The sequence below is a fragment of the Pseudonaja textilis genome, chromosome 3, assembly GCF_049901715.1.
Source record: "Pseudonaja textilis isolate UNSWEBS1 chromosome 3, rPseTex1.2, whole genome shotgun sequence".
Lineage (NCBI taxonomy): Eukaryota > Metazoa > Chordata > Lepidosauria > Squamata > Elapidae > Pseudonaja > Pseudonaja textilis.
Window position 1 is genome coordinate 9086923 of NC_141992.1, and position 60948 is coordinate 9147870.

Genomic DNA, 60948 nt, shown 5'->3' on the forward strand with positions numbered 1-60948 from the left:
CTGATTTTTTTCTCAGAGATTGATATTCTGTTAAATGACAGCTGGAAAGCATGGAATTCTCTTGTTATCTAGCATGGGTGGGAAAAAAAGGGGGGTAAATAATGCCTATATCCTTTTTTTTTTTTGTCAGAACAGAATTCACTTAGCGGAGATTACAGTGGTTTTCCTATTGGAGTAGGTCTATCTTCCCCTAACTATGGAAGCTCCCATGCTCACAAGATGGTTGGGAGGATAAGATGAACCAATAGTCTTGGAAACCCAGATGGAGAAATGGTAGAATAGAGCCTGGGTCATTGGGGGCCAATCACCAGGAGATTGTGGGTTCTAGTTTCGCCATAGGAATAGCAATAGCACTTCGACTTATATACCACTTCACAGTGCTTTACAGCCCTCTCTAAGCTGTTTACAGAGTCAGCCTATTGCCCCCAACAATCTGGGTCCTCATTTTATCCACCTCGGAAGGATGCAAGGCTGAGTCAACCTTGAGCCTAGTGAGATTTGAACTGCAAAATTGCAGTCGGCCAGCAGTCAGCAGAGGTAGCCTGCAGTACTGCACTCTAACCACTGCATCACCGTGGCTCACCGTGGAATGAACGTCTATGGAGACTGTCAGTCATCCAGGTCATGGTTGTCCCAAAGGTGTTTTTTCAAGGGGCAACTGGACTTTCTGGTTTTTCCTTAAAGACGTTTCACTTCTCATCTAAGAAGCTTCTTCATCCCTCAGGTCAGGGGTGGGCTTCAAAAATTTTAGCAACCGATTCTCTGCCCGGCTGCTGGGTGAGTGTGGCCATGGTGGGCGTGGCCTAGTCAGCCTCCTGCACCATGGCTTTGGGTGGGGGCATTTTCACATTCCCCAGGCTTCGGAGGCTTTCCTTGAGCCTCCGGGAGGGCGAAAATGGCCTCCCTCCGGCTCCAGAGGCCCTCCGGAGGCCAGAAACAGGCCTGTTTTCGGACTTCTGGGAGGCCTGTTTTTCATGTTCCCGAGGCTCCGGAGGCTTTCCTCGAGCCTCCCGGGGGGCAAAAATGGCCTCCCTCAGGCTCCCGAGGCTGGAAATGGGCCTGTTTTTGGACTTCCAGAATTTTTGGGAGGCCTTTTTTCATCCTCGCCAAGCTTCCACAACTGGCTATGCACTTAGCTTGTATCCAAAATAGGCTGCATGGAGACTGTTGGAAGGGGAAGGACGGGGTGGGGTGAGGTGGGGCAGGGTGGGAGGGGCCAGACAGGGGTGAGATTTGGCAGTCTGCCGAACAAGCCATGACATTAGCTACGGGTTCACCCGAATTCGGGTGAACCCATAACAGCCCACCCCTGTCCGAGCTGAAGAAGCTTCTTGGATGAGAAGCAAAACACCTTCAAAGGAAAACGAGAAATTCCAGTTGCCTCCTGAAAAAGCACCTTTGGGACATAGGCATGAAAGATGGCTGGGTGACTTTGGGCCAATCACCAGGAGACTGTGAGTTCTAGTCATGAAAGCCACTTGAGTGGCTTTAGTTCAGTCACTCACTTTCAGCTCAACCCACCTCTCAGGTTGGGTTTTGTGGGGAAAATAGAAGAAGCAAGGAGTATTAGGTATATATAGTTTGCAACTTTGAGTTATTTATAAAAATAATAAAGACGGGAAATATATAAGCTGTTTGTTTAGCTCACATGTATACCTTTCTCAAAACTCCCCAGTGACTCTTTGATCATGTAATTTACTTTTTTTTTACTCCATCTTTCCTGTACTGATCCTATTTCATGCTCTGCTACATTAAAGAGACACAGTAATCTGTAGGGCTCTAATAGGATCAGGTCCTGTCAAACGGAAAGGATCCAGTGATGTTGCACCAAACAAAGGATGTTGCGCATTTGGAAAGAAAGACTATAATGAACATCATTGCGTGAAGAGAATATTGTTATTACACCTAAAATCCAGAAGGGATACTTAGAGCAGGAGATCAGGAGAGATTCCCCCGCCTTAGACTGAGATGTCTAACAAGAACCTGATTAATTTTTCAGCTCCTTTTGAAACAGAGCTGAAAAGCAAGTTTGTTTTGCTAGGCAGTCTGACTCTTCCAAGGATGTTTTATTTTCTGATAGCTGCAAGCCAGGTATTTTGTCTGGCAGTTTTTATGTAAATATTTTTTAAGAGGCGCATCTGCCTGAGTTATTACCAAGCACTTTTGGATTGCTAATTGTTTAATCTGGGGGTAGCGCTCAGCTTGTGTAAATCAAGGAGCTGCAATCCAGCAAGCTTGGAAGCCTTGAGGTAAAGGAACGCTTTGGCAAAAGAGACAAGAGACCGGGCCCCCGGGTTTTTTTTCCATTGTCCTTTTCTTGATCTCTTCTAGATTTTCCACATTCCTGATGCCCTGCAGATACCGCAGAATTTTCTTCCCTGAAAATCTTCATTAGGTTTTCTAGCATTTCCCCCCACCATTCCCAGAATTGCTAAACCCTCAGGTTTTCCAGGCACTCCAGAAAATCTTCCCTGGATTTTCTAGATCCTGGATGCCCTGCAGACACCCCAGAATTGTCATCCTTGATAATCCTTGCTAGATTTTCTAGACACCCCAAAATTTCTGGACCCTCAGGTTTCTTAGACCATCCCCAGAAAAGTATCCCTGGATTTTCCCTGCAGGCACCGTAAAATTTTCTTCCCTGGAAAAAAAAATTCTTTAGATCTTCTAGAACTCCAGAATTTTGAAACCCTCAGCTGTCTAGACACCCCCCCAGAAAATGTTATATTAGAATTTCTAGATGCCTGATGCCCAGGAGACAGTCCAGAAGTTTCTTCCCTGAAAATCTTGCCAAGACTTTCTCAACCCCAGAATTTCTAGGCCTTCAATTCTCTAGGTACCACCCAGAAAAGCTTCTACAAATTATCTGGACACCTGAGAATTTCTAGATCCTTTTTCTAAATACCTTCCCACCCTGGAAAGCCTTCCCTAAATGTTCTACTTTTCTGATACTGCAAACACCATAATGCTTTTTCCCCCGGAGAAAATCTTTAGATTTTTCTATATCCCTCAAATCTCTAAACCCTGGGCACCAGGAGTCTAGAAAACTGATGGAAGGTTTTCTAGATACCGCCCCCCTTCCCTAGATTTTCTAGACTCTTTGTGTCCAGCAGACAACCCAGAATTTACTTCCCTGGTTGCCCCACAGCCCACAACCTCTCTCCATGCTCTTCTGGAGGTCACTTTTGCCAGACAGCTGGTTGTTAAGCCGCGTTTCCTAGGGGTGCGTTGTCCTTCCCGAATTTCAGCATGCCCTCCAACCTCATCAATATTCAACAGCCCTTCCCAAGAAGATCAGAGCTTTCCTTTCAAGGCTCAAAAGTGCAGATTCCCCAACCGAAGCAATATTATATTCCAGGGCTCCTGCTGCCCACTGAAATCGGGGTCCATGGCAGACGGCATTGATCAACGCTGGGGTAGAATTGAAGAACGCTCAGTGACAGATGGGCATTGCCTTGAAAACTTCGTCGTATGCAAATCTCCGTACAAAAGAGCCCGGGATGTTTTTAATTTTGCACTCTTGCCTCGGGATATGTTTTGAAAATCCCCGTTTACCCAAAGTCCTTGGCTTTTTATCAGTCAAACGCCTTGAGCGCTATGCCAGCGTGGACATCTGGCCTCCTACGGAGGTGGGAGGAGAGCAAAACCTTCATTTGCTAAAATATTTAGTGATGTGGCGTAGGTGTTTGCTGGGAGAAGGATATTGCCGGTGGAATATGTTGCAGCCTCAGCAACGGCGACATTAATCTCTAAATACTGGCCACAGTTTAGGATCAGAAACACAGGGAGTCCTCGACTTACAACAGTTCATTCAGTGATGGTTCGAAGATGCCACGGCACTGAACAAAGTGACTTATGGCCGTTTTTTCGAATGTACAACCATTGCAGCATCCCCATGATTATCTGATCAAAATTAAGACACTTGGCAACGGACTCACACTTATGACGGTTGCAGGGTCCCCTTTTGTGACCTTCCAACAAGCAAAGTCACTGGGGTGAATCCAGATTCACTTAACAACCATGATGCTAACTCAACAACTACCGTGATTCACTTAACAACTGTGACAAGAAAGGTTGTAACATGGGGCAAAATTCACTTAATAACTGTCTCACTTAGCAACATAAATTTTGGGCTCGATTGTGGTCGTAAGTCGAGGACTACCTGTATCATAAGTTCACTAATGGACAAAGGAGATCTATCTTCATTTTCTTTTAAAACAGATCTCTAAACTTTTCTTTAAAAAAATGGATAACAGATAACAGATAATCAGAGTTGGAAGGGACCTTGTAGGTCATCTAGTCCAACCCCCTGTACAAGCGGGAGACCCTACACCATTTCTGACAAATGGCAGTCCAATCTCTTCTTGAAAGCCTCCAGTGATGAAGCTCCCACAACTTCCGAGGGCAAAGCTGTTCCATGGGTTGATTGTTCTCACTGTCAGAAAGTTTCTCCTTATTTCCAGGTTAAATCTCTCCTTGTTCAGTTTCCATCCATTGTTCCTTGTCTGGAAGCCCCTCAAATATTAGAAGACTGCTATCCTGTCTCCCCTGGTCCTTCTCTTTTCTATACTAGCCAAGCCCAGTTCCTGCAGCCATTCATTGTATGTTTTAGCCTCCAGTCCCCTAATCATCCTGGTTGTTCTTCTCTGTACTTTTTCTAGAGTCTCAACACCTTTTTTATAATGTGAACAAAACTGGATGCAGTACTCTAAGTGTGGTCTTACTAAGGCTTTATAGAGTGGTATTAGTACTTCCCTTGATCTTGATTGTATCCCTCTGTTAATACAACTTAGGATTGCTTTAGCTTTTTTGGCTGCTGCTGCTACACACTGCTGGCTCATGTTTAGCTGGTTGTCCACTAAGACTCCAAGATCCCTCTCACAGTTCCTGCTATTAAGCCTGGATTCTGCATCATCCAGGTCATGGTTGTCCCAAAGTTTGTCCTTAGTGTGGGTCTTGAGAGGTGCGGATACTCATTTTAATGTGACATGAGGGGCATGAGCGTAGGTACATAATAGATTAACAGAGTTAGAAGGGACCTTGTAGGTCATCTAGTCCAACCCCCTGCCCAAGCAGGAGACCCTACACCGTTTCTGACAAATGGCAGTCCAGTCTCTTCTTGAAAGTCTCAAGTGATGAAGCTCCCACAACTTCCGACGGCAACTTCTGTTCCATTGGTTGATTGTTCTCACTGTGAGAAAGTTTGGATGGATTGGACTAAAGCCAGAATGAAATTTGCTTGTTATGATTGGAGACCCAACTGGGATGGTTAATAAAACCAGGATTTTTCTTAGTGCGACGTTGTGGCTGAGATTTCTTCAACTAATTGTGACAAAGGATAAAATAATCTTCCTGTTTCTTCAAAGTCCAACTTTGGCTTCAAAGAGTGTCATGGAGAAGACCATGGCGTGCCAATTCTGTTCTTTGTAGGCACAGAGACATCACACAATCTGAATGTTTTTTCAAAGGCCTCCACGGCTAATCTACCCAGTGCTACTCTATGGCATCCTTTTGACAGCTGTTTCCTTTAGTGTTGATAATTGATCCTAAGAGGCTGTAGCGGTCCATATAAGGACAAACAAACTTTAATTTCGTTTTCTGTACATGGCCCTTTCCCTTGAAAGTGCAGGTAGTCCTTGACTTATGAACGGTCACTTAACAACCTTCAAAGTTACGATGCATTCTCCAAAAGATACAGGTACTTACAACCATTCATTTAATGACCATTCAGAGTTGGAATGCCACTGAACAAGAAGCAACAGGGGGAAACTAATCAAGGAGAGAAGCAATCTAGGAAATAAGGAAATTTCCTGACATTCAGAACCATTAATCAGTGGAACAACTTGCCACCAGAAGTTGTGGGTGCTTCGTCACTGGAGGTTGTTAAGAAGAGACTGGACAGACATTCATCTGAAGTGATATAGGGCCGTGATGGCGAACCAGAAGTAGCATGCAGAGCCAGCCATCGTCGGTTGCTCTTTGAGTTCCAGCTGGTCTTAGTGCATGTGGGAGCGCCAGAAACTGGAAGAGCATGTCCCCAGAGCGCATGCGCACGCCGGCCAGCTGGTCTTCACGCGCACATGCACGTTAGAAACCAGAAGACCACATGCGTACGCCAGGAAGCTAAGTTTCTGGTTTCTGGCGCTCCCGCATGCACACGTTGGGGAGCTGCTCTTCTGGTTTCCGGTACGCACACGCACAGATGCACGCTCCTGTTTCGGCACTCGGTGCCAAAGAGGTTAGCCACCACTATATAGGGTTTCCTCAGTGGTGGGATTAAAAAATTTTTTTTACTACTGCTTTTGTTTACTACTGGCGTGGCTTAGTAGGCATGGCATGACTTGGTGGGTGTGGCTTGGTGGGCGTGGCAGGGGAAGGCTACTGCAAAATCCCCATTCCCTCCCCACCCCACTAACCTGCTTTCCAGCTCCATTCTCCTGTGCAGGGCAACAAAAGAAGACCCAGCTGATCAGCTGGGACTCAGGAGGCAGATAATAGATGGGGGCAGGGACAGTCAGAGGTGAGATTTCCCGGTTCTCCATACTACTCAAAATTTCCGCTACCGGTTCTCCAGAACTGGTCAGAACCGGCTGAATACCACCTCTGGGCAGAGGGTTGGACTAGATGACCTACAAGGTCCCTTCCAAATCTGTTCTTCCGTTATCCTGAGAAAGGTGACTTACGACTATTTTCCACACTTATAACCGTTGCATCATCCCCACGGTTCACATGATCAAAATTTGGACACTTGCCAATTGATGGCTGCAGAACATTATTTGCTTGAATTATTGAGTTGTCATATTTCATTTATTTTATTTTATTTTATTTATTTGTATCCTGCCTTTATCATTTTTACAAGTAACATAAAGGTAGCAAATACATCCAACATCCTCCTCCTATTTTTTCCCACAACAACCACCCTTGTGAGGGGCCATGGGCTGAGAGAAAGGGACTGGCTCAAAATCACCCAACCCAACTTCCATGCTTAAGGCAGGACTAGAACTCAGCCTCTCCTGGTGATTGGCCCAAAGTAACCCAGCCAGCTTTCATGGCTAAGGCAGGACTAGAACACATGCCCTCTCTCCTAATGCTTTAATTCTTTCTGGAACTGAACTTGTTGGTATATATTATATATTCCCCTGGCATGATCAGAATCTGAAATGGCAGAATTGAAAGCAGAATAATAAAGGTCTATAACAGACGTAAATTGCAGTTACGTCACCACAAGATGCTGAAAATGGCCATAAATGCAGGCCACTTGGTGAGCATCATGTGACCAGGGGAGGAAGGGTCTGGCGGTCAGAACTTCAGAATCAGGTTGAAAGTATAGGAAGTCCTCAACATACAACCACAACTGATCCTAAAAATTTCTGTTGCTAAGCGAGACATCTGTCCAGTGAGTTTTGCCTGGATGATTCTTAAGTCACTACCTAGGAGCAGTAGGTACAGCAGTGGTATTCAGCTGGTGGTCTAGAGGTGGAGCTCTTGCCTCATAATCAAGAGGCTGTGAGTTCGATCCTAGGTAGCGGCAGATATTTTTCTGAGAGCAAAGAGAAAATGTCTGTTGCAAACCCTGCATAGTTGTCAGGAAGGGCATCCGGCCAGTAAACACTGAGCTCCATTCAGTTGCTATCAGGTAACATGACAGCAGTGTTCCAATATTTGAGGGGTTCCTACAAAGATGAGTAGTTCAAACTGTTTTCCAAAGCACCAAAGGCCAAGACAAGAAACAATGGATGGAAATTAACCAAGAAGAGAAACAAGATAGAACTAAGGAGAAATTTCCTAATGGTGAGAGCAATCAACCAGTCTCCAGGCTTGCCTCCAAAAGTTTTGGTTGCTTCATCACTGGAGGCTTTCAAAAAGAGACAGTCATTTACCTGAAATGGAATAGGGTCTCCTGCTTGAGCAGGGGGTTGGACTAGAAGACCTCCAAAGGTCCCTTCCAACTCTATTATTCTGTGTTCTCTGGATACCTTATTATTATTTATTAAATGCATAGGCCCATCTCACGGTCCCCAGGTATTCCACCGATAGCAACAATTTTAGCGATACCAGGAAGACAAGATTTCTAATCTATTTACATGTTTGCATGATTAATATGTTAATATTTGTTATGTTTTGTTCATAACAACAGATCCTTCCAGCGTCTGACCTTGCTCGTTCCGTCTGTTATGAAATTCAGGGAAGGAATGGGCCGTTCTCCACTTGGCACTTTGTTATGGGCTACGATGTGCCATCAAAACGTTTTCACTTTATGCTTCCAAAAGTTTGGGGAAAAAAATGTGGTAGGTCGCTTTGTTTTGAAGCTCAAGATTAAAAGTTGTTTGAAGACAAATGTTTTCCTAAGTTTTTGCTGACATTCAATTTTAATGGCTTTTTGAAAACAAAGTAAGTATTAACTGTGCGTTGTTTTATAGTTTCCTGATGTCTGACAGGTGTTTTTGCCCATGTGGGAAACAGATGCTAATAACATTTCCCCTAATAGCTCATAAATAATAATTATTTAGCATTTTCCTTTTATATTGCTCTGTCAATAGCCAATTTACTTTTCAGAAGCTGCTACATTTTGCTGTCAATCATTTCATGCCTCCGGCTCTTTTTGGTGATTATAAGCCCCTTGGAGAGGAAAACTCCAAATTAGTTTTAAATAAAAAATAAGAGTATTCATGCTGTTGAACATCTAAAGGTAAAAATAAAAAAAAAACCAATCTGGATACATAAATATCACTGGTAGCGTATTAATACTTTATAAAAAATATAGTGACCAGCTGTCTTCTGGAGAAACAGAATACACAAACAAAAATGACATGAAAAGGATGGAAAAAAAATAAACAAGTTTAGAAAAAGGAAAGAGAATGGAAGGGAAGGCAAAGGAAAGGAAAGGAAAGGAAAGGAAAGGAAAGGAAAGGAAAGGAAAGGAAAGGAAAGGAAAGGAAAGGAAAGGAAAGGAAAGGAAAAGTATGATTATGTTGGGTGATTTATTTTCAACTACTTGGTTCCCCTTGAAATACGTAGATCTAAAACAGTTCTACATGTAAGGGAACTGGAGACAGTATCTCTGTGAGCCATGCTTTGAAGGCTCATATCCATCTGCCATGCAGCCTGACTGCACACCCACCCAACCACCTAGGTATCAGTCACTCGGCCACTTGCAATTGTGTACCTGGCCAAGTAGGGGTCCCTCAGATGGTCTGTCAACTTGAGGTACCATATAAGGCAAAAAATATACAATGAGAATTTTTAACCAGGCTATTTCCTTATTATTTTTTTCAAGGAGACAAGCAACCTAGAACTAAATTTCCTGACAGTTAGAATAACTAATGACTGGAACAACTTGCTTCGAGAAGTTGTGAATGCTCCAACACTGGCAGTTTTTTTAAAATATATTGGATAACCATTTGTCTGAAGTGGTGTAGGGTTTCCTGCCTAAGCAGGGGGTTGGACTAGAAGATCTCCAAGGTCCCTTCCAACTCTTGTTACTCTGTTCTATTCTGTTCTATTCCGTTCCATTCCATTCTATTCTATTCTTGCTTTGAACTGTAAAAGGTAAAAGTAAAGGTTCCCATCGCACATACGTGCTAGTAATTTCTGGATCTAAGGGGCAGTGCTCATCTCTGTTACAAAGCCGAAGAGCCAGCGCTGTCCGAAGACGTCTCTGTGGTCATGTGGCCGGCATGACTAAACACCGAAGGTGCACAGAACGCTGCTACCTTCACACCAAAGGGGGTCCCTATTTTTCTACTTGCATTATTACATGCTTTCAAACTGCTAGGTTGGCAGAAGCTGGGAGAAGTAACGGGAACTCACTCCGTTACAAGGCACTAGGGATTCGAACCGTTGAACTTCGGAACTTTCTGATCGACAAACTCAGCGACTTAGCCACTGAGCCACCGCGTCTCTTTTGAACTGTATGAAAGTATCTAAGTATCATTGCTAGGGGGTCTCTTGGCTCCTTTGAAGCCGGGACCCGAGAGGTGGTGTTCGGGCAGGTTCTGACCAGTTCTGAAGAACCAGTAGCTGAAATTCTGAGTAGTTCAGAGAACCAGCAAATGCCACCTGATTGGCCCCGCCCCCTCTATTCTCTGCCTCCAGCTGATCGACTGGGTTTTCTTTGGTTGCCCTGCACAGGAGAACGGAGCTGGAAAGCAGGTTAGTGGGGTGGGGAGGGAATGGGGATTTTGCAGTAGCCTTCCCCTGCCACGCCCACCAAGCCACGCCCACAGAACCAGTAGTAAAAAAAATTGAATCCCACCACTGCAGGACCCTTTTACTCTAATAAGAGATGCTAAAAAGCCACCCCTCACGCCTGGGGAACTTATTGGCTTCAGCCCCAGGCTAAGAGTCAGGAACAACAATACCAGCACAGGAAATTCTTACCTCGTCCAAGCCGAATTGTGCTACTCCAACTTTTTTTTCTCTTCTTTTCTTTTCGTTCCTTTTCTTCTTTTCTTTTTTGCAATAAATATCACTCCTTGCATCTGAACGACTCTTTTATAGGAGGAAACACCTACCGGTGCCCGGTTAAAAATGCCAAGGAAATATAATGTAAAATACTGCCTGTCGGCTTAAATTACTTAATATTATTAGCATGAATTGCGGGGCCTTGATTCATTTTCCTCCCTCCCACAGCTTCGGCAGGCAAAGTTGAACTTTAAATGAAATGCGGTTCCCCTTCCCTTTCCCTGGAAAAGGAAAGGAAAATGCAGGTGGGTACAACCTCTCTCTTCTTCTTTTTTTTTTTTAAACCCAGGCTCTCAGGTGAATGATAAAGCGAATGCCATGGGCCACGCCGCCAAAGGTTAGTAGGAACGAGATCTAATTTAACGTGAGGTATGTTTCGTTTACAGTAAAGTTTTACAGTCTGGCCCATTCATCCAGCGTTTCATTGCAGTTTGTTTAAAATCCTTCCATAGTTTGCCACTGAGGCCAGACATTCCTCTTATAGCGGAGGGAGAGAAGCATTTGGAGATTAAGGAAGTTCTCGATACCCTGATTCGTGGTACAGTATTTGGTATTATGGAAGGGAGGGGGGGTATCATCAGAATAGGAACCAGAATAAAGCTGGAAGGGACCTTGGAGGTCTTCTAGTCCAGCCCCCTGCTCAAGCAGGAGATCCCACACCATTTCAGACCAGTGACTGTCCAGACTCTTCTTAAAAAAACCTCCGGTGATGAAGCACCTACAACATCTGAAGGCAATCCTGTTCCACTGGTTAATTGTCCCCACTGTTAGAAAATTTCTCCTCAATTCCAGGTTGCTTCTTTCCTGGATTAGTTTCCATCCATTGTTTCTTGTCCTGCCCTCTGGTGCTTTGGAAAATAAATCGACCCCCTCTTCTTTCTGGCAGCCCCTCAAATATTGGAAGGCTGCTATCCTGTCCCTCCACACAGTCCTTCTTTTCTCTAGACTAGCCAAACCCAAATCCTCCAACCGTTCTTCATATGTTTTAGTCTCCAGGCCTTTAATCATTTTAGTTGCTCTTCTTTGTACTTTTTCCAGAGTCTCAACATCTTTTTTTTGTAATGTGATGACCCAAACTCGATGCAGTATCCCAGGTGGGCTCTTACCAAGGCTTTATAAAGTGGTAGTAATACTTCATGTGGTTTTGATTCTATTTGGTTTATACAACCAAGGATTGTATTAGCTTTTTTGGCTGCTGCCGCACACTGCTGGCTCATGTTAAAGTGATCGTCCACTAGGACACCAAGGTCCCTCTCGCAGTTACTGTTTTTCAGCCAAGTTTCACCTAATCTATATTTGTACCTTTGGATTTTCTTGCCTAGCTGTAAAACTTTGCTTTTTTCCACATTAGAGAACTTTAGGCTGGGCAGATTTGGTAGGCCTGGCCCAGGGGAGAAAAGAGGGATTTTATCTATGCTATTTTTCGTGTGAACACCTCAGAACTTGCTTTTCTTCTGGAATTATCAGTAAAGTTATACTTTTGGTAAAGTAATGTCCCAAGAGTTTCTGTTGCTGTATATGCCAATGGGGCAGTTAGCGGGAACACAATCTGATTTAATCTGAGATATGATTCATTTACAGAATGCAGACTAAAAAGAGCTGAAAATGACTTTGGAGGTCTACTGTCCAAAGCCCTGCTCAAGCAGGAGGTCTTACACCATTTCAGAAGAGTTACTTATTAAGTAATAGATAAAGGTAAAGGTTCCCCTTGCACGTACATGCTAGTCATTTCCAGCTCTAGGGGGCAGTGCTCATCTCTGTTACAAAGCCAAAAAGCCAGCGCTGTCCAAATCTCTGTGGTCATTTGGCCGGCATGACTAAACACACAAGCAGAGGTGGTATTCAGCAGGTTTTGACTAGTTCTGGAGAACCGGTAGCAGAAATTTTGAGTGGTTCGGAGAACCGGCAAATACCACCTCTGACTGGAGGTTTTACAGTATCCTTCCCCTGCCAGGCCCACCAAGCCACGCCCACAGAACCGGTACTAAAAAAAAATTGAATCCCACCACTGCACCGAAGGCACACCGAATGCTGTTACCTTCTCACCAAAGGGGTCCCTATTTTTCTACTTGCATTTTTACACGCTTTCGAACTGCTAGGTTGGCGGAAGGTGGGACAAGTAAAGGGAGCTCACTCCGTTACGTGGTGCCAGGGATTCGAACTGTCAAACTGCTGACCTTTCTGATCGACAAGCTCAGCGTCTTAGCCACGGAGCCACCTTATAAAGTAATAAAAGTGGGATAAAAATCTAATCCTAAATAAACAAGAAGAGGCATGGCAGAATAAATGAACTTATCCCAAAGGTACTTTTTCAAACGGCATCTAGACTTTGCTAAAGATATTTTGCTTTTTCCTCATCCAAAAAGCTTCTTCAGAACGGATGAGAAGCAAAACCTCTTTCAACAAAAGTCTGGTTGCCTTTTGAAAAACCACCTTTGGGACAACCATGACCTGGATGACCGAGAATCTCCACAGACATTTGTAAACCATGATTTATGGCTAGGCATTACACCTGAACCCAGCGTCTGCTGGTCAACAAACTCTGATTAAAATAAACCCTACTCTGGTACAAAACTAAACAAACATTCTTGCCGCCTCCTGTCTCTTGTGTTTGCGCAATCATAGCTGGTGGCATTTCAGCGGCAACTGCTTTCGTTCTTCTTTTATAATCCTCCTCAACCTTTCCTTTTTGGCTTTTGTTCCAGAAAGTTAGATCCCTCTTTTGTAGTCTAAAAGGCCAAAGGGCCAAAGTTTGCCTTTTAATTAAAATGCATATTCTGTAATTAAACGCCCCATAACACATGAAGGGCATTCATTGAAATATGATGGGTGACATAGTCATTACCCCACTGTTAATTACTAATTAATGAAGCTATTTCAATTAATAGCCTCCCCACTGTCACTCTCGCTTTGACAGGGCTGTGTGCTGCTACAAAATCAGAGACCCTCATAATTCTGGCACATCACCAAAAGGCCTCCACTAAATATTCATGTCGGAGGACTTTAACACTTTTCAATTAAACATAATAAAGGAAAATCTCTGTCAAAAGTGTATATCAAACATGTGTCAGGGGCTTTGTTCCCCCCTCTCACAAACTGCGTCCAGCTTTCTCTCTTGTACTTTCTCCAGACTTTTCAAAAATTACTAGATTTTGGGGGTAAGAAGAAGGAGTTCGTTACATCTCTCTTCTCCATTTTGGGCACCGATGGTGAAATCCAATGTGTGGTTTAAAAGATTTAACAGATTAACAGAGTTGGAAGGGACCTTGTAGGTCATAGTCCAACCACCCACCCAAGCAGGAGATCCTACACCATTTCTGACACATGGCTGTCCAGTCTCTTCTTGAAAATCTCAAGTGATGAAGCTCCCACAACTTCCGAAGGCAAATTCTGTTCCATTGGTTGATTGTTTTCACTGTCAGAAAGTTTCTCCTTATTTCCAGGTTGAATCTCTCCTTGATCAGTTTCCATCCATTGTTCCTTGTCTGGCCTTCAGGGGCTTTAGAAAATAGCTTGACCCCTTCTTCCTCTCTGTAGCAGCCCCTCAAATATTGGAAGACTGCTATCCTGTCTCCCCTGGTCCTTCTCTTCCCTAGACTAGCCATGACTCCAGTTCCTGCAACCGTTCTTCATAGGTTTTAGTCTCCAGTCCCCTCATCATCCTGGTTGCTCTTCTCTGCACTTTTTTTAGAGTCCCAACATCATGGTTTAGCCCTGTTATGCCAGAATTGGGGGAGAAGGGAGATAACACTGTGTAAAGTAGGGTTCATATGCTTATCTTCTTTGATGTACTATGTTGGACCACATCTCCCATCCTCCACAGCACACTTGGAAGCCAAATTGGAGAACAGCAGGTTCTAGTTTGACTGTATCACTTGAGATTCTTTTAGCGAAATAGATTATTAACAGCCCTGCTTTCTTTCTCACCTATCTGATTTCACATATGCAGATCCACACACACACACACACACACACACCCACACACACACACTCTTCTGTCTCTCTCTCTCTCTCTCTCTCACACACACACACACACACACACACACACACACACACGTTTCCTTCCTAATCCCTCCCCTTTCCTTTTCCGAAGCCAATCCATCTGGAATTGATTCCTTTTCAAGACACACACTTTCCCCAAATCCTCTGAGTGAATGACAAGAAGAAGAAAAAAAGAATCCCATGGAAATGTTGAAGTTGACAAATGTGATCAACAACACCGTTAACACAGCACCTTAACAAAGATGTGCACCTTCTGATGTCTGGAAGCAAGTTGAGAGACTCTTAGAAGGAAACGGCTAGCGTGTTTGGCTTTTTTCCTGTTTTTCAGTCTCGCCAGATTTGTTTCACAAATTCATTTGTTTAGGCAGATAAAGAGCAATCTTAACAAGATTTCTCTGACTGATAAGGAGAAAGGAAGGGACATTTTTATTCAGGTATTTGTTCCTTCAAGGGATGACACACACACAGGGCTGCCTACTTCTTAGAGATGCCTGCAGGGTATCTGCAGGGTATGGTCAAAAAAATCAAGATGGCAGCCTCAATGGTGCGTTTGATGCTCTAAACAGTTTACCTGTGCAGCCAATTATCAGCTTTCTTAGTTTTCATTTTGGGCATCTCCCCCAAAACACAAGTCTTACATGACATGATGAAAACTCCTTAATTGCACAATATATGCACAAAGATTCGTGGTGGCGCAGTGGTTCGAATGCAGCATCACAGGCAAACTCTGCCCACAGCTAGGAGTTCAATCCTGACTGGCTCAAGGTCGGCTCAGCCTTTCACCCTTCTGGGTCAGTAAAATGAGAACCCAGATTGTTGGAGGTAAAAGGCTGACTCTGTAAACTGCTCAGAGAGGGCTATAAAGCACTACGAAGCGATATACTTTATAAGTCTAAGTGCCATTGCTATATATAGCCAGACTTCTCCATAGTTTCAACTAGAAAACTGTTAGCATCCTAGACTGATTAAGTCCAGAAATGCTAGAGAATTCTTGACAGCCTGGCAGTCAGATATATCAACCATCAACAGGCACACACAGATAAACAATATCTACATACCATTCAAAAGAGACAATCAAAAAGCTAAAAAGGAAATAAAAAGAGCAAAACATCTCCTGACCAGCACTCAAGCAGAGCAAAAATTAACACCAAGGCTAATACTTGTAGGAGCGGAGAAGCACAAGGAGGAATCAACCTAGAATTGTTACATAGCCACAAATGAATTAAGTCCAACTTTCCTTCATTGCCATTATCCTTATCTAACTATAACCAGATGCTGAGCATTAGTTGAGAAGATTCCTGTGCATAGGCTTTTAGCAATAAATTAGTTAAATATAACCTTCATGTGTGGACCTGGTCTTTCTTGCTGACCATAATTTTACAAACACAATGTGGTTTGGAGTCTTACAAACACACTAGTGTTATGAGATCCTTGGTGCTCTCTGAGCTTGATGGTTTTCTTCTAAACATTTCATTACCAAACTAGGTAACATCATCAGGGCTAGAAGGGGGTGGGGTTTTCTCTTATATGTATATACTAATAGCTTCCTGTCAGTGGTGGGAATGCCCTTGTAGTTCCTTGATTTGGTTGTTGTTTACAATTTGATTGTCTGCATTGATAGTTCCTTGAGATTGTTTGCTTCTTGATTGTTAATCTAGAGTTAATCTTGGTATTAATCTCTTCTCATATGGGTGTTGATTGATTGCTAGTGAGAAGATGTTCTGGGCTTTTTGTTCCCTTTGGGCTTTTTAATTGTCTCTTTTGAATAGTGTGTAGATTTATCTCTATGTGCCAGTTGATGGCCGATTTGTCTGAATGCCAGCCTTCTAGGAATTCTCTTTTAAGTATACCCCCTTGAGAGAATCACAAGGTAACGCCAAGTTATAGCTTTAAGGTGACCAACAGGGGAACATTAGTAAAATATCAAAAGTAACCGCAATTCGGTAAGTGTATCTGATTAATTTAATTGAATGTTCATTCACTTGATTTAAATTAAATTAATTCATATTTCATTTTGTCTGGAGACCGACTCCCTTCCGAGAGAAAACTCCATCTGCCATTCAGATACCCATACAGCCCTTAATCTCAAAAGTGGTTGTACACGCCTGATTTAAATGATACTAATTATTTTAAATTTGCACCAATTGCTTTGCAATGGTGCGTGCAAAGGCTGTGTAACCCTAAGATTTTTATTCTTCATCTTGTTTTTAGCAGTAGTGCCTGCCTGTCTCTTTTTCATTCACACAGAACTTAAAGAGAATGCGCATGTAAATTATAGGGAGTTCCACAGAAAGGAAGCCATAACCATTAACCTAACCTTGTCCTGTCTTCATTATGCTAAAATTACTCCTTGGTTAGAATGAGGGCAAGGTCTGGGTTGAACTGAGCTCTCAGTTCCTATTGAGTGTGGGGTGGTGTTTTCTTGGTGTAAACCCAAACGTGATTTGGAGAAACAACAGGAGTAGAGTGGCGTGGCGTGGCGTGGCGTGGCGGGGAATGGAATGGAATGGAATAGAATAGAATAGAATAGAATAGAATAGAATAGAATAGAATAGATAAGGACAGGAAAGGAAAGGAAAGGAATGGAATGGAATGGAAGAGAAGAGAAGAGAGAAGAGAAGAGAAGAGAAGAGAAGAGAAGAGAAGAGAAGAGATAAGGAAAGGAATGGAATGGAATGGAATGGAATGGAATAGGATAGGATAGGATAGGATAGGATAGGATAGGATAGAATAGAATAGAATAGAATAGAATAGATAAGGACAGGAAAGGAAAGGAAAGGAATGGAATGGAATGGAAGAGAAGAGAAGAGAAGAGAAGAGAAGAGAAGAGAAGAGAAGAGAAGAGAAGAGAAGAGAAGAGATAAGGAAAGGAATGGAATGGAATGGAATGGAATAGGATAGGATAGGATAGGATAGGATAGGATAGGATAGGATAGGATAGGATAGAATAGAATAGAATAGAATAGAATAGATAAGGACAGGAAAGGAAAGGAATGGAATGGAGTGGAATGGAATGGAAGAGAAGAGAAGAGAAGAGAAGAGAAGAGAAGAGAAGAGAAGAGAAGAGATAAGGAAAGGAATGGAAGGAATGGAATGGAATGGAATAGAATAGAATAGAATAGAATAGAATAGAATAGAATAGAATAGAATAGAATAGAATAGAATGTTTCCATTTCTTACTCTTCTGTCTAACCACTCATAAAATACATTTTTGAAAGGTAATAATTACAATATTAATGATAATATAATAATTGACCAATGCAAGATAAAATATTGATTAGAATGGTTTTATATATATATATAAACAAGTAATATTATGATGTTAATATTATGATGTGCGCAGGATATAGGTACGCAACAGGCACACTGTTGAACTGAAAGATGGTTTTATATGTTTGTTTTTGTTGTAAAAATTTAAAAAAACTTTTTTCAAAAAGAAAGAGGGCAGGACAAGAAGGAATGGGTGGGAGCTTCTCAAAGAGAGAGCCAACCTAGGAGAAATTTTGTGACAGTGAGAAACAACTCATCAATCGAATAGCTTGTCTCCAGGAATAGAGGGTGGAGATTTTCCAAAATAGACATGGCAACCATTTGTCTGGGTCTCTGCCTTTAACAGGGAGCTGGACTAGAAGACCTCCAAGGTCCCTTCCAATGCTATGATTCCCTGTTCTTCTTCTATCTCACAGAACGCAACAATAACTGAATTTCAGTGCTCCCAACCAGCTAGAGCTAACTCATGGCGTCATGTTGTCGTCACGTGACATATTGTGACTTTTTTCCCCTTCACTAAAATGGGGGTGGGCGTGGCCAGCATGTGACACATCCAGCCCACGGGACTACCCCTTGGCTAGATACTTTAGAAAGAGTGCAGAGAAGAGCAACCAAGATGATTAAGGGGCTGGAGGCTAAAACGTATGAAGAAGAACGGTTACAGGAACTGGGCTTGGCTAGTCTAGTGAAGAACCAGGGGAGACATGATAGCAGTCTTCCAATATTTGAGGGGTTGTCAGAGAGAGGAGGGGGTCATGCTGTTTTCCAAAGCCCCTGAAGGCCAGACAAGGAATAATGGATGGAAACTGATGAAGGAGAGATTCAACCTAGAAATAAGGAGAAACTTTCTGACAGGGAGAACAATCAACCCATGGAACAGAAGTTGCCTTCGGAAGTTGTGGGAGCTTCATCACTGAAGGCTTTCAAGAAGAGACTGGACTCCCATCTGTCAGAAATGGTGTAGGGTCTCCTGCTTGAGCAGAGGGGTTCGACTAGATGACCTACAAGGTCCCTTCCAACTCTGTTATTCTAAACTCCTTCTACTTGGAGAAGTTAATGTAAAAGCTATTTCATCTTAAAGTTTGCTGACAATCGCATCAATATTTCTGCATGAATACATTTTCAGGGGAAACATTTAACTCCAAACAACGAAAGCACATTTTATTTGTTTTGAAAGCCCTCGTAGACTCTTTCCATGACAGAATTCTTGTCCACCTACCTTCAGATACAAGCTATACACTGGAGAGTTGATAAATTAACATTCTGAAAGGGAGGGAGGATGTCAGAGAAGAGTGGAAATGAAAGGAAGTTAACAGCTGCGATGAGCCTAAAAGGTAACCATGAAAAATCCCCCATCAATTCTTTCTTGTTTTCTGTTAATTAATGCAAGACAGGCTCTTAGTAGCTTTATAAATATCTAGTATATAAAAAGCCATAACATGGTTAATTGTTACACATGTATTTTGCCACCGTTTTGAGTGTTGTTTTTTTTTAATATTCTTCTCCACTGGCTTTCTATCAGACTTCAGAGCTGTGGATGACAAAAGGTGAGCAACACCTTAAATTGACCATGCAATTCCTGTTAAAAACATTCTCATTAGTGCGTCATGGACATTTATATGTATCCTGCCTTTATTATTTTAAAAAATAACTCAAGGCGGCAAACATATTCAACACATTTTCTTCCTCCTGTTTTCCCCACAACAACCCTGTGAGGTGGGCTGAGTGAGAGAGTGACAGGCCCAAAGTCACCCAGTCAACTTTCATGCCTAAGGCGGGACTAGAACTCACAGTCTCCTGATGATTGGCCCAAGTCACCCAGTCAACTTTCATGCTTAAAGTGGAACTCAGTGGAGGGATTCATTTTTTTTTACTACCGGCTCTGTGGGCGTGGCTTGGTGGGCGTGGCAGCAGGATACTGTAAAATTGACCTCACCCCTTTCCTAAGAGGTCTGTAGGGGGCGTGCATAAGCGCACCAATGTGCCTACCGTCCCTGTCCTATTGTTTCTTTTTATTTTTCTTATATGTATCGATGTATTCATAGCTATGTTTTTACTTATACCTATTATCTTGTAAGCAATTGACAAACCAAATCAAATAAATAAATCAAATAAATAAAATCTCCAGTCAGAGGTGGGATTTGCCGGTTCTCCGAACTACTCAAAATTTCCGCTACCGGTTCTCCAGAACTGGTCAGAACCTGCTGAATGCCACCACTGGCGGAACTAGAATTCACTGTCTCCCACTTTCTAGCTTGGTGCTTTCACTATTAGACCAAACTGACTCTCAATTATGACTTCTTCAGCTTTAATCACAATAATACATGGGCAAACAACCGATACAAACTCAAGGTAAACTGCTCCAAACTCAACTGCAGAAAATACGACTTCATCAATAGAGTGGTCAATGCCTGGAATGCCCTACCAGACTCCGCTGTTACAGCCTCAACCCCTTACAGCTTCAACCTCAAACTGTCTATCGTGGACCTCACTCCATTCCTAAGAGGTCCTTAAAGGGGCGTGCATAAGCCCACCAGCGTGCCTACCGTTCCTAATCTTACTGTCCCCGTTTATTTGGATTTACTTCCTTTGTTTTTGTTTATGTTCATACTTCTACTTGTTTGTCTTGTACATGTTTGACAAACAAACAAACAAATAAAAAATAAAATAACATTATTATGTATTGTTATGTTCATACGAAGAATGTCTCTTATGTCTTCTTGGTGTCTTAACACTGTGGGAAAGGGGTGTTCAAATTTTCCAGACCGCAAAACCTTTCAGTTAAAAGAAAGTCTTGGAAAGGCCTACTGATAGAAGAGCCGTGCTCAAGTGAAGCATCCTGTCTTAATGGTCTTGGACAGGTATCTCTGAAGGCAACCCTTGTTAACTCATCTGAGCATCCTTAAAATAGCATAAGGTGTGTCTGCGTAGAAATGTGTATACTTGTGTGTATTTAGGGTAAGAAACAGAACACAATTTGTCCGTGAAATAACCGAAGTAAGGAACCATGATCTCAGTTCTGAAATGATCCAAATTATGTATGTTTAGAGCACCTATGAATTGATATATTAAAGCTTTTAATGTACTGGTAATGCTAATGATAAATAAATAAATGATATCATTTTCCTTCCTTCTTTCCTTTTTCTTTCTTCTTTCTCTTTATTATCCTTCCTTAATATGATCACAGAGGTCATTTATGTAGAGTATGAAGAGGGTTGGTCCTAGAACACTGCCTTGGGGGACACCTTTGTTGACAGGTACATAATTTGATAGGACGCTCCCAATTTTGACCATTTGTTTGACAGGAATGCTTCTATCCAGTTATGCAGATAGATTTTAGTTTTAGGAGTAGTTTGTTGTGTACCACTGAATCAAAGGCTTTACAGAAGTCTATGTAGATTGCGTCTATTGCTTTGCCCTGACCGAGTTGTGTAGTCCATATGTTTTTGCAGTGTAAGAGTTGCAGATTGCAGGATAGTTTTTTTCTGAAACCAAATTGTTTATTTGAGAGTAGGTTGTTTGTTTCCAAGTGGAGGATGATGGATTGGTTAATAATTGATTCCATGACTTTACAGGTGACGCAGCAAAAGGAGATTGGTCTGTAATTTTCAACTAGGCTGGGGTCTCCCTTTTTAAAGATGGGGATGACCGTGGCTTGTGACCATAGTTTTGGCAAAGAGCTGGTCCTGAAAGATTTTTCAGAGATTATGCTTAGAGGTTCAGCTATGGCAGTGGATAGCTTTTTTAAGGAGTAGTCACATATTCCGTCCGGTCCAATAGATAGAGATGGTTTTAGATTGCGCAGTGCTTTTTCAACAATGTCTTCTGTAAAATCGATATGTATTAGATCATTGTAGTTGTCTGTGGTTTGACTAGAAAATACTGGGCATGATCCATTGCTGTGTACAAATACTGAGCCAAAGAATGTGTTAAAGCGGTTGGCTTTAGTAGTGGTAAATTATATCTCATATAATGGTATGTTATATTTCATCTGCAGGTAGTCCTTGATTTATAATCATAATTGAGCTTGGAATTTTGCTATGGTTGATAAGCCATGGTTGCCTAGCATTTGTCCATTTGTCCATTCGTCATTAAGCGAACCTGTTTTAGCCAATAACCAGTTTTACCAGAAATTGAAAGTAAATGCCAGTATCTGGCAAAATAAAAGTTGTCAATTGTGGTCATGTAGCCACATGACATGGCAAATGGCATAAATGCAGGCTGGTTGCCAAGTGCCCAAAATGCAATCACATGATAACAGGAAGCGGTGGTCCTTTGAGCTTGAAAGCCAATAGGGGAAGAAGCCATAGAACTTGGGGATGAAGTTAAAAGAAAGATCAATTTAGAATTCTACGGACTGATGCTTGTGGCTACATAGGGATTCTAGGCTGCTCCCTCTTTTAACTCCACCCCTAGGTTTTGCCATTTCTTCTCCTTAATGTCAGGTTTCCAAGTGATGAAATCCATTTTAAAAAGAAAAGAACTAAATCCATCTTCCAAGACAATTTATTTTATTTGGGAAAGCATCTAATTGTCCATGGTAATTCCGAATCTGACACAACCCAGAATTACCCCACAATATTAGAAGTTAGAAACAACCCCCAAAAGTCACATACTCCAATAGAAGTAAGATGTAAGAAGAAGACAGCTCGTTTTCCCACGGGAAGAAGAATCACCTCGCCTAAACAACTTTCTCTATCTCCACTCCTCCCCTCTTAGAAATGTGGCAAGCCCGAAACCCTTCTCCCATAACTGCCAAAGAGAAATTAAGAAAAAGAATATATACTAAGCCTAACTAAAATGGCTACACATAGGTCAATTTCAGGCTTGATACTTAGGTTGCAAATACCACTTTTTTGGGGGGGGAGTCTGTGTAACTTTGAACTACAGGGTCCAAAAACCAACAAGCATATTGCTACCATCATCACTGTCCCTAACCAAAACAGATGCGCAGTGATGGGATTCTACCAGTTCAGGCTGGTTCGGGCGAACTGGTAGTAAAAAATGTTACTGTTCAGCCAAACCGGTAGTAAAAAAAATAGCTGATATTTCTTTTTGTTCTTTTTCTCACCCGACAATCAGCTGTTCCAATGATCAGCTGTGCTGAGATCCCGCTCGCTGTCTTACTGCTTCGCCCAGAAAGCTTCCCTGAGGCCCAGGAGGCAAAAAGAAAACACTCAATGGAGAGGGAGGGGGGGTGTTGCACAAAAAAAGAAGCCACGCCCACCCAGTCACATGGCCATGCCCACCTGGCCACTCCCACCTAGACACGCCCACAGAACCAGTAGTAAAAATATTTGCATCCCACCCCTGCAGATGGGTAATAAGTGTGGCCATCTGTTCGTTGATTACTGTGATCCCAGATCAGAACAAGAATGAAAAATAATAAGAAAAAGGAGAAAGAAAAAATAACAACAAGGGAAAGGCATACAAAGGACTTAAGACGCAACCAATACTCAAAATAAGAGCTTATTTTTCTTTTCCGAGTTTAAAAAGAAAGCATGGCCAAAGCCCATTGGACTGCTAACAGTCGGACTCAAAATCTGCGAAAAGACAGTTCAACTGATCCACAGAAGCCTGTGAATTTTTACATTTACACTTGGCAACTGATGAATGTTTGCAAATCTTCGCTTTCAACAAAATGCGCGACAACCCAACCCATCCGAGACAATTAAAAGAACATCAATTGACCCAAGCAGCTCTAACTCGCAGCAGCGTTAAATAGAGCCCACATAAAATATTATAAAGGAAGGACCTTTGCAATTCTGAGTAGGATTTAAAATTGAAGAAGTGTAAATGACCCTGAATGTTGTCAGTGGCTGCTTTTTTTAAACAGCCTTTTCACCATAAAGACAGGCATCTTCAGACAATTCAGATCTTACAGCTCCCTCTGCTGGCATTTGCAAACAGATTTGCTTTTACTCATTTCCACTTAAATGCATCATAACTGACACCCAGATATAATTCTGTTTGAAATCTACAAATGATCGTTGTTTGGCATTCAAAGCAAAATTAATTGATTATAATGGGAGGAGTTATTTTAGAAAGAAACCACAATTTAACAGATCCCTATTTAGCAGACTTCCAAAGCAAGCTAAACATCTACCTTGACATTACCTCAGAGTAACAAACAAATCTGTTGCATTTGAAGTAATATAGAATACTACAAGACCTCCAAGGTCCCTTCCAACCACAGGTGGTATTCAGCAGGTTCTGACCAGTTCTGGAGAATCGGTAGGGGAAACTGTGAGTAGTTCGGAGAACTGGCAAATCCCACCTCTGACTGGCCCCGCCCCCATCTATTCTCTGCCTCCTGAGTCCCAGCTGATCGGCTGGGTCTTCTCTGGTTGCCCTGCACAGGAGAACGGAGCTGGAAAGCAGGTTAGTGGGGGTGTTGAGGGAATGGGGATTTTGCAGTATCCTTCCCCTAGACTGGGGTGGGAATGGACATTTTTCAATATCCTTCACCTGCTATGCCCACCAACCCACGCTCACCTAGCCAGACCACACCACGCCCACCAAGCCACGCCCACAGAACTGGTAGTAAAAAAGTTTGACTTCTGCCACTGCTTCCAACTCTGTCATTCTGTGATTCTGTTAATTTAATGCGGATTGAGTGATCATATCAAGTCAGAATCAACTCTTAGTGACTACACAGATTTCCTCTAGGACGCTCTGTTCCCAACCTGTTCTTCAGATCTTCCCATGGGACACCTAAACATCAATCAATCAATCAATCAATCAATCACCAATCAATCCGAAAGCTGCCTTCCTGAACCACATTTTTCCACCCAGATTCTTCCATTCTTTGAGCAAAGGAGAAGCCAGAAAGATTTGTTGCATTTAGCTGTTTAGCAGCTTATTAATAAAAAAGATTCTTAATAATTTATTTATTATTTATTAATAATTTATTAATAATGTAACGATAAATCAAGACATTAATATTAATTTATTAATAAATAAATTAATTGTAATAATAATTCATTAATAATATTAATAAGAGACTGGACAACAATTTGTCTGAAATAGTATAGGGCAGGGGTCTCCAACCTTGGCAGCTTTAAGACTTGTGGACTTCAACTCCCAGAATTCCTCAGCCAGCAAAGTTGGAGACCCCTGGTATAGGATCGCCTGCTCAAGCAGGGGGTTGGACTAGAAGACCTCCAAGATCCCTTTCAGCTCTATTACTCTGTGTTCTATGTTCTCTGAAAAGATTCCAGTAACATAAATAGTAATTACAATCCACAATATTTCACGTATGATGGCGGTGGGGGGGAAAACATCTCAACTTTTTATTTAAATAATACTGGGCTGGCTTTGCTTGGATTTGCCTCCATTCTTTGGGCAGATGAAATTCAGCGAGAACCGAAAAGAGGCTCCATGTCCTGGCATTCCAACCTACCATTTTCATAAGCCACAACCTCGGTGAAGTCCATGTGGTCCACAGGGGACATTAAAAGCGGGGCTTAAATGAGGTCATGATTCAATAGCTGCCAACGGCACAACTGAGGCAGGAATGGGAAGCCTGTGTGCTTAAAGCGGCATGGATGAGGGATGCTGGGAAACGTAGTCTGGTGATATCTACAGGCCCATCGGCTGCCCAGCCCTGCTGGAATGAATCGTGCGAACAGTTCAATTGTGAAAAGACTGTTCAGGATTAAAAAGACACTGGATCCAATATATCTTTCCTCTTTATAACAATAGAACATAACTCTTGTCAAGTCACATTTTTCCCCCCCACTGACTGCAGCATCACTGACCACTGCTGTTAAGAGTCAGCTGGAGAAATATAGAATGGGTGTTGAAATCACAGGAACCACAGTTAGAACAAGATGTTTTGGGACCAAATATGCTTTCATGCTTTCAAGGACAGAGAGATCGGAAGACACAATATTCTTTTGACCTGGGACCACCGTTACAGTAGAATCTCTCATCGTTTAGCAATCTGAGAAACTCACCCCCCACTCATTGAACCTAGGTTCCATATCTGTCGACTTGGTTTCTCTTATTCCAACAATTGATAAAAACACAAGAGGGTGAATTTTTAACACCCTGATAATTTTTCATCCTGAATGAAAAAGCCGTCATTGTGACTGTCCTAAGCTTTAAAATGTTTTATCATTTTTAAGAAACCGAAGTCCCGTGAGAATGAACATCTTAAGCTAAAGGAGCTTTGTAGATGTATCGGATAACATCTGCCCATACTTCAAATCCAATAGACCAACAGTTGCAGAAGGTTGACCCTGGAGATGCAACTCACAAAACCAAGGTTCTCATCTCTTGATGTCTTCCAACCTTCTCTTTCATATGAACTTTGAATCTGGATGAAATTGTTCTTCCAGCAATCAGAAAGACAATTCTGGTGGGCACACTCTGGACTTTTTATGCTGTCCAGATCTGTCTAGACCTCCCAGAAAGCTCAAGATAGCTGCTTCTGTCTCACTCATGGTGTCAGAGGAAGATGAGAACATGGAACTGCCTTATTGGATATGATATGGATTACAGTCCTATAACCGTAGGACTTTGTATAATCTGCTCACTCACTCACCAGTAGGTTGTATTTTTTTCTGAGTCAAGGTCTTTTAGACCTTCTGGTCTAGGGTTGCCATTGTTGACAATGGGTTTGGCCCTTGGGGTGACAAGAATTGTAACTTAAAACATCTAAAGGACCTCAGGCTGTGAAAAACTGATGGGCAATACTGTTGATAACTAACTAGGTCTCCACCCCATGTTTTTGTAAGAGAACTGGTCCAAAATTTTTGTAAGAGTGTACCTATGTGTTCATAATTGTAATAAGGGGATAGCTGTTCACCTCTATGTAGGTACACTAGAATGATACGCAAATAATTCATGGGTTTGAGAGATTTTGCAGGAGGCCTCAAGGGAAGGAGGAGATTTTGCTGATCTCAACGGAAATATGACGAATTCCTTGCCATTCCTTGGTTCATTGTGGGAGGATTCTACAACCAGAACTTTGCCAAACTTTGATGTACATACATCACCTGAGAAGCACGGATAAATAATTATGTGATCTACCTATACATCCAAAGAAAACAAAAGCAAGAAAAGCCAACATCAAGGCGTTTTAGAATGATAAACCATGTTAAAGCCTAGGACAGTCACAATGACGGCTTTCAAAACTCCTCAAAAGAGGATCAAAACATACATTAGAATTCTATATGTTTTTGCTGTAGTCCCGGTGATCATCATGAATGTTGGAAAAAATAATTTTTGCGGGGGAGAGTATGGGAAAATCGTTGCATTTCCTATCATACAGGAAGGAGCAAACTCTACCACCTGGTTGCATATTTTGGGAGTGTGCCTGTGATGTAATGACCTTTTGTCGCAAAGGACATTGGAGTCAAAGTTAGCACATTTAAACTTCTCCTCAGGTCATCTCACACAATTGATCCTGGTCTCTCCAGATCTATTGGATTTCTATCATTCCCAACTAGGACAGCCAACATGGGTCCAACGTTGGCTAGAATACCAAAACATGGGGCGAACCCTCTTTGGCATAATGGAGGAATAGCACCGGATCAAAGAGGTGAAACACACGCCAAACATCTGGGAGGAAAAGATTAGCCGTTGGCTAGTAAAACTGGAGCTAACCGATTAACGCTTGGACTTTCATCATTCCATGGCTAGTATGTATTTTCCTGGAATTCTGTTTTACATTCTCCATTCCAAAATCTTGACACTTCCCTCTAAGTCTGCGGGTGGGTTTATAAATCGGTGTAGGCTGGATCCAGGTCCATCCTGTGAGCTTTTCCAAAGATGAGGAATGTGCAAAGTCCAACGGTATTCACGATGGCCACGAGATTGAAAACGGAGACCCAGGAGCCAGTGTTTTCGATGAGGTGCCCAGCTAGGTACACACAAATGACACCTGTGTGCAGGGAGAAAACACAAAAGTGATTCTCTCTCTCCCTCTCCCTCTCCCTCTCTCTCTCTCTCTCTTTTAACAACCTTGTTTCAACACAGAGATTCTTACTTTGAGCTATTCCATTGACAACAAACAGGTTTAGATTACTACAACTCACTCCAACTGGGGCTGTCCTTGGAGACTACCCAGAAACTGCAATCTGGGAAGAATATAGTTGCTCACCCATCAATGGGAGCAGTCTAACATTGTCTCATTGTCACAGCAGTACCACAAGAGTTGCAGGAATTGGTGGTTTGTTTCTGGGTATAATTGAGGGTGCTGGCTCAAGAACAGTTACTCCACTTAGAACAGGGTTTCCCAACAATGGCCATTTTAAGACCTGTGGACTTCATCTCCCAGAATCCCCCAGCCTGCATATTAATAATGTGCACAGCTAATAATGGGGGAGGGATTAAAGAGAGTTAATAATAATATTGCAGCTATACCCTATGGGTTAATATACATGCACATTTAGAGGGGGAAATTCCCTTAGTAGTCCATTTGTTATTTCCTAGCAGTGGACTGGAAGCGAATTAATAGTCCATCCAGTTGGTCCTATGGATACAAGTAGAGCTGAGAAACAATTAGGAGAATGATTAATTGTTTGAAACACCATAACATACCTAGTAAAGCTCCACCTGTATTTGCCACACCTAAGGAAAGATAAAGAAAGAAGGTAAGGTATAAATTCAAAAAGTATTTTATATCCTTCCAGTCGGATCTCTGTTCTGTCATCTCTGCCTCCATCTCTTTGAATAGTTTCTTCCTGTCAAATCAGTCAAAAAGAAAATTTATCATTCTACTCGTTCTTACTTCTTTTCCTCTTCTTTATGAGGATGTTACCATAATTCCTCTCCTTTGGGCCCTACAAATAATAATCCTGAATCCTTTTGCAATTCTCAAGCCATCATTGATAATCTATGTACTGTTAAAGTGAAGACTGAAGAGAATGTGATTAGAAAAATATTAGACTGTGCAGAAATGAATAGGTTAACACTACCAATACAAGAGAAGGAAGAAATTGAATATTATACGATATGGGGTCTATTTTATCAATGGTTGGAAAATAAATATGGAAGTTAGAAATTAAAGAAGAGTAGCACAAAATAGTAAACATGTGGTAAGAATTAAAAATGTTAAGATGGGGAATGTTTGTTAGGGTTAGATGTATTATTAGATTATCATCATCATCATCATTATTATTATTATTATATGTATAATGCAGATTAGTATTAAGTAAGAACAGAGTATTAAAGTCAAGCAATGAATATGTATAAATTATAATGGTTATTGCACAAGATATTTATACCCAGGTGACACACTGTTCAAATGAAAGATAGAATGTTTGTATAAATAAAAAAAATATATTAAAAAAAGATAATCTATACACTGTTAAAACTCTCTATTATGGTAACCTTAAATTGAAAAATAAGGTGTATCACAGGGGCAACAATTTTTGAATCCATTGTTTGGCCAAGACAAAGAGAATTGAGACTTGTCCTTTTCCCTAGCTCTTTTCCCTCAAATCCCTCTGATTAAAATCATCAGAAGGAGAAAGGATGTTTCTCTACAATTTCATTGTTTCTATCCATCCATTCTTTCGTCCAGTGACGTTCATTCACACCCTGTGAAATGTGTGTCATTCAGATCTTAAGGCATGATACCAGGAAACCAGGTGCGTATGACTTTGGTGGCTTAACAAAGATTAGTTAACTTATTCATGCTCTCTAATTATTCTTGACCCATGATAATTACCAGCCGGGATGTCTTAAAGATTGTTTTAATGGTTCCAATAATCTGTGTTAATCCAGATTTTTACAAAAAGCCAGAATCTTTGTAATTACAAAAAAAAAAAAAAATGGGTATAAGGCTACATGTTGATCCCTTCCTGGCAACTTTGCCTTGATATTTTGTGGTGATATAATTAGGGTGATTTTTTTCCTGACTGACTACAAAACAAGGATCTCAGAAGTAGCTCATTGAATACGACGATCTCAAAAGCTAAGAAGGATTAAGCCAGGTTAGCATTTGGATGGGAGCCTAATCAGGGATCCCAGGGCATAATCTTTACTGGCAAAATGGAAAAGCATCCCGGAAATGGAAAGAGTGTGTGTGTGTGTGTGTGTGTGTGTGTGTGTGTGTGTACATATAAAAGTAGTTTTTGCTCACCAAACAATAAACCAGCACACGAAGGAGCCAGATCCTGGATATTGACTGAGATGCCACTGTAGAAAAAAAAATAAAGATGACTTACAATCAAAGCTCAATTACCAGTTAAATTGGCAGCATTTGAAATGAGTTTAAAATTTGATTGTTTCCTTTATTAGAAGCGCCAGCAACGCTAGCAAAAAGTTTCTCTCTCAACGCAGGCTAACAAGTCCGTCTGTCCGGAAGATGAATAGGGCTCTGCCATTCGTCTCCGCCCCCTGCCTTTTATCCCCAGAGCCAGGGTGGGGCTTCGCTAGCAGCGGTGGCTCTTCCATCCCAAGGACCGGCCCATAGATTTCCACTGCTCTCCTCTCCTCTGCTTTCTGTGCATCTGTGTGCCAGGCACTGGACCCAGCTGTTCCTCTTCTTCCACATCAGCCATCTCCAGACCTGGGGCCTGTTGACTGTCCATCTGAGGGCTGACGGACAGCCCGGGCTCCACCTCTGTCTCTCTGCCAGCTACATTCCTGCTTCTCCCTCGGAGCTCTGTTTGACTTGATGCTGGCCCTGATGCCCACACCGCCTCCTCATCTGATTTGGATGCTGGATGGGCCAGCGGCCGATAGGCCACAATGATATACCTGTGTTTTTCATGCCTAACAACTTTAACATGCATGGACTTCAACTCCCAGAATTCCTCAGCCAGCATGCTTTACATTAAGAAGTTGTGTTGTTTACCTGTGGTTGAAAGTTTGAAGTCCGATACTGGCTGAGGCGAAGGCTACTGCTTGGCAAAAGCTGGTGGAGTAACCGATCCCTAAGGCAAAAAGACTGGATACCCCAGAGCCAATGACCTCAAAGGAAATCAAAAGGCAGAATTTTGGTTAATGTATTGGTTATTATTTACAGTATGTATTTCCTCTAAGCTTATCTACGCCGTTTCACTGATATCCGATTATAAACAAGCCTCTGGAACTGGAATAAGCTTAAAGACTGAACATAAGACAAATCTAACAATCTAATACTGGTAAATAACTCCCCAAGCACCAAAGCATCCAGCACAGTATAACAATGCAGCGGAGACTACAATATAGGTAGCGATAGTTGAGTCCAAAATTTCTGTTGCAAAGTGGGACAGTTGTTAAGTAAATTTTACCCCATTTTACCAACCGTTCTTGGCACAAAAGTTATATAAGTAAGGATACCAAAATCTTACAAGGGGTCCCTATCATTGGCGCCCATGGAGATATAGCCTTTTGTTCTTTCTCTGTAACAATGTTAGAATATTACCTGCATAAACTTACGAGCAGTGATTGGTTTGCACCCTGAAAACAGAAAGACAAACAATCAGCTAATTTCATTACTGGGAGGGAGAGTGGGGGTTGCCAGCTATTTTGGTTAAAAATCCACCCCACAATATTGCAACAGGCATTTTATTTTTTGTAAAAAGAATAAAGCACATACTTTTAAAGTTGGGTTAAGAACTTTAATCAGGAGTATTTGTATTCCGTTTTTTTGGGGGGTGGGAACAATGGATTGATCATGTGCCTTTAAATCAGTGTCGATCCTTAGCTACCACATCAATAGATTTTCTCTGACTTGATTTAAAAAGAAAAAGGAATATAATTCTGGCAGGTGCAAAAACCAAGGATGTGTATCCTTTTCGGAGATGGGGTTGCTCTAAAGAACTCTTGAGGTGCGCCAGAATTATACCACCTGCACATTTTGATGTACCAATGTGGAACTGCATTGGAAATGTTGCCAAACTTTATTGAAAACCATTAATTCTCCTTTGCCTTTGCTATTCGTCATATCCTATCTTTAATTTCCCCCCTTCCTCACCCCAATTAGAAGCAATACTTTTCACCTTTGAATTTCCCAAGAAGTAAATACCGTATTTCCCCGAAAATAAGTGTCTTATAATTTTTCTGCCACCAAAAAAAGGCACCAGGTCTTATTTTGGGGGGATGTCATCCACTGACCAACCTCACTTGTGCGCATCGCCTCCTTTTCACTGTCAGAGGCCTTCAGGAACGTTTTTTGTGGCTAGCAAGGCTTTCCTGAAGGCCTCTGACAGTGAAGTATCGACAGGATCGATCCAGAGCTTTGTTATCAGCTGCAGAGGATTTCAGGAAAGCCTTGCCAGCCTCGTAGAAGAAATAGGCCAGCAAGGTAGGTGTCGGGATATGTGAGGTCTGGGGTACAACTGTCCAAAGGTAAGTAGTAGAAAAGCTCCACCGCCCCCTATCACCACCATAGCTTAATTTTACCCGTCCACTCTGGAGTGGGTGGGATCTTAATTAGGGCTTATTTTGGGATAGGGCCTATATTGGGCACACATGTAAAAATCAAGCTAGGACTACCTTTCAGGATAGGTCTTATTTTCGGGGAATCGGTATTAAGGAGAGAAACTTTAAATCGCTGCAAATCAGCCATACTGTTTCCCGACCCTGAACAGTAGCAGCATGTCACTGTTGGGTTCTGAATGGACAACTCAGAAATTAAAGAAACCAAGAACAAAATACCTTGACTGACACATTGATCGGAGAGGAATCCAGCAAACAAACTGAATGGAATTGCCACCAGCCAAGGAATTACATTAAAAATCCAGCCCTGGGGAAAAAAAAGATACTGCAGAAATAAGTATCTGTAGAGCTTCCATGCTAAGAAATTCCAAGGAAAGAATCACTAAGTGGCAGCTACAAAGGTTTAAAGCAGGGATGCCCAATCTTGCCAAATTTTAAGACTGGTGGGTTTCAATTCCCCAATTCTGGGAGTTGAAGTCCACAAATCTTAAAGCTGCCAAGGTTGGACACTCCTCCTTGAAAGGATTAACTAAGTTGACTAAGTACCATCAAATCATTTCCACTTCCTACTGATCATGGTTTCTCTTCCTGGCCACCTACCCCTAACCTGGTTAAGGTCTTCTAACGGTGCGCTCATCACCACCACCACCCCATGGAATCTTTGCTGTTGGTTGTCCTCTTTTCTTCTACCTTTCTCAGTATCAAAAACCTTCTCCAAAGAGTTGGGTCTTCACATAATGTGTCCAAAGAAAGGGTGGGATTCTAGCAGTTCAGAACGGTTCTGCTGAACTGGTAGTTCTGGTGAGCATTTGGTCCTACCTACCTGCCCCTGTTCTTTCCTGTGCTCTATTTCCTGGTTTTTTAGCAAAGCTGATTCACACGGATTGCTCTGCCATGCCTCTGCTGTTTTAGTCCCAGGGTTTGCAGCAGAAGGTAAGTAATTGAGTTGAAAATGGGCTGTTCCCTGATACCACTAGATGACCTCGCTAGGGCTCGCTGCCTTAGAAGAGTGAGGAAAATTCTCAGGGACAGCTCACACCCCAGTCAGCACTTCTTCACTCTCCTACCATCGGGTAGGAGATATAAAGGCGTAGCCAGCTGTTGCTGTCCAGCCGGTTATAGTCAGTGGGGATTGGATAGTTTGTTAGGAATTGGGAGCTGTCCCCTTAAGGGAATGCATCATGGTAAATGTAGTTAAGGTATCCTGGGAAATGTAGTTCATGTCATGTGGCCACATCTGTAATCCTGATTGGTCACTGAATTGACCCTTGGTGGGTTGGGGGAGGTTTCTTCACTCTTGCCTGAACAGATGGTAGCATCTCTACCCCTTGCTTCAACAATATGGGATGAAAGGGATAAGAGATAACCAAAGGATTGGACATTAAGAAGAATCTCATCATAACTGTGAGTTATTGAGGATGCCTGATGAACCAATAAAAAAGTATGGATGCTTTGTGGAGTTTATCTATCTGCCTTTGTACAGGACACAATACCAGCCACACCAACAGGCTGATGAACAGTGTCTACCCGTGGGCTGTCAGACTCCTGAACGGAAAATAACTTCATGTCTACATAGTATGATAGACTTGCGGGGCCGGCGCAATGTGTAACAAGGTCACGTAGTGTAATAAGATTGGGACTGAGTTAGGGACTTCTGTCTTCACTGTGAATTGTGTTGTGGGGAGAGGTGCACGAAGGAAGGCTCAGCCAATCTCATTGTACACATGCTATACTCCGACAGTAAAAGTTGATTGATTGATGTAGTGCATGTGGGTAAAGCACGTGCTCACTGAACCGGTTGTTCCAGTGGTGGTGTTCAAATTTTTTTACTACCTGTTCTGTGGGCGTGGCTTGGTGGGCGTGGCAGGGGAAGGATACCGTCAAATCTCCAGTCAGAGGCGGCATTTGCCAGTTCTCCGAACTACTCAAAATTTCCACTACAGGTTCTCCAGAACCGGTTGGAACCTGCTGAATACCACCTCTGGGTTGTTATACCAGTTGAATCGCACCATTGGTCCAAAGTAGGACAGTTTGATGCTGGTCATTTGTGCCTCGACTGTGAACCCTGGGTCGATTTATTCGACGATCAATTTGTTTAAGTGAATCTGGCTTCCTTCTTGATTTTGCTTGTCAGAAATTCAAAACGGGAATCACATGACCCAGGGACATTGCAACCGTCATAAACAGGAGTCAGTTGCCAAGTGCCTGAATTTTCATCACACGACCATGCGGGGTGCTCCAATGGTCGTAAATGTGAAAAATGGTCATATGTCACTTTTTTCAATGCCCTTGTAACTTTGAATGATCGCTAAATGAACTGCTAGTAAGTCAAGGACTTGTAAATGAAATAATTAAAATACATGCACAAATCGGTGACACAGGGGAAAACGGGATAGCTTTTTTGACCAGGAGCACTAAAAATCATTATTCTAATCTAGAAGAACCTGAGTGGCAAAAAAAAGTGACACATTCTTCACACTGTATGACAAAAAGGGATTATTTTGTCATTTGCAGGTCTGACCACTAGGGGGTGCTACTCAACCACAACAAGGCTTGCTATCCAAATTTCAATTTGCAGCCACTGTGGAGCAAAGTGGAGGCAAACTCCTGACAATTATTTGTTTACTTTTCACCACTGGCATTTATGCCTGATTTCCTCGGAGCACCTAGGGTGCCATAAAAAGGAAGACAACTGAGAACACAAGATGCTTTTCCAAAAGGCATCGAGATTTTCTTGATTTTTTTTTTTTTAGCAGAATAAAAGAATTGGAAGGGACCTTGTAGGTCATCTAGTCCAACCCCCTGCCGAAGCAGGAAACCCTACACCATTTCTGACCAGATGGCTGTCCGGTCTCTTCTTGAAAGCCTCCAGGGATGAAGTTCACACAACTTCTGAAGGCAAGCGGTTTGATTGGTTGATTGTTTTCACTGAAAACGCTTCACTTCTCGTCCAAGACACTTCTTCATATCTGACTGAATAGTGGGGAATGGAAAGATTCGCAGTCATCTCGTTTTTAGTGTGAAAAACGGTCATAAGTCCATTTTTTAATAACTTCGAACAGTCACTAAATAAATGGTTGTTAATCTATGACGACTGTTGGAAGAAAAATCCACTTCCAGTTCCAAGCCAGGAATAAAATGAAGGCTGATTGGAAAGAAAGCTGGTTTACTGATGAAGCAGAACCACCAGCAGCGTGTAGTTCTGGGACAGCTGACAAAATGGAGTTGAGAATGAGGGTTTTTATAACACCTTCTGGATTCCTATGGGGTCATTTAGGGGTCATGGCTGGCTCTATAGGTAAAAGGGGAAATGCAAATCTTAAGTGTTTGTCTGAGCTAATCTTGTCAACCTTTAGCTTGTTGCTTATCTGGAGTTTCTGTCTGACCCAGTCTTTCTGAATGGATTATCAAATCTGCATTTCTAAAAGCTGGCCTCCTCAGTTTCTGCTTGGGGCAGGGAAACTGGGGGCTGGTTTCTGCCTCCCTTAACACACACACACACACCCATTTCTCCTTTAGGGGAAATATTCTGTCCTCCCTTTTTAATATTCCCCAAAATATTTCATTCTCTAGGAGGGTAGGTGGGTGCTGACTTTCTACACTACCTATATTAAAATCCCATCAAACAATCATGAGAAGCAATCGCGAAGTTGAATGAGTCCATTTTAATTTTTAATACAGTCAACATTGATAAGCGCAAGCCATACAAAGAAAAGCTCCGTCATTTTTAAAAGTGGGAAAGAGACAAAAATGGAAGAAAAGTTGTAGGTGCTTCATCATTGGAGGTTTTTAAGAAGAGACTGGACAGTCACTTGTCTGAAATAATATAGGGCCTCCTGCTTGAGCTGGACTAGAAGATCTCCAAGGTCCCTTCCAGCTCTATTCTGATTCTAAAAAAAGATATTGAGGCTCTAGAAAGAGTTCAAGAAGAACAACAAAGATGGAGGCTAAAACATGCAGAGAACGGTTATAGGAATTGGCACAGTGGTTATAATGTAGTACTGCAGGCTACTTCGGCTGACTTCTGGCTGCCTGCAATTTGGCAGTTCAAATCCCACCCAGCTCAAGATTGACTCCGCCTTCCATCCTTCCGAGGTGGGTAAAATGAGGATCCAGATTGTTGGGGGCAATAGGCTGGCTCTGTAAACCGCTTAGGGATGTAAAAGCACTACGAAGCAGTATATAAGTCTAAGTGCTATTGCTATCCTGATTGATAGATTGACTCTCTTGAAGAATGCAAAGTTTACTCCAGGGTCGAACAAAACCTCTGTTCTGACCAAGGCTTCCTGAGATCACACGCTGTTCCCAAACCCCCCTTTTTAAATAAATTTCAACGGCTGTGAATTATATGCATTCACAGCCCGTAATGAGTCCCAAACAGTTTGTGAATAGTCCAACAGAAGTCTGCCACAGTCTTTTGAGATAAGGCTGATAAGCACCCACCTTTATCTTCCTTGAAACGCTGCCAACAACTAAATTGCCAATTAGCTGTACAAGGCCAAACGGAGCACAAAGTCAACACGGAGCTTCGGATTTTATATCAACCAGAACGAACAAAGTTGCTTCCTGCAAAGGCTCATGTCCTTTTGCTTGTCCTTTATGTCTTATGGGAGGAGCCAATCATCTCCAAGCCTTACTTCCGAGTTGCCCCTTTTGTCTTAACTGTTCTTGCCTTCTGGCAGCTCTGCGCAAGCGTGCACTGGGAACAGGCTCCCCCTGTTCCTCTTCCTTGCTGATGTTAGATTCTGGAGGCTCTGGAGTCAGCACATAACTCCCAGATGGCCCTGGCCCCATCTCTGTGTCGGACGCAGATCCCTCATCCAAGCCCTCCCCAGACTCCAGAACTGGCCCATGTTCCTCCCCAGTGTCCGACTCTGCTGCCAACTCTGCCGGCTGCCGACGGACCACAACAACCTTTCCCCCCCTTTCTCATGAAGGATATGCACTTACCTTTGAATCGGGAAACGTTTCACTGAAGAACGTCGGTAGCCAGGAGAGCAGGGTGAAGAAAGTGCTAGCCGCGCACAACTGAGCAACAATCACCGCCCTGGGGAAATCCATCACCAGGTTCAGGGGAACTTCACAAGTGCATACATGCAACATTTTCTCAAAGACTTTGAAAGGGTCACAGCTCCCAGGAAGAGCACACAGGTGGCCCTTCGTTTATAACCACCAATGGGGACAAAATATCTATTGCTAACAAGGAGGTTAAGCGAGTGGTGCTGAATTTTATGGCCTTTCCTGCTCTGGTTGTTAAGCAAATCGCTGCATCGATTAAGTGAATCGTGCAGGCGTTGCTGCAATGGTGGTAAGCATGCGAACTGGTTGGGAGTCACTTTTTATAGTGTTGTAACTTTGAACAGTTGCTAAATGAATGGTTGTAAGCCAAGGACTACCTGTATATGGTTTTTCCTCTTTCCCTCCTTTCCTCTCTCCTTCTCTCTTTTCTTCCTTCCTTCTTCTCTTCCTTCCTCTCTCCTGTCCTTCCTTCCTCCTTCCTTGCTTCCTCCTTCCTTTCTTTTTCCTATCACCTCCCTCTCTTCTTTCATTCCTTCCATCTTCCTTCCTTTTTCTATCCCCTCCCTTCCTTCTTTCCTTCTTTCTTCCTTTCTTCTTCCTTTTTCCTATCCCCTTTTTCTTTCCTTCCTTCCTTCCTTCCTTCCTCCCTCCCTCTTGTCCTTCTTTCCTTCCTTCATTCTTCCCTTCCTTCCTCCCTCGCTTCTATCCTGCCTTCCTTCCTTCCATCTTCCTTCCTTTTCCTATCCCCTTCCTTCCTTCCTACTCCCCTTCCACCCTCTTTCCCTCTTTTTTTCCTTCCTTCCTTCTTCCTTTTTCCTATCCCCCTCCTTCCTTCTTTCCTTCTTCCCTCCCTCCCTCCCTCCCTGCCTTCTGTCCTTCCTTCCGTCTTCCTTCCTTTTTCCTATCCCCCTCCTTCCTTCCTTCCTTCTTTCCTTCCTTCCTTTCTCCTTCATACCTTCCCTCCCTTCCTTCTCCAGAAAGGATGAATAAGCAGGGGAATACAGCAATGAAGACCTCATTCTCATATCACCACAGCCATCACAAAAAGAGGACTCGAACTTTCGGTTAGGAATTTCTTAAGCCATCTTCATTTCCCAAGGGAGACAAGCAGTTTAAGGAATCAGATTAGAAAACCCCAAAACTGTGACAATTGAACAAACTGTAAATGCTAACAGGACAGAAACTTACCAGACGGGAGGCTTTCTAAATATTTTTCTCCAAGGCACTTTGGTTGGTTTGGATGATAAGGAAAGACCCTTTGCCAAGTCATGTAGTGAGACTATTATTTCTGCAAAATATAAACAGGTAGGTGGTTATAAATAGGAAAATGCAAAACTCAGTGATTTGGGAGGAGAGATTTTTGCACATCCTGTGTTCGTAGTATTTAACAGAATCCTGCCCTTCCCAGAACTACAATCGTAAATGGCTCTCTAGAGCCACATTAACCACAAGAACTAGTTTGCTGTAAAGGATAAATGAAACAATACTAGTACAATTGGTTCTAAATCGATTGCAAAGCAAGAAATCTGCAAAGTAAGCTGTCCATGAGTCAAAAAGGTACAAGAGGGATCCAGGCAAAATCCTATAGGTCAGTGGTGGGTTTCAAAAAAATTTACTACCGGTTCTGTGGGCATGGCTTGGTGGACGTGGCTTGGTGGACGTGGCAGGGGAAGGATACTGCAAAATCTCCATTCCCTCCTCATCCCACTAACCTGCTTTCCAGCTCTGTTCTCCTGTGCAGGGCAATGAAAGAAGACCCAGCCAATCAGCTGGGACTCGGGAGGCAGAGAACAGATGGGGGTGGGGCCAGTCAGAGGTGGGATTTCTCCGAACTACTCAAAATTTCTGCTACAGGCTCTCCAGAACTGGTCAGAATCTGGACAGTCTCTTGAAATGGTATAGGGTCTCCTGCTTGAGCAGGGGGTTGGACTAGAAGACCTCCAAGGTCCCTTCCAGCTCTGTTCTGATCAAGAGCTGTCCTATAGATAGGGGGAAAAGATGTTACTTACCTTTTTGTGGCAGGATGAATTTACACATGCAGTACACCCAGAGCAAGGTGAGCAGGCCTGTAAGATAAAAGACGCTTTCCCATCCATACCAGTCAAGCAGGAGGGAGCCAGCCGCCCCCATCACCAATGTCCTAAAAGGGGGAGAGAGAAGTAGGACGGTACACAGAATTGGTAGACCAGAATCTATGTGGGAGGTGGCCAGGATGAGCCCGAGGGAGGGGTGAAATGCGTCATGAGTCTCGAATCCCTTTGTGCCCAACAACAGAGAACTAAGTCCAGCCAACCTTGAATTTCAATGACTCTTATTGATTTTATTTTTTATTTTATTTATTTATTTTGTCAAACATGCATTTGATAATATATATAAGTGTAAACAGGATTATGAATACATGAAATGGAATCAAATTAAAAGAGAACATTAGGACAGGGACGATAGGCACACTGGTGCACTTATGCATGCCCCCTTACGGATCTCTTAGGAATGGGGTGAGGTCAACAGGAGACAGTCTGAGGTTAAAGTGTTTGGGGTTAGTGGAAGAAACCAGAGAGTCAGGTAGAGTATTCCAGGCATTGACCACTTTGTTGCTGAAGTCGTATTTCCCGCAATTGAATTTGGTGCAGTTTACCTTGAGTTTGCATCTACGGTGTGCTCTTGCATTGTTGTCATTGAAGCTGAAGTAGTCATTGATGGGTAGGACATTGTAATGGATAATGTTATGTACTACGCTTAGGTCAGACCGAAGGTGGTGTAGTTCTAAGTTATCTAAGCCTAAAATTTCAAGTCTGGTGGCATAAGGAATTCTGTTGCGAGCGGACGAGTGGAGTATTCTTCTTGTGAAATATCTCTGGACTCTCTCGATTATATTAATGTGCGATATGCAATGCAGATTCCAGACAGATGAGCTGTATTCGAGAACTGGTCTAGCAAATGTTTTGTATGTTCTAGTTAGTAGTATAATATTACCAGAGAAAAAAGCTTCACAGGATTAGATTAACAACTCTTAATGCCTTTTTGGGAAATGTTATAGTGGGCTGTAGCACTTTGATCATCAGAGATGAGAACTCCAAGGTCCTTGACAGAGTGAGAGTCGTCTACAAGGTCTTGTCCTTCCAACGACGTATTTTATTTTTTGATTTTTCTTGCCAATATGTAAGACAGAGAATTTGTTGAGATTTGAAGTTGCCACTTGTTTGACCATTATGACTAATCTGCTGTCGATTTGTTTTGACTGTTATCAACAGCCGTGATGGTGCCATGATTAGTAGGCACTACTGCAAGCTACTTCTGCTGACTGCCAGTTGACTGTGCTTCAGCAGTTCAATCCTGACCGGCTCAAGGTTGACTCAGCCTTCCATCCCTCCAAGGTCGGTAAAATGAGGACCCAAATTGTTGGGGGCAATAGGCTGACTCTGTAAACCGCTTAGAGAAGGCTGTAAAAGCACTGTGAAGCGGTATATAAATCTAAGTGCTACTGCTATTGCCCTTCCTTCCTTCCTTCCTTCCTTCCTTCCTTCCTTCCTTCCTTCCTTCCTTCCTTCCTTCCTTCCTTGTGGTTAGAATGCAGTATTACAGGCTAACTCTGCCCACAGCCATGAGTTCGAACCAGATCTGATAGCTCAAAGTTGACTCATCCTTCCATTCCTTCGAGGTGGGTAAAATGAGGACCCATATTGTCAGGGGCAATAGGCTGACTGTGATGACCCAGGGTGTGGCACAAAAGCAATAAAATCACAAAAGTGGGTAAAGTCTCTGTAATTCCTCCAACTTGGCCTCCAATGTCCAGTTATCATCAGCTGGAGAAAAAATTCTCCCAAGAACAGTTTTTAAAGGGAAGAAATCTAGTCTGAATCAAAAGTACATATAAATTATAAATAAAAACCAACACAAACCACGCTGCAGCAATTGACGAGATACGGCAGGATAAGGAATTGCAGAACTCAAAAGATAACGAAACACACACAGTTGGGAGGACGCCGGAACCCACATAAGACTTGACAAACAAAGATAATGCCCGCTTTGCTTCCAGCAAGGTTCTGTGCGCAAACACCCCTTTTAAATCCTGTTTTCCCAGCTGCAGCTAATGAAGGAAATCAGGGCCTTTTTCTCCCCCGTAACCCACGTTGCTCCCTTATCCGTTCCTCCCTGCGTGCTCTAGGATGAAAAGGGGGTGGGCCTGGGTCTTCCTCTGAATGCCCAGCCAGATTGTGCCCTTCCCCAGTTTCTTCCTCAGCCACCGGAACCACACTTCCACTCCCTGTCAACTGCTTGACCTCCCCCTTGGAATCAGATTCCAACAGGGGCATGGCACTGACTCTGTAAACCGCTTAGAGAGGGCTGTAAAAGCACTGTAAAGTGGAATTGCTACTGCTATTAGTACAGGTAGTTCAAAGTTACAGCGGCATTGAAAAAAGGGACTTATGACTGTTTTTCACACGTACAACCATTGCAGCACCCCCGTGATCAGATATGCCTGGCAACTGACTCACATTTATGAGGGTTGCAGCGTCCCAGGGTCACGTGATTCCCTTTTGCGACCTACCGACAAGCGAAGTTGATGGGGAAGCCAGATTCACTTAACAACCATGTCACTAACTTACCAACTGCAGTGTGATTTGCTTAACAACAGTAGCAAGAAAGTCGTAAAATGGGACAAAGGTCACTTAACGAATGTTTCACTTCACAACATAAATTTTGGGCTCGGTTGTGGTCATAAGTCAATGACTGCCTGTATTCTTTTTTCAATCTCTTTTCCTTTATTGCCCTGTTCTCTGCTTGGAGATACAGATTCACAGATTAACAGAGTTGGAAGGGACCTTGGAGGTCATCTTGTCCAACCCTCCCTACACCATTTCTGACAAATGGCCATCCAGTCTCTTCTTGAAAGCCTCCAGTGATGAGGCTCATGCAACTTCCAAAGGCAATTTCTGTACCATCGGTTGATTGCTCTCACTGTCAGAAAATTCTTCCTTATTTCCAGGTTGAATCTCTCCTTGTTCAGTTTCCATCCATTGTTCCTTGTCTGGCCTTCAGGTGCCTTGGAAAATAGCTTGACCCCCACCCCCTCTGTGCAGCCCCTCAAATACTGGACCACTGCTATCATGCCTCCCCTGGTCCTTCTTTTCATCAAACTAGACATTCCCAATTCCTGCAACGGTTCTTCATATGTTGAAGCCTCCAGTCCCCTAAATCATCCTGGTTGCTCTTCCCTGCGCTTTTTCTAGAGTCTCAACGTCTTTTTTATAGTGTGTGAGAAACTCACCCAAACTGAGATCCAGTTCCAACCGTGCTGTATGTCAATGCTCGTTCGCTCTCCTGTACCTTCTGGGAAAGCAGGCTAGCCAAGGCAGGGAAATAAACGCCTAATAAAGCAGACAGAGGAACAGGAAACAGAAAGAATTCCTGTTATAGGTATTTCTCGACTTACAACCATTTATTTAGTGACGATTCAAAGTTATAACGGTACCGGGGAAAGTGGTTCATGACACGTACAAAGCATTGCAGTCTCCCCGCAGTCGCACAATCAAAATTCAGATATTTGGCAACGGGCTGATATTTATGATGGTTGCTGTGTTCCAAGGTCCCACGATCAGCGTGGTGGTGCAGTAGTTAGAATGCAATATTGCAGGCTGACTCTGCCCACTGCCAGCAGTTCAATCCAGATGGGACTCAAGGTTGACTCAGCCTCCCATCCTTCCGAGGTAGATAAAATGAGGACCCAAATTGTTGGGGGCAAGAGGCTGACTCTGTAAACCGCTTATAGTGGGGTCTGTAAAAGCACTGGGAAGCGGTTTGATAAGTCTAAGTGCTTATTCTATTCTGTTCTATTTTCTATTCTATTCTATTGTTATTCTATTTTATTGTTATTCCATATTATTCCATTCTATTCCATATTATTCCATTCTATTCCATTCTGTTCCATGCAGTATTGGAGGCTAACTCTACCTCCTGACCAGCTTGAGGTCGACTCAGCCTTCCATCCTTCCAAGGTGGATAAAATGAGGACTCAGACTGTTTGGTGCAAGAGGCTGACTCTGTAAACCCCTTAGAGAGGGCTGTAAAGCACTGTGAAGCGGTATATAAGTCTAAGTGCTGTTGCTATTATTGCTCTGAAATGAAAGGCTCCACTCAAATATAGGAACTAAAATAATCATAAGAAACCTTTTTCTTTATAAGTAATTATTTTTTGTAAGTGCATTTGCTATGGCTATCACTTTTCGCGACTTTCTGACAAGCAAAGTCAATGGGGAAGTCAGATTCCCCATTGTTAAGCATTGTTAAGCTCCACTTATCAACTACGGCAGGAAAGGTCGTAAAATAGGACAAAACTCACTTAACAACTCACTGTCTCGCTTAGAAATGAAAATTATGGGCTCAGTTGTGGTTGTCCATCCAGAGACTACCTATATCCTTTTCCTTTGGCAGCAGATATCTACCGTAATCAAGCTTGCCAATGCAGCAGCTTAAAAATGTTGTGTTATCCTTATGAGTGTGAAATAGCAATAGCACTTAGATTTATATACCACTTCACAGTGCTTTACAGGCACTGCCCCCTTACCTGCACTGTGCCTCACAGCTGATTTTAGGCCAGTTTGAAGCCTTTTTCAGCCTCCCAGAGGCTTCAGGAAGGCTTCTGCAGGCTTTTCAGACCAAAAACTAGGCCCGTTTCATCATTTCCAGTATTTCCAGAAAAACAGGAAGTGACAAAATGGTTCTAGTTTTCAGCCTGAAAAGCCTACAGAAGCCTTCCTGAAGCCTCTGGGGGGGCTGAAAAAGGCCTCAAACTAGCCGAAAATCAGCTGTGAGGCGTGTGCATGTGCAGTGAGGTAAGTTTGCCTGCAGCTCGCATGCCGGCACAAATGGCTCTGCATGCCACCTGTGGTACACGTGCCATAGGTTTGCCATCACAGCCCTAACTCTTACCTACTAGAGCACAGCTGATGAGTAAAACAACTGAGGCGCCGCAATCCCCTGTGCCATGTGAATCAGCTGAGCTGAAAAACACAGAAACATAGGACAGGAGAGAGCAGGGGCGGATGGGCAGGGCCAGTTGATCGCCAGAACTACTGGTTCCCCAAGACCGGTCCAAACCAGCAGGATCCATCCACTGTTTACAGGCCTCTCTAAGCGGTTTACAGAATCAGCCTCTTGCCCTCAACAATCTGGGTACCTATAATGTCAGAATGTATTCATAAACTGGAATAGAGCATGGTAACAAGGTGAGCCAATGAATAGGCATAGCAACTAAGTCAGCCATTGAGGACTGTTTGGAAACTGAAACTAGAAGTAGCCTAGGAATGGTTCTATATTAAGCTCTGCAGCTCTGAAGCTATGTTAAGCTCGGAGTCTGTCGCAAATGAAACTGCTTCACTCTGCTATGTGTCTTGCTTGCCTGCTCAACTAAAGTGAAACTGATGTCTGTTTCTGAGCACTTGAGTTGTTGTTCCGCTCTGAACCTTTGAGTTTCCTCCATGTTGGAGAAATCTACAACATTTCCTTGGTATTGTAAAATTTACTGTATGTTTATAAAGAGGTTAAATGAATCCTCAGTCACCTGTGTTTACTTTTCTAGCGCTGAATTTACACTGCAATACTCTGAGCACATAATAATAATAATAATAATAATAATAATAATAATAATAATAATAATAATAATAATAATGTCCCCATTATTCCAATTTTCTCATCTGAGTCAAGCCTTTGGAAACAGATTGTCTCACCTTGCAACAGTCCCATAAGAAAGCGTGTGAAGGTCATCAGAGTCAGGTGGGCAGAGCTTGAGGAAATGAGGAGGGGCGTGATGGCGGTGATGGATCCCCAGGCCGAGGCAGAGAGGAGAAGGACTTTCTCACCTCCTATCCTGAAAGACAATGAGGACATCCATCAGCAAGAGCATTTTCTGCACACCAAAATTCCTTGTTGACCCTTCCTTCAGGCCAGGAGTCTCCTAAACCTGGCCACTTTAAGACTTGTGGACTTCAACTCCCAGAATTCAATGGATGGCTAGGGAGTAGAATTCTGGGAGTTGAAGTCCAGCAGTCTCAAAGTGGCCAGGTTTGGAGACCCCTGGTTTAATGCAAGAAGCGGAGGTTGAAAACAGGAACTACTGGGCCTGACGCAAGGTGCGTGAAGCTTCTTGGATGAGAAGCGAAACGTCTTCAAACAAAAAACAGAAAGTCCCGTTGCCTCTTGAAAAAAGCACCTTTGGGACAAGCATGGCTTGGAGGGCTGATAATTTCCACAGACAAGGTGCATGTACCAAAATCCTTGCAGAAGGAATCAATGTTTCCTATGCCTGCAGTGGTTTAAGCACGGGATCAATCCTTCCAAAAGGAAAAATTGCTTTTATTTTATGTGCCATTCCACCTACAGGGTTATTCTTTTTTAAAGAAACAAGGTTTATCTCTTCAAGAGACAGTTGTGATGCACGGATATTATACAGAATATTTGGTGTCTGGCCTGCAGTGGAACTGCATATCTGAAAGCATTCAAAAGTCGACTTCAATAAACCAAAGGTGCTTTTTCCAAAAGGCAATTGAACTTTCTTGGTAGCTGTTTTTCCCCCCTTTGAAAACATTTTTCTTCTTGCCTAAGAAGCTTTTTCACTTCAGAACTTTTTCAAAGGAGAAAAAAACCTAAGAAGTCCAGTTGCCTTTTGGGACCTGGTTGATTGAGATTCTCCATAGACGTTTGGCTTCAGTGAGATAAATATGTCATTGTTTTGTAATGGGCTGCTTTGAATGCTCAACAGATGGAAAAGAAGGATCGATCAAATAAATAAGATGATGGCCCCAAAGATGACAAAGAAACAATGAAAGAGAATCTGAATTCTTATCAAAAATGCAAATTCATCCACGTTTCATTGAAAGGCGAGTGGCACATCCTTATTCCTGGTCATTAATGAATGACAGAGTATTATTTTTTTAGCGATTGTTGAATAATGATAAAACAAATAAATAAGTTTCTTTGGTGCCAAAGCTTTGCTAAGGCCATTTAATGCAGGGGTGTCAAACTCACGGGGTGCTTAGATCTGGCCTGTGGGCCTGCCCTGGAAACAGAGAAGGACCGGTTGGTGGTGCCTCTGCCAGCAAAAATGGAGCTTGGGAGGGCCACGCTCTGGGGTGGGATGCTACCGGTTCATGCACGTGCAAAACGTAGTCACCGAACCAGTAGTAACACTGGTTGAATCCCACCCCTGGCAGTGCCTTCCGGAGCTCCTTTTTTGCTGGCAGAAGATTGCAGGAGGCTGTTGCAGCCAGGGGTGGGTTTCAAAAATCCCAACAACCGGTTCTCCGCCTGGTTGCTGGATGGGCGTGGCCATGGTGGGCGTGCCCTACTGGAACGTCTGGGAGGACCATTTTTCGGCTCCCCCAGAGTCCGGAGGCTTCCCTCGGGTCTCTGGGAGGGCGAAAACGGGCTCCCCCGGGCTCCGGAGGCCCCCCAGAAGCCGGAAAGAGGCCTGTTTCCAGACTTCCAGAACTTCTGGTTCAGCCTGGTTTTCGCCCACCCAGAAACTCCGCGCAGACCCTGCCTTGACCTGCATCCAAAACGAGCCATGTGGAGAATCCGGGGAGGGGAGGGGTGGGCGAGGCCAGCCAATCGGTTCAACTACCAGTTTGGCGAACCAGATGTAAATTTAACCTCTGGCCTGAACCGGCAGAATCCCACCCCTGGTTACAGCCGAAAACAGAGCTCAGGAGCCCATTTTCACTGACAAAGCACTCTGGCCATCACAGGCACCACCGACATGAGTGACATCGAGGTGGCTATGCCCCCTTTGACATGCCCCCTTCCCCCCCCCCAGTTCAAACCCAATCTTGATGCGGCCCTCAATGAATCCGAGTTTGACACCCCTGGGTTAATGTAATATCATCCATACCGGTCACTCAAGTGGCCTCCAACAATTTGAGTAAGGCAGTAACCCCAAAAGAAGCTGCTCAACACAATTCCGGACTGCTTCTTGTCCCAGTCAAAGCGGGAGCTCATGGTGACCACACAGATGGGCATTAGGACCCTGGCGCAGTAAAGCAGGCAGGTTCCCAGCAGCAGCATTGTGGTCCATAATCGGGATTCAGGCCTGTAAAATATCAGAAGACAGAGAATATTAGCATGTTATTTATTTAGGTACCTCAGTAAAATAGTCTAGTCCTTTAAAAAACCCTACGTCCTATAAAACGGGTGACAAACTCAAGGCCTGTGGGCCAGATCTGGCCTGTGGGGTGCTTAGATCTGGTCCGGGACGGGGAGCTCTGGGGACAGTGGACCAGCCTGCGATCCACTGATTAAGACATGATCCTTCAGGACATAATAGGATTAGCCCATTAAGACACAGAGCTCACTACATTGTACAATCTCCTAAGGACATTGCATCACCCTCAGAAACTTCAACCAAATTTAGCTCAGACAAGCTATAGAGCAGTGGTGGCTAACCTTTTTGGGCTCCGGTGCCAAAAATTGTGCATGCACTTGCACACTCGTACTCGCGTGCCAGCACCCAGCAACGCGCCTCTATCCCACATCCCCTACATATGCGCGTGCAATCCTCACCCCCACTCTGCCACTCCCTTATCTGTACTGCGCCTCACAGCTGATTTTCGGCCGGTTTGAGGCCTTTTTCAGCCTCCCAGAGGCTTCAGGAACACTTCTGCAGTCTTTTCAGGCCAACTAGGCCCATTTCATCACTTCTGGTATCTCTTGAAAAAAGGAAGCGATGAAACGGGCCTAGTTGAAAAGCCTGCAGAAGCCTTCCTGAAGCTTCTGGGAGGCCGAAAAAGGCCTCAAACCAGCCGAAAATCAGCTGAGAGGTGCAGGCATGTGCAGTGAGGTAAGTTTGCTTGCAGCTTGCATGCCGGCATAAATGGCTCTGCGTGCCACCTGTGGCACGCGTGCCGTAGGTTCGCCATCATGGCTATAGAACCAGCTATGACCCCTACATAACCCCTATATGGCCCCCATGGGAGTCGGACAACAATACATTTTCTTGCATAGGAACAGGAAGATTAAGTGCAAAGCCCAAGAGAAGTATAAAAACCACTCTCAACTCCATGTGATCAGCTGCACCAGAACCAGGAGTGAGCTGCTACCAGTTCTCCTCAGTTCGGGCAAACCGCTATCTAATTTTATGGCCGGTTCGGTGAACCGGCAAATCCCACCCCTGGCTGGCCCCACCCACCCTGCCCTGTCCCTTCCAGGAGTCAACACGCAGCCTGTTTTTGATGCCAGGTAGGTTCAGGGCCCATGCAGAGAGTTGGGAAAGGCAAAAAATGGGCCTCCTGGAAGTTCTGGAAGGCCGGAAACGGGCCTCAGGAGCACAGTGGAGGCCATTTTCACTTTCCCAGAAGCTCAAGGAAAGCCTCCGGAGCCTGGGGAGGCGGACTAGACCATACCCACCATAGCCATGCCTACCCAGCAACTGAGCAGAGAACCGGTTGCTAAAATTTTTGGAGCCCACCCCTGACCAGAACCATGTGCTTGGTGGTTCTGCTTCCTCATTAAACCATCTTCCCAATCAGCCTCCGTGTTTCCAGTGTCTTTCTCTCAGTTTGGAACGGAACCAGATGGATATTTCTTCCCACACATCTATTTTAGGGACTACCACCAACTTTCTCTGAACATCACTTCCAAAAGTCATTGTCATGGCTATCTTCCGTTTTAAAGAGAAAAATACAAAACTCTCCTACAAGTGGTAAAATAGGCTTATCAAATTGTGCGTTTGTGTGTGTGAGAGGTCCTTCTTTTTCTAAAATCAACCAGGATAAAGAAATGACGAATACTGAAAGGCTGCCCATCCCTAGATTACAGCCAGTAAATCACATTTAATAAAGAAATAGAGTTCAGATAGTTATGAACTGTTTGCAAAGTGACTAATTTTACAACCCAAATCTTCTCTTTAAGCATTCCTAAACTCCAACTTCCTTCTTAAGTAGATGCATTTACTAATTGCACTTAATTGCCAACCTATAATTAAGTTAGTGTCACTATCAGGAACCATGAGGCCTCATCTGTAGGACTGATGGGCAGAGAAACAACCTAAATTTATAGTACTTTGACTTCAGAACTCATCTTTTTATTCCTTTTATTGGTTATTACATTTATTTTCATCACAATTACACAACTATTTTCCATTTTGGATCTTGTCCTAACAAACCAAAAGGTACTCCACTGTTTAACAATAAAGATTTTGTTAGAATTCTACTCTAAATTCCAACTCTTCAAAAAAGGAAGTCTTTGACTTACGACCACAATTGAGCCCAATGTTTATGTTGCTAAGTGAGACATTTGTTAAGTGAGTTTTGCCTCATTTTACAACCTTTCTTGTGAGGATTATTAAGTGAAACACTTAAGTTGTTATGTTCGGAACATGGTCGTTAGGTGAATCTGGCTTCCTCCTTGATTTTGTACATCAGAAGGTCACCTTGGGACACTGGAACCGTCATAAATATGAACCACTTGCCAAGCATCTCCATTTTGATCAGGTGAATGTGGGAATGCTGCAACGGTTATAAGTGTGAAAATAAGTCACTTTTTTTTCCAGTTATGTTGTAACTTTGAATGGTCATTAGAGGAACTGTTGCCCTGCCCAATTTTTTTCCCTTCAGCTTTAAACAATGGCAATGAAACTCAGCCAATACGTTTTATAGGGTTAACTCTGCTTGCAATTCAAATATTTGCTTCCTGCTTGCAGTGTGGAAAGAAGGTGTAATCCACCACAGGGCACTTACTTGTGATGGTGAACCCATGGTACACGTGCCGGAAGAGGCACACAGAGCCATTTCTGCCGGCACACAAGCCGTTGCCCAGATCAGGTTCACTGTGTATGTGCGCACGCACTTCCCGCCAGCCAGCTGACTGTCGGGTATCTGATGAGCATGCGTGGGGAGGGGGCGCATGCGGGTTCATGTGTGCATGCGCAGGAGCGGGGGAAGTGTCGGGGGGTCACACGTGCATGCGTAGGGGGCTGGGGGGCATGCACACATTGCATTATGGGTGCAGGCATATTTGCATCCAAACCACCCCGCAAGTAGGAGACTCTACACCAGTGGTCCCCAACCTTTTTTGTACCATGGCCCGGTACAAAATGATCCACGGACTGGTACCGGCATCAGCACGCACGACCAAGGCAAGGCGAGCCGAGCGACCAGCCAGCCAGCCGTCCCCCGCTTCTCCCTGCCACCTTCAACTCCTCCTTTGTACCTTCTCACGATCGATGGGCTTTTTGAGCTCTTTCTTAATCTCCTCCTGAGTAACGCGAGACTCCACCGCCATCAGGACGGCTCTTCGTTCGAAGCTGCCCTCCCCCCTTCGACGAAACTAAGGCGCGAGGATTCCTTCGGCACCCAAATGCCACTTTCCAACTGACGACCGACAAGCTCACCCGGAAGCACTTTCTCAAGCGCCGTCGAAACAAGATGGCGGCGCCCAAGTACTGGCGGCCTGATACAAAATGATCCACGGACCGGTACCAGTCCGGGCCCAGTGGTTGGGGACCACTGCCCTACACCATTTCTGACAAATGGCAGTCCAATCTCTTCTTGAAAGCCTCCAGTGATGAATCTCCCACAACTTCGAAGGCAACTTCTGTTCCATGGGTTGAATGTTCTCCCTGTCAAAAAATTTCTCCTTATTTCTAGGAACCTCTCCTTGTTCAGTTACCATTATTCCTTGTTTGGCCTTCAGGTGCCTTGGAGAACAGTTTGATCCTCCTCTCTGTGGCAGCCCCTCAAATATTGGAACCCCGCTATCATGGTCCTTCTCTTCACTACAGTAGCCATGCCCAGTTCCTGTCACCTTCCTTGCAACCTAGGGCAGTCCTGATGTCACTAATACTACAGGTAGTCCTTGACTTACAGAGCTTCTTTAAGTGATTGTTGAAAGTTACATACAACGGCACTGAAAAAAATGACTTACGACCATTTTTCACACTTACGACTGTTGCAAAAAACCCACGGTCTCATGGTCAAAATTCAGATGCTTGGCAACTAATTTCATATTTGTGACGGTTACACTGTCCTGGGGTCACAAGATCCCCTTTTGCGACCTTCTGATATGCCAGATCCACTTAGCCATCAGGTAACTAATTCACCAATTCACTTAACCACTGTGGCCAGAAAGGTCGTGGGTAAACCGTCTCCACAGAACGGGGACTCGCGTGTGGTGCGTAGCCAGTACGAACCTGAACAAGAAAGACTTTGATTCAACTCTACTCTAAATTCCAACTCTTAAATAATAGAATGCAAAATTTACTGGCCTACATTTTTTTTCCTTGAGTTTTGAACAACGGCACCAAAACTTGGCAAATATGTTTTATAGGATTAAACCTACTTGCAATTCAAATATTAGCTTCCTCCTTGCACTGTTGAAAGAATGCGTAATCCATAACACAACAGTGTTTAACAACCTTGGCAGCTTTAAGCTGTGTGGACTTCAACTCCCAGTATTCCCCAGCCTTACTTACACAAGCTAGGGCAGTCTAGATGTCGCTATACTACATACAACTCTCATCATCCATCACCACTTGCCCTAGCTAAGGAAGATGGGATCTGGAGTTCAGAGGATCCCATTCTATCCATTCCTAGCCTTTGGGGCTGAGGGGGGGAAGATTGCAGATTTCCCCAAGCTGATGCCTTCCAGCCATTTTGTGCATTCCAAGCCAAGATGGCTGCCACTGTGCAAGCAAGGAATTCTGGGAGATTGAGAACAAAACATCTGGAAAGCACAGCTGGGAAGGCCTAGATAGTCATAAAAAGACCAAACCAGCCTGCAATCACCTCTCACAATCTTACAAAGTGAACATGTCCACTTTTATTCTTTTCCCACTACCTCTTTTGCTTAGAAACATCCAGGCCAGGGATTCAAAAAAAACCCCAAAACAATTTGCCATTTGGTGCCATTTTGATGCACTTCTCAAACCCTCTGAGTTCCGTTCATTCTTCCCCAATTTGGGCACATGCGTGTGGTCTTAGCTCCCAGAATTCCCCAGCACTCCTGGATGACGCTAAGTATTCTGGGACTTGAAGTCCTGGAAATCAACCTGGCCAGGAAAGGCTGGCTGATCTACTTAGACTACGAGGTCTTAAAGTAAATGTGATGTTTGTCTGCTATGATAGCAGCCATGTTGGCACAACCCATGTAGCCCGCCTCTGAGTTAAACAGAATCAAACCTCTAACCATGAAAAGAGACACCGGTGAACACTGGAAATCATGGCTGGCTGCAGTTTCCCAGGTGTGTGTGTGTGTGTGTGTGTGTGTGTGTGTGTGTGTGTGTGTGTGTGTTATCCCAGCATCCTTTGAGGCAGCTGGCTCTTCCTGCTCCTTGCCTGGAGGGCTGTTGGTTGCAGACAGGCAGAAATGGAATTCATATGCCTTGGGGTAACCCAGTTAGGATGAAGCTCAGGAATTGCACCCGAGAAAAAAAGGACAGGCCATCCTTTACTCCTTCCAGACGTGGAAGGAAGGAAGGAAGGAAGGAAGGAAGGAAGGAAGGAAGGAAGGAAGGAAGGAAGGAAGGAAGGAAGGAAGGAAGGAAGGAAACATAAGGCAAGATAAAGTAAGGAAAGGAAAAGAAAGAGGGAAGGAGGGAGGGAGGGAGGGAGGGAGGAAGGAAGGAAGGAAGGAAGGAAGGAAGGAAGGAAGGGAGACATAAGGCAAGATAAGGTAAGGAAAGGAAAAGAAAGAGGGAAGGAGGGAGGGAGGGAGGAAGGAAGGAAGGAGACATAAGGCAAGATAAAGTAAGGAAAGGAAAAGAAAGAGGGAAGGAGGGAGGGAGGGAGGAAGGAAGGAAGGAGACATAAGGCAAGATAAAGTAAGGAAAGGAAAAGAAAGAGGGAAGGAGGGAGGGAGGGAGGGAGGGGAAGGAAGGAAGGAAGGAAGGAAGGAAGGAAGGAAGGAAGGAAGGAAGGAAGGAAGGAAGGAAACATAAGGCAAGATAAAGTAAGGAAAGGAAAAGAAAGAGGGAAGGAGGGAGGGAGGGAGGAAGGAAGGAAGGAGACATAAGGCAAGATAAAGTAAGGAAAGGAAAAGAAAGAGGGAAGGAGGAGGGAGGAGGGAGGGAGGAAGGAAGGAAGGAAGGAAGGAAGGAAGGAAGGAAGGAGACATAAGGCAAGATAAGGTAAGGAAAGGAAAAGAAAGAGGGAAGGAGGGAGGGAGGGAGGGAGGGAGGAAGGAAGGAAGGAAGGAAGGAAGGAAGGAAGGGAGACATAAGGCAAGATAAGGTAAGGAAAGGAAAAGAAAGAGGGAAGGAGGGAGGGAGGGAGGAAGGAAGGAAGGAGACATAAGGCAAGATAAAGTAAGGAAAGGAAAAGAAAGAGGGAAGGAGGGAGGGAGGGAGGAAGGAAGGAAGGAGACATAAGGCAAGATAAAGTAAGGAAAGGAAAAGAAAGAGGGAAGGAGGAGGGAGGGAGGGAGGGAGGGAGGGGAGGAAGGAAGGAAGGAAGGAAGGAAGGAAGGAAGGAAGGAAGGAAGGAAGGAAGGAAGGAAGGAAACATAAGGCAAGATAAAGTAAGGAAAGGAAAAGAAAGAGGGAAGGAGGGAGGGAGGGAGGAAGGAAGGAAGGAGACATAAGGCAAGATAAAGTAAGGAAAGGAAAAGAAAGAGGGAGGGAGGGAGGAAGGAAACATAAGGCAAGATAAAGTAAGGAAAGGAAAAGAAAAGAAAGAGGGAAGGAGGGAGGGAGGAAGGAAGGAAGGAAGGAGACATAAGGCAAGATAAAGTAAGGAAAGGAAAAGAAAGAGGGAAGGAGGGAGGGAGGGAGGGAGGGAGGGAGGAAGGAAGGAAGGAAGGAAGGAAGGAAGGAAGGAAGGAAGGAAGGAAGGAAGGAAGGAAGGAAGGGAGACATAAGGCAAGATAAAGTAAGGAAAGGAAAGGAAAAGAAAGAGGAAGTAAGTAACAAGGAAGGAAGGAGGGAGGGAAGGAAGGAAAGCCGAGATACCATCTCAGGAGAATAGTTTAGCTTGGTCGCCATTCCTGCCCAACACCTCCTGGTGTCATTTTCCTGGAGGACTAATCAATGTGTTGTGTTATTGACTGCACTTCCAACCAGTATTCTCCTAGTTTAACTTCCCTGCCCACAATTCTGTGAGGTGGGTTGGGCTGAAAGGCAGAGAATGGCATCCAAGTAGGGATTCATAACCAGCTTTCTGTAATGCTAACTAACGAAAGGAGTCACTATAGTACTCCGCCCTCCTCCTCAAAACAACAGCCATCAATGGCTGAACATCCACAGAGATTCTCAGTCATCCAGGTCATGGTTTTCCCAAAGGGGTTTTTTCAAAAGGCAACTGGACCTTCCTTGTTTTTCTTTGAAGACGTTTCACTTCTCATCCAAGAAGCAGCTTCGGTCAAAACTGAAGAAGCTTCTTGGGTGAGAAATGAAACGTATTTAAATGAAAAACAAAAGACAGAAAATCCAATTACCTTTTGAAAAAGCACTTTTGGATAGCCATTAAGCTGGACTGGACTGGTATGTTCTACAGCTGTTAATGCCAAACCAGGAACAGCTGTTAATGCCAAAACAGACCTTGGCTTCATCTGAGCCATGTTCTAGGCTGGGACAACACATGATTTAACCTACCCCATAAATTAGGTCAGCAGGACTGCTAAAAACTACCCTGTTTCTTTGTGGCTACAGGTGTAGTTCTGTTTGTTTTTTTTTAAATGGATCAATGCACACAGGCAAGTTCATTTCTCTTTAAAATGACGGAGACCGTAACAAAACTGCTACGTCCTGCATCTTCTTCTTCCTTCTAGAACAAAAGCACCTATTGATTGTCTTGCTACCTTCAAAGCAAACACTTTAACACAGTTAATCTTTAACTAAGCAGCAGAAAATCCCACGGGGGTGCAAATGATTAACCAAATCACAGATCCAGGTTAAATTCTGGTTTTATCCCGGCTGCCTTGGAGACAGGCAAAATAGAGGCACGAGAAAGACACTGAACTCTTATCAAACTGTGTTTTTTGTATATGTGTAGAAGAGGAGAGAGAAAGAGAGAGAGAGAGAGAGAGAGAGAGAGATCCAGAAGAAAAATTCCTCCTTCTGTCTTTGATTTTGATTCATCATTGCAAAATCCAACTCAGATAATCTACAGGTCAATGAACTGCTTTTATTTAATGTCCACAAAACAGTTGGGAAACACATGTGAACCAACAAATGTGCGTGTTTTCCAGCATCTCAAGCAAGAATTCACGGCTGAGGCTAAGAAACACCTGCCAAATTGGTTTCTAGATACCGTAGTAAGGTAGGAAATAAACTTGAAGATAATCAACTGTCACTCCATCGACGGCTAAGTAAGGCCTTTATGGCTGCACTAACGCTAACGGATTTTCAGTTTGTCAGTGATGTAACTGTTTTCGATGGGAAGTTTTATTTAGAGACTTCCACGTTTGCACCTAACTGTGATCAAAACATGCCCCGACATTCTTTTTTTCTGCTGTGTTCTCATGATGTTGCCTTTTTCTGATTCCCTTAGCCAACCTCCGGAAGAGGTCCTTAGCTGTACTGGGTTCAAGAAGTCTTTCCTCCTTTATTCCAACACAAATTTCCCTATGGATACAATCTGATGCAGTTCTTTGACTAAGACCAGTATTCTCTCAAGTTAGAGAACTTTAAGTTGTGTGGACTCCAATTCCCAGAATTCCTCAGCCAATAGCATTCGGATTCAATGGACATTTGCAATCTATTGATTTATAGGGCATCATATCTCAAGGCGTGATCCTTGAGATCCTTTCAGGGGGTCCAAGACGTTAAATAAATACATGTTTTTAAATTCCCTTGTTTTAATTTCTGATATAGTCTAGATTGATAGACAAGAAGCCACACCAACTTTGGGAGTCCTCAATCAATTTTTGAGGTTGAGATTGGACAACCGTTTGTCTGAAACGGTATAAGGTTTCCTGCTTGGGCAAGGGGTAGGACTAGAAGACCTCCAAAGTCCCTTTCAACTCTGTTATTCTGCTCTTGTGGTTCGCCAGTGGCAGGTTGCAGACGGCTGAGGTCTCGGAGAGCGAGGACTCAGATGAGGGGCCTGCGTGGGATGCAGGGATGGGGCCAGGACCATCAGGGAGTGGAGTGCTGCCTTTGGAGATTGTGGAGGCTGGCAGCAGTGATGAAGAGGCCCCTGAGGAGCCCGTGCCCAATGCACGTATGCGCAGGGCTGCTCGTAGGAAAGAGCAGCTGCAGTAGCATGGGTGACTCGGGAGTAAGGCTGCAAGGTAATGGCCCCTCCCTTAAGAGATGAAAGCAAGCCTGAGAGGCAGGAAGCAAAGAAGTTCTTGCACTTCAAGCCTTATGGAAGTTCAGACTATCTTGGTTTGCGTTTGAAGACTTTTTGCTTGGAATATTTCTTGGCAACTTAATCTAGTGCTTTTGGCAGCCTTGCACAACCTTGGTAAGGCTTGTTCTTATCAGAGACCATTAGTTTTAATAGCCTTTTAACCATGAATTAACGGAATTTGCAGAGAAGCATTAAAAGGTTTTGCTTTTATCTCTGTTTGGTGTTTGTTTACTTGGAACAAGGTTTGGGTCAGAACAGTTCTGTTCTTTGTGGCAGCCCCTCAAATATTGGAAGACTGCTATTCTGTCATCCCCAAGTCCTTCTTTTCATCAGACTAGATAAACCCAGTTCCAGCAACCGTTCTTTATAAGTTTTAGCCTCCAGTCCCCTCATCATCTTTGTTGCTCTTCTGTCTCTGGCCATGCTAGTGACACCTGGTTGGCATCTGGCAAAGTTTGGCTGTTTTGAAAAGCTAAGGAAGTTTGGATTTATTTGGAGATCTAGCCAGGAAACCCCCAGGCCGTATGTTAAATTAGGAAGTTAAGAAGAATATTACTGGAAAAGAATAATAGCGAATCCTTTCCATATTATTACTAACAAAACTGCATGGAAACTCCATTGAAATCAAGCTAAACTCTGGAACAATAATGTCCTCAAGTCACATGCAGCCCTAATGCAGTCCCACCAGATCATAAATTTCTAACATTATGTGATTGATATCCATTAACCATATTATATATTTTAGATGTGCCCCAAAACAATTGCTTTTCATTCAATGCGGCCCAGTCAAGCCAAAAGTTTGGACACCCAAGAAAGTTTGCAATGCTATCCAAGTATCAGTTTCTATGGTAGTCCTCGACTTACAACCACAACTGGGATTGGAATTTCTATTATAAATCGGGGCGGTCGTAAAGTGAGTTATTACATGACCGGACCTAATTTTACAACTACATTTTTTTTACTGGGGTCGTAAAGCCAATCGCCAGTCTTTTAAGTATGGACCATGATCGCGTGGTCGTTTAGCAACTTCCGCTTCCCCGACCGAATTTTTTGTTGGAAAACTGGAACTCAGTTGGGAAAGTCCTAAATTACGACCCCATGACTGCAGGACGCCGCAACCAGTCATAAATGGGAGCCACTTGCAAAGTGCCGAAACTGTGGGTGTGGCATGTCTTTGGTGCATAAGCTCTCAGTGTACATAAAGAAAAAATAAAATACGTTTGGGAGTCTTGATCTCGATTTGATCACGAGGTTCTTCTTTGTCTAAACCAGGACACAGATAGTCCTTGACTTGTGACCATTCAAAGGTATGACACAGTGGTGAAATGCTACTGGTTCAGCCTGGTTCAACCGAACCAGTAGCAAAAATTGCTACCGGTTTGCGGAACCGGTAGTAAAAAAAAAGCTCCGATGATCAGCTGAGAGGAGAAAGAATCGAAAAGCTCAGGATCAGCCCTCCTACCTGTCCCTACGCTGTTTTTTGTTCTTTATCCGTTTTACAACCTCCCTTGCCGCAGTTGTTAAGGGAATCACTGCTGTTGGTAAGTTAGTCACCCGGTTGTTAAGTGAATCTGGCTTCCCCCATTGACTTCGCTAGTTGGAAGATCGCAAAAGGGGATCGCATGACCTTTGAAACACAGCAGTGGCCATAAGTAAGAACCAGTTGCCAAGCGCCTGAATTTTGACCACATGATCAAAGGGAGGCTGCAAAGATCGTAACTGTGAAAAATGGTTGTATCACATTCGTCAGTGCCATTGTAACTTTGAACAGTCATTAAATCAATAGTCAAGGACTACCTGTAATCAATTTCAGCCAGGCTTGCGTTTTCTAGATCAGCTCAGCTAGGCAGCCTTTGGCTTACAACCATTCATGTCGCTTTTAAACCAGCATTTCAAACCCAACCAACGTTCTCCACTCTTGGAATGGACAGATAACAGGTAATCAGAGTTGGAGGGGACCTTGTAGGTCATCTAGTCCAACCCCCTGACCAAGTGGGAGACCCTACACCATTTCTGACAAATGGCATTCCGGTCTCTTCTTGAAAGTCTCAAGTGATAAAGCTCCCACAACTTCTGAAGGCACGCTGTGCCACTGGTCCTCACTGTCAGAAAATTTCTCCTTATTTCCAGGTTGAATCTCTCCTTATTCAATTTCCATCCATTGTTCCTTGTCTGGCCTTCGGGTGCTTTAGAAAATAGCTTGACCCCTTCCTCCTCTCTGTGGCAACCCCTCAAATATTGGTGACGGCTATCATGTCTTCCCGGTCTTTCTCTTTACTAGACTAGCCAAGCCCAGTTCCTGCAACCATTCTTCATATGTTTTGTCTCCAGTCCCCTAATCCTGGGTGGGATTCCAGCAGTTCACACCTATTCACTAGAACCAGTTGTTAGCATTCTAAGCAGTTCGGAGAACCGGTTGTTAGAAGAAATGACTGGCCTAATCCTGTAAGGAAGACAGGAAGGAAACATTCTGGTGTTGTTTACAGAAACTGCATCTCTGTTAACCCTTATTACATTTCTTGGCAGGACTAGACTTCCTGTCTCAGGAACTTCTCTGGAGTTTTTTTCCCCCTCCTTTGCTGGTACTTTGCTTGTGTGGAGTGACCATTCAAAGTTACAATGGCACTGAAAAAAGGGACTTATGATGATTTTTCACACTTACAACTGTTGCAGCATCCCCACAGTCATGAGAGGCCAGGCGAGGAGATGCGTGCCTCGATGTGAGTAATATTGAGTTGGCCACACATGACCACCAAGCCATGTCCACCCAGTCATATGACCATCAAGCCATGCCCACCACCTAAGCCATGGCCACAGAACCGGTTGTTAAAAATTTGAATCCCACCCCTGCCCTAATCGTCCTAGTTGCTCTTCTCTGCCTCTTTTTCTAGAGTCTCAACATCTTTTTTATAGTGTGGTGACCAAAACTGGATGCAATAATCTAGGTGTGGTCTTACTAAGGCTTTATAGAATGGTATTAGTACCTCACTTGATCTCAATTGTACCCCTCTGTTAATGCAATTTAGAATTGCATTGGCTTTTTTGGCAATGGCTGCACACGGCTGGCTCCTATTTAGCTGGTTATCCACTAAGACTCCGAGATCCTTTTCACAGTTACAGTTACAGATAGGCCACCTTGGAAAAGGTTCCCAAAGCTAAGAGAACCCCCAATACTCACCTGGACCAAAAGACATCCCCGATTCCTCCATCTTTTTTCAGGGCTTCTTGCTGTTGGCCTCTGGCGGCTGGCAGTTGATGCTCCTTGTGATGTTGGGATGCTAGCTGGTTGGCCCCCAAATCCTGCCTTCCGTTGGTGCCGATGCTCAAGGCCATTCAAAGGCTTAAGTCAAACAAACGCTCTGTGTGTGTGTGTGTGTGTGTGTGTGTGTGTGTGTGTGTGTGTGTGTGAATCCACAGATGGAACAAGCCACACCAAATCCCCCCAAAAAGAGAGTCAGAAGCTCCCATCTAACTTTCCCCAAAGTTTTCTAACTCTTTCCAACCACTGAAGTCGTCACCAGCTACTCTTCTTCCGAGACAAGAGACCGGGCTTCAAAGTTAGAAGGCGTTGAAAAAAAGCAACAAGCGGAGGAAGAGAGGCGGTTGTCGGTTGATTTGGGGAAAGGAGTGGGGGGTCCTCCCTGAGGATAGTCCTCTGTCTCCACGACGCCTAATCCCAGGTTCGCACCGGAGACAAGCCACACTAAAGCATCACCTCGCCGGCCGCCCTCGATTTGGAAAGGAAAAAGACCAAGGAGCGGGGGAGAAAAAAAAAAAAAAGATCCACGTGTCAATTTTGTCTCTTCCTGCTCGGGCCCCCTTCCAGGAAGTCTCGTAACCCGGGCTGCGGCTGTAAAAGAAACGTCGAACTCGGGTTTGTTTGAAGAAAACTCATCCGGGGATCTCCCCGGTCGCTCCGGATCGGCCTCCAGAGAAGCGCAAGAGGAAACGATCACGGCCGCTTCTCTCTTGGAAGCCGAAGGGGCAATTTCGGACTGGAGGCGTCATCGCTGTCCCGGAGCGGTTTCCTCGTTGTTCACCGCGTGTGCGTGCGTGTGTGTGTGTATTTGTGTGTAGGGGGGAGGCGATGCTGGAAGTGTGTGGGGGGGGGCTCCCCTTCGCCGTTAGGGGCGGGTCGTTCGACAGCAGCGGCGCCCATTCATTCAGCCGCGGGAGGCTGCTGCGCGTTCCCTTCCTTCTCTCCGTTGTGGAGCTTGGGGGCGCGCGGGGAATGTAACAGATTCACATAGTTGGAAGGGACCTTGTAGGTCATCTAGTCCAACCCCTCACCCAAGCAGGAGCCGCCCTACACCATTTCTGGCAGGTGGCCTTCCATTCTCTTCTTGAAAGGTTCCGGTCATGAAGCTCCCACAACTTCTGAAGGCAACTTCTGTTCCGTGGGGTGGATTGTTCTCCTTATTTCTAGGTTGAAATCTCTCTCTCCTTGTTCAGCCCTTCCATTGTCCCTTGTCTGGCCTTTGGGTGCTTTGGAAAATAGGTTGAGTCCCTCCTCTTTGTGGCATCCCCTCAAATAGTG

General features: G+C 43.7%; 1 protein-coding gene across 2 annotated transcripts; it reads right to left on the reverse strand.

Annotated features, from left to right (window-relative positions):
• Window positions 1-25409: 25409 nt before the first annotated feature.
• On the reverse strand, window positions 25410-60670 carry SLC17A9 (solute carrier family 17 member 9). 2 transcript variants are annotated; one of them, XM_026697373.2, is made up of 13 exons: window positions 59590-60670; window positions 47021-47218; window positions 44862-45001; window positions 42404-42503; window positions 39144-39274; window positions 38323-38422; window positions 37066-37162; window positions 32335-32422; window positions 31100-31134; window positions 30548-30663; window positions 29831-29886; window positions 28285-28314; window positions 25410-27625 (listed from the first exon to the last, which is right to left on the reverse strand). In XM_026697373.2, the coding sequence occupies exons 1-13, from the start codon at window positions 59742-59744 to the stop codon at window positions 27462-27464; spliced, it is 1410 nt and encodes a 469-aa protein (XP_026553158.2). In that variant the 5' UTR covers window positions 59745-60670; the 3' UTR covers window positions 25410-27461. The 2 variants fall into 2 exon arrangements, with proteins under 2 accessions (XP_026553158.2, XP_087785029.1); XM_087928903.1 differs by having other exon boundaries at window positions 31114-31134; window positions 59590-60620.
• Between the last annotated feature and the right edge of the window lie 278 nt (window positions 60671-60948).

What these genes read in the sequence shown, in the direction of transcription:
- SLC17A9 (XM_087928903.1), bottom strand. Translation starts at nt 59,744, where the DNA reads ATGGCCTTGAGCATCGGCACCAACGGAAGGCAGGATTTGGGGGCCAAC. An exon ending in TCTTATGGGACTGTTGCAAG is followed by an intron (nt 42,504 to 44,861) that starts GTGAGACAATCT and finishes CTGCTTTATTAG; the next exon opens with GCGTTTATTTCCCTGCCTTG. An exon ending in AAACGTTTCCCGATTCAAAG is followed by an intron (nt 32,423 to 37,065) that starts GTAAGTGCATAT and finishes TTTTTTCCCCAG; the next exon opens with GGCTGGATTTTTAATGTAAT.